This window comes from Furipterus horrens, unplaced genomic scaffold, assembly GCF_987537825.1.
Source record: "Furipterus horrens unplaced genomic scaffold, mFurHor1.1.pri manual_scaffold_4, whole genome shotgun sequence".
Taxonomy (NCBI): Eukaryota; Metazoa; Chordata; class Mammalia; order Chiroptera; family Furipteridae; genus Furipterus; species Furipterus horrens.
The window spans coordinates 174852731-174923100 of record NW_028327174.1 but is presented as its reverse complement, the minus strand read 5'-3'; the positions used below and the strand labels follow the sequence as shown (position 1 = coordinate 174923100).

The 70370-nt window shown below is 44.9% G+C and overlaps 3 protein-coding genes, 1 long non-coding RNA gene and 1 pseudogene across 5 annotated transcripts; 2 read left to right on the top strand and 3 right to left on the bottom strand.

Moving 5' to 3' along the window:
• Positions 1 to 1273: 1273 nt before the first annotated feature.
• On the bottom strand, positions 1274 to 16874 carry POLR1E (RNA polymerase I subunit E). Its single transcript, XM_090274433.1, has 12 exons — positions 16707 to 16874; positions 15996 to 16099; positions 14706 to 14782; positions 13124 to 13209; positions 11464 to 11522; positions 10261 to 10405; positions 8554 to 8661; positions 7415 to 7511; positions 5336 to 5469; positions 4332 to 4413; positions 3454 to 3585; positions 1274 to 1772 (listed from the first exon to the last, which is right to left on the bottom strand). Exons 1-12 carry the CDS (start codon positions 16777 to 16779, stop codon positions 1613 to 1615), a joined length of 1257 nt encoding a protein of 418 aa, XP_090130559.1. The 5' UTR covers positions 16780 to 16874; the 3' UTR covers positions 1274 to 1612.
• A 219-nt stretch (positions 16875 to 17093) lies between these two features.
• LOC150013402 (uncharacterized) lies at positions 17094 to 27675 on the top strand. Its single transcript, XR_016510809.1, has 3 exons — positions 17094 to 17155; positions 17570 to 17652; positions 27012 to 27675. It is a non-coding gene; the product is annotated as an uncharacterized LOC150013402 (long non-coding RNA).
• On the bottom strand, positions 25692 to 26681 carry LOC150013403 (ribose-5-phosphate isomerase pseudogene; annotated as a pseudogene).
• A 3731-nt stretch (positions 27676 to 31406) lies between the features above and the next one.
• On the top strand, positions 31407 to 58348 carry ZBTB5 (zinc finger and BTB domain containing 5). Of its 2 annotated transcripts, none has more exons than XM_090274430.1 (2): positions 31407 to 31509; positions 53940 to 58348. In XM_090274430.1, the coding sequence occupies exon 2, from the start codon at positions 53944 to 53946 to the stop codon at positions 55972 to 55974; it is 2031 nt and encodes a 676-aa protein (XP_090130556.1). In that variant the 5' UTR covers positions 31407 to 31509; positions 53940 to 53943; the 3' UTR covers positions 55975 to 58348. The 2 variants fall into 2 exon arrangements, with proteins under 2 accessions (XP_090130556.1, XP_090130555.1); XM_090274429.1 differs by lacking the exon at positions 31407 to 31509 and adding an exon at positions 31583 to 31806.
• An 879-nt stretch (positions 58349 to 59227) lies between these two features.
• On the bottom strand, positions 59228 to 69289 carry GRHPR (glyoxylate and hydroxypyruvate reductase). The gene is made up of 9 exons (XM_090274432.1): positions 69153 to 69289; positions 67474 to 67604; positions 66798 to 66870; positions 66139 to 66255; positions 64757 to 64845; positions 63562 to 63666; positions 62695 to 62830; positions 61246 to 61376; positions 59228 to 59560 (listed from the first exon to the last, which is right to left on the bottom strand). Exons 1-9 carry the CDS (start codon positions 69233 to 69235, stop codon positions 59439 to 59441), a joined length of 987 nt encoding a protein of 328 aa, XP_090130558.1. The 5' UTR covers positions 69236 to 69289; the 3' UTR covers positions 59228 to 59438.
• Positions 69290 to 70370: the final 1081 nt, after the last annotated feature.

Genomic DNA, 70370 nt, shown 5'->3' with positions numbered 1-70370 from the left:
ACATGAGTTCTTTTCCCAGAGACAGATCAGGATATTATTTTTTCTGATGCAGAGTCACAGACCTGATTTTCACAACAGCTTAGATAAGAAAGAAACAAAAGGCATTTAGATTTCCTGCTCACGCCTCTGCTGGAAGGAGACAAAGTTGGCTACAAACACCCATTACCCAGGATCAGAGGTGAATGAGACAAACCAGAGAAGAGCATGAAAAATAAACACCAGGCATGGCCTCGCTCCAGAAGTGGCTCTGATAACGGCACCCCAGGGCCTGAAGAAAGAAATACAAGGACCACCAGTCCCAAGTGAGTCATCTAAGACTCATTCCCACCATGTCTTCCCTGATGGATGGCCCAGCTGCTGCATAAACTTCACTCTCGGAGATGAATTCTATCTCCCTTCACTGCTCCGCGCTGCCCAGCACTGAGCACCAGTCAGCTGCTCCCAGAACAGCCTTGAAGATCTAAGTGTTAGCCATGTACCTAAGTCCCTCCATGTCACGTTCCCATTGCTCATGGCACCCCTCTGGAAGCTCACTTCCCCGTCTCCCTCATGGCAGGTAACTGTTGGCAGTCAGCACCCACTCCCACCTCCTGTAGGCCTGCCTTCCCCTAACTAGATGCTGGAGAGCTGAAACCTGTTTCCAAGACTCCCCGCTGCTAGGATTCTAGATGCAAATTCAGTTCCTACATATGTACTCACAGAAGAAAGAAGCAAGGTGGAAGCCAGCTTCTTGATCTTCTGGCTGTTTGTACTAACAAGCAAGAGGGTGGAAATGTGGGTATTAAAAGCGTGAGTGCCAGAACTCAGGGTCAAGTGACCCGCTTCATGAATTCAGGCAGTTGTGGGGCAGAAGTGGCCTCTCGCTGCCTGGACGGCAACCCCAGCAGTGTGCTTGGACCAAGCAGCTCAGGTGGCAACCTACTGATTACCTGTCCCTGTAGCCCTTTAACAACTTTACATTTTATCTGCATATTCAGCTCCTTTCTTCTTATGGTATCTAGTACAGTTCGTTTTCTGTGATGAACTCTGATTAATCCCCCTCAGAACTGTGGCTTCAGAGCTGACTCCTTACCCGCTGCGTGGCCTGAGCCAGCCACACACAGTACTCAGGAAATCACTTCCTCCCTCTTAAGGCAAGGGCTCCACCCTGTTACACCAGCCTCCAACTCAATCAGCCTATTTTGGCAACTCCATCACCCTGCTGACCTGAAGCCTCCTCTCCCAGCCCTCCCTTCCTCACCGTGCACTCCACTGGCGCTCCAAGACCTAAGCATGTACTTCACATTTCTCTTTATTAACCTTTATCCATTAGATCTGGTGCAGGGCTCAGCCTGTGAGATCTTTGGGCTCCAGCTTCCCAGGCCCACCTCCCAAATCACCACCCATGAACCAATACAAGAACCATCAGCCATTTATAGTCACAACACTGAAGGAGGGAGATGAAGTCCCATATGGCAGTCACTGACATTTCTGCTAAGACAAGCATGACTGAGATGCTGGCTTGTGGCTTCATACCCATGCCAACGCAGGGCTTCTTTTTCCAATGAAAAGTGGACGTGAATAGAAGTATTGGCTATGATGTGGCCCAACTGCTTGTCCGGAAAGCACACCGCTATGTCATTTTCCTTCGCTTTGACTGGCGGACCAAGGTCTGGGCTGGAGGTAGCGGGATGCACAGGGTACCCAATTTGTGTTCTTCCTCCTCACCGACTGCCAGAGACACCTTTCTTTTAGAGATCTTCAACCTCATGGCTTTTGCTATCTCCATCATCCTGAGGAACACACACACAAAACAAATGGCGAGTCTCCTCAATGTCCCTGCTCAGGGCAGGCTGGCGGGAGGGAGCGGCAAACTTATGCTCCAGGCCACAAGGACAGAGTCCCCAAAGTGGCTACCAGGAGAGAGGCAGACAAGATCCCCCACACAGCCATCAGACAATTTCATTTTAATGTGCTGCCATTAAAGAATATCCTTAGAAGTGATTACAAACCAGGTTACCTATCTAGATCCTATTTATAATAAACTGTTTACTTCCTGTAATCAGGATTGAACTCTTGCTAGAATTTTACTAGAACAGGCTCAGAGTATCTTCTCTCTGGCTCACAACACCCCTCCCTATGGGAATGTCATGTGTGGACAACCCTCAGAACAATCCCCGTGTGGGCTGCTGGATGAGTCCAGACACGGGTGTCACACAGGCTCTCCTGAACATCAGGATCCTTGGTTGTCAGATGTACCTACATCACCCACAAAGGCCAAAGAACCAATGTTCAGGATGCTGGAAGTGTGCCCCCTACTCAGTCTGAACCCCTTCTAGCAAGGCTAGGAAGGGCCCAAAAGGCCATCTCTGCCAACTCTCCCAGTCCAGTCAGAGAAGCCCCAATGTGGCATTCCTGCCAGACAGCGGCCCCGCCATCTGACAGCCCCTTCTGCAAAAGGTCTTTTTGCTAAGCTGACGTTGGGTTCTTATGACCTCTGCCCCTGGGTTCCGCCCCTGAGTTCCGCCCCTGAGGACCATAGAGAATCTCCCCAGCGGAAGACATGTGGAGACTGGAGTCCACCTGGTTACACGGGGGCAGATTGCTATGGGAAGGCTCAGGTTTGAAGCCCAACCATTCCCCTACTTGGTTGTGTGACCCTGGGAAAGTCAGTGACTTCTCTGAACTGTGGCTCCTTCAATTGTTTTTCAAGGAAATCATTAAGATATTGAGTTGGCCAAAAAGTTCATTTGTTTTTTTCCATAAGATGGCTCTAGTACCACTTAGTTGTCTTTAACTTCATTCAGAACAATTTTGTTAAGACTGTATTGTGACAGCTATTATGTCAGTGTGTATTTAAAAATAAACTGATCAAAATAGGTGAATTTTTGTGTAGCCATTTTAATACTGAGATGGAAGAAAATACACATTTTCAGCATACTATGCTTTATTATTTCAAGAAAGGTAAAAACAAAACTGAAACACAAAAAAAGATTTTTGTAGTGAAAGGAGGCTGATTGACCATGTTGAAAGTGGTTTGTGAAGTTTTGTGCTGGAGATTTCTCACTGGATGCTCCACAGTCAGTTGGCCAGTTGAAGTTGATGGCCATGGAATTGAGACATTAATTGAGAACAATCAAGGTTATACCATGCGGGAGATAGCCAACATAATCAGAATATCCAAATCAATAGTTATTGGTGAAAAAGAAAAATGTCTTATTTTACAGAAAAAACCATATGAACTTTTTGGCCAATCCAATATAATGACAGTATTAAATCTGTGCCTGGCATAGAGACCCGGCAGTCTGTAATGTCCAGCTGCTCATCTATTCAATCACTCATTAACAGTTGCCCTCTGGCCCCTAGTCTTTCCCCTATTAAATGTCCCCAGTTCTGATGGAGCCTCATGCTTCACAGCAGTACTAGAAATACAGCAAGGCACCCTAAGGAGGCTTTTTGTTCTGTTGTGCTCACCTTCTCTCACTCAGCTTCAAGTCTCTCTGTAACACCGTCAGGTCAATCTGGAAATCATTTATGTGCAAGGCGAGTATGATCACATATGCAATGATCTTCGCCTTCATAGAACCGGAAATTAAGTTGCGTAAACTGCAAAATCAGTGGCAATAAAGAAGACACAAAATGAAACTGAATGATTTCTCCAAAAGCAAAATAAAAACATCCAAACCTGTTCCCACAGGAACTCAATGCCTTCCCATCTTGGGGAGGAGAAAAGGAATTCAAGCAACTCCTTGTCCTTCAAGGTGCTGGAGCCATCACACAGAGGAAGTGAGCCAATCCCACTGCTCCCTCCAGGGGGGACAGCAAAGGCCACACCTACTACCCCAGGCATGGTGAGAGCCCACACTGGCGAGGGCCCTCGAGTCTGTCCCCACCAGCTTGGCAGAGCTGCTGGGTAAGCAGTCACCCCACACTCTAGCTGATGATGCTTCCAAACACACTCAAGAGCAGGAAACACATTCCAAGCAAATGGCGAGAAGAAAACCCAGGTGTTCCCCCAAAATCACCACACAGGCCTGCCCTTCCTGCAACACTGCCTTTTCATGGAACACCAGTTCTGTGGGGGCACATGAAGAAAGGTTCCTCAAAAGGAGTGTGTTAAATGGTAAATGGGCTAAGTCTTCGCTGTTGACATCCCAAGGGGAGGAAGGCACCTACTGTATAGTGTTTCCTAAACTTATTTGACCCCAGGGCCACTCCCAGTGAAGTGCTCCCTCCCGCACAGCAGCTCTGTGGATACAGCGTTCATCCCTAGCTCCTGCTCCCCGCTCTTGCCCCCTTCCCCAACCTGCTCTCCTGTATCGGCGGAAGCCGAAGAAATCATGCCTCCTCACCTGCCATTGTTGTAGGTCAAGCAGGTAAACTGCTTCAAGAGCTTGGTGTTGATGATGTGTGGAACTCCAGGTCCTAGGACACCTACAATATAAGGTTGAGTTTGATCATCTTCTGTCCAGACCCCAGGCCACATGTCATCCATGAGCTGGAAGAAGCAGCCAACAGCTGAGCCAGTGTTATGAACAAAACCATGTGGTAAGAGAAGCAGGGGCCCGTGAAACAAAATGCCCACCTTTAAATGAAAGTATGCTCATTTCAAATGAAACTGCCTGAGAGACATTTGTAATGAGGCAACAACAAGAAAGGAAAATAGACTCCAATGAGGCCTAAGGACACAGAATTCATAAGATGTTAGAAAAGAAAAATAGACTGTGGAGAAAGCCCAGGGGGAGGGAAAGCAGGGGAGATTAGAATATGAAAGTAAGAATTAAGCAAGTACTGACAAACATACAGACTCTTGGATGCCCGGTCACAGTAACAAAACTATATACACATTGTGCCTAAGACCCCAGGTGTCTCCCACTGGCTTTCTGATGCGGGATGGATAGACGTGGCAGCCATGCCCTAGCTGTAGGTGACACTGGGGTGACCAGAAGAAACTGGCTCTTTCCTCTCCAGTCAGAAGCTGACACAACACAAACCAGTCACAGCCTTCATGAGCAAGGCCAACTTTCCTCCTTCTGTGACTGACGTTTGTCTAACAACTGTTAGTTATAACTTTCATGTGGTTTGGATGTTGCACATGGCCTAATGCAGAACAGAAGTGAATGTGAACTCTGAACAATCACGTAATCCAACCTGTCCCTATCTGCAAATGAGGAGAGCCTGCCCAGTCCTCTCCAAAGTCAACAGTCCCAGCAGGAACTTCACTGTCGGTTACAGGGTTAAAAATAAAGACCTGACCACATGTACTCATTTTCTTCTCTCATTAGAGCTGGTCTAAGAATTACAGGCAACTAACGGACTGGAAATAACTAGAATCAAATGTCTATCATGAACTTACTTTTCCGCTTAATCACTTTCTGCGCTCGAAATTTGATGAGCATGTCCAGAAACCATATGCATCGGGCCTGGTGGTCTCGACTCTCCTCATTTGATGGTAGAGACCTCAATGCTTCTATGACAAAGGAGCAGTGGCTAAAACAAATGTGGAAAAGGGAAGAATGTGATGAATAAGACCAGATCTGTCAGGAGCCATTCACAATTAGAACAGTAGGCACCCCTCACACCTGATACAAACTTGATGGCTAAGGAAGGGCCATCCACCAATGCTCCTTATAACAGAAGAGCACTGTTTAGTGCAGGAGCAATAAGGGGCTAGCATAGTAAATATTTTAGGCTTGGTGGGCCACACAGTCTCTGTTGCAACTATGCAAATCTGCCCCTTTTGTAGTGCAGAAGCAGCCATCGACATTACAAAAATAAATGATCCTGGCTGTGTTCTGATAAAACTTTATTCACAGGCACCAGGCCATACTGAGCATGCGGGCCATAGTTTGTCAAACCCAGATGTAGTGGTTTGAAACATAGGTTCTCAAGTCAGGCTGCCTGGGCTTGAATTCCCTCTCTGCCACTTAATTTTCTGAACAGTTCTATATATCTTTGTACATCATCTTTACCTATAAATTGAGGCCAATAATAATACCCTCCTCTTAAGAATTTTTTCGTGGATTAAAATAGACAATGCAAGTAAAGTGCTTAGAACCTAAGAGCTCAATCAATGTTAGCTATTATGTTTAACATACTGGTCTACCACTATCCTGGACTCAAGGATATAAAAAGGCTCTTCAAGATCATCTTGTAGCTGCGTTTCAGACAGAAAAACTGAGCCTCAGATTGGTAAGGATCACACAGTATATTCCACAGAGTTCCAAAACTCAGTTCTCCAGGCTCCTGGCCCAGAGCTCATCCCTGTACCTACCTGTGGGCCACAATCATATTAAGACAACTAAGAAATAGTAATGAGCTTTTTTGGGGGTAAAGGGGATGGTATTGGATCTTTGGAGGAAAAAAAGTATTTCCCAAGGCCTTGGATTTCAATGACCAGTAAAATTTCCAAAGAAAAAAAATCAGGAAACCAATCTATAGTTGACAATTTTTTACTTTTTCAAGATAAAATTATTTTTTATAAACTCAAAAGCAAAAAATTCCCACCATCATAAAAGAAAAGCTGTTTTAGTGGCCAAAAAAAGGAGGGGAGGGGACAGGCCATGGCTGGTGTGGCTCCATTGGTTGGAGTATGCACCAAAAGGTTGGGGGTTCGATTCCCAGTCAGGGCACATACCTAAGTTGCAGGTTCGTCCCAGTCGGGGTGCATATGAGAGACAACTGATCAACGTTTCTCTCTCACATTAATGCTTTTCTCTCTCTCTCTCTCCCCCTTTCCCTTCCTCTCTCTAAAATCAATAAATATATTATAAAAAAAGGATGGGGCACCCCTGTCCAGGGGGTTCAGTTGGTTGGAGCATCATCCCATATATCAAAAGCTTGCGGATTCGATCCCTGGTCAGGGCACATATAGGAGACAACAGATTAATGTTTCTCTCTCACATCCATGTTTCTCACCCCACCCCCCCAAAACCAATAAACATATCCTTGGGTGAGGATTTAAAATAGTAATATTTTAAAGGGAGGGAAATAATACATGAATTATTTAAAATATACAATGTTCAATGTTTAAAAAGAACAATTCCCCAGCACATCATCACAGATAAATCATATATTCAGCTGGCACCTACTTTCAGGCCAGCGCTTGGACACCATGGTGACAATCAGCATCAATCATAACATGGGGTGATACAGTCCATCTTTAGTTCCCAGCCCAACTACAAGGCCTTGCCACCATCTGCCCAGCCACAGAGTCCATGCACTCAGAGACCAACTCTCTCCCTCGAATGCCACCTACAGCCTCGGGACAACAGGTCTAGAAGCCCAAACATTTATAAAAACACTGGCTTGTGCATGTTCAAATGCTAAACAATGATCCTCAGTGACTAACACTCAAAGGTCTGCTTCATGTCTGATGACAGCTGTGTCCCAACATTACTGCCTCAAACACTCCATCCACCCAAGTGGGGGGTACCTGTTCTCTTCAATCATCTTCAGTATTTCTTCTGATGTGATATTCCTGAAAGCTTCAGATGGGCTCTGAAGAGCTTCATACTCCGTGGGGGAAAGAACTAGTTAATGGTTAAGAACACACCCGACCAAAATGCAAACATCTACCTAGCCAGATCAGCGATTTTCAACCAGTGTGCCACAGAATTTCTAAAACATGCAATACCTAACTATTTAGTCAGGGGCAATGACCTCTTTTCCCTTAGATTATCAAATTAAAAGAAAAAATGACAACAGCCAACACAAGAGCTGTCTGGTATAAATGCTGTGTCTTGAACTGTAAATATATAGGTCATACAGTAGAGTTGTATCTTATAGGTCACGTGGCATAAGGTTGCATCTGATTGGTTAATTCTTAGTACCAGAAATCCTATATACAAGTAGTCACCTGACTCTTTTAAAGTCACTTTGGAGCAAAAAGGGTAGGTAATTACTATTATTTATCAATCAAAATTATACCTATTTTTTTTGTCAGATCAACAAAAATATATATTTGGCATGCTGCAGGATTTTAGTAATTAGTTTACATGTGCCATGAGATGAAAAAGACTGAAAATTGCTGAGCAAGACCATCTCCTAGTGGCCTCATTTTAGAGATGGGAAAGTTGAGGCTCAGACGGGAGAAGATCACATGGCACCTCAGTGCAAGCTCAGAGACTCAGTTCCCCAGACTCCCGGCCCAGACCTCATTCCCTACCTGGGATTTTCTGCATTTTTATCACAAAGCCACTGCAGGCATTTTCCATCTCATCAGACCCACAAGTAGGGAAATTTTACATTCCAACTCTTCCTTTTACAACATGAGTGTGTCCTAGACTTTGGGCACTGGTCATATTTGGACTATTTGTGGAGAGTGGTCCCCACAGGGCTGAGCTGTGGACATGCAGCCTTTTGCTGAGGAATGGACTTGAATGCCAGAGGCTGAGAAGCTGATGCTGGAGCAGGTCCCTCAGCCTAGCTGACTTCCCCACAACTGCAAAGGTCAGGATGTAGCTCTGTGAGAGTCACAGGACCACTAGACTCCCCAGAGAGCCTGGCTGTGCTACTCATGTGCACACATCCCAACTCATGAATAAGGCAGCATTTTTACTGCAAGAAGGATACGGTCTTCAAATTTATACACGTCTTCAGGCTTGGCTGCGTCAGCGTGGCAGGGAGGAAGGCAGAGGGAGTCATCTTGTAAGTTATCGTGGATGGCATCATTGACTAGAGCTTTGCAATAAAGGGAGAGTCACTGTAGGTATCACCCTGTTTGGCTTCAAGTTCCTCAATACTGTGCACTCAAGATCATAACCAGCCCAGAAACCCGTAATCTGAATGCTCCCGCCAATGAGCCCCAAACTCCCCATCAGGCTGACTGACGGCTCTGGCACTACAGTGTCCACTCATGACACAAACCTAACTGGGCCCTAGAGAAGGTACATCCAGTGTGGGGTCCCCTCAAGTAACCTGCAATATAGATGGGAGAGAGATGTGCTAATAAATATTTATAATGCAATACAAGAAAAACTAAGTGAGGGATATTCAAAATAGCCTTTAATGGCTTAACCTCCAAAAAATTTCTCCACATACTGAGTGAAAAAAAAATCAAGTTATAAAACTGTAACCACCACACAGGAATAACCGTGTAAGAATTAAGTATGCATGTAGACAAGGACAAAGACAAATTAAGTATGCAAGGAAAATTTTAACAGCTGGTCTGGCAGAATGATGAGAAAATGGGTAAATTATTTTTCTTTTGAAATGTCTTTTAATAGCTGAGAGTAAACTGAACAAAAAAAAATTCAAAAATTTACTTAGATGGTAAAGTATGTTTTTGAATAAACAGAATCATATATCTATATTCCTGGGTGAGAAAATATAATATTTTAAAGATATTGATTCTTCCCATATTAATCCCAACTGTGTTTTGAGGGAACCTGACAAAATTATTTTTAAGGTTACCTGGAAGAAAAAGCATGTTACAGTAACCAAGACATTTGTGAAAAATAAAGAGACAAGAGGAAGATTAAATTTGCCCTGTCAGACAATAAACCGATGAGGCTACTATAATCAAAAGCCTGCTGGAACAATGGAACAAAACACAACTAAGAATGTGGTAAAATGATAAACATAACTTTTAAATTATCTTTTACAAAGGAAAAACATAAAATCAGGTCTGTACCATATGGCCAAAAAAATTCTTCATTAAGATTTAGATGTAAAAATAAAATTGTAAAAGATATTGAACAAAAATATCAGAAAATACTTATATTATTATAAGGCATGGATTTTCTAAAAATTACTAAAATTTCATTTTAATAGAAAAACTGCTCTTACATAAACTTTCCTTTATGTTCTTATAATGCATCTGAATGATAAGTACATTTTTAAATAAAATTAAATACTTGAGCTTCTCAGAAATTTAGGAGCAGAAAAAGACCTACTGACCCCCAAAGTGAAATCCTGTCTCTAGAAGCTCAGTTCGTCAACCACCACGCCAGCCCTGCTGACCAAAACCTCCCCATGAACCAAAGACTGGGAGCCTTCCCTCTCCTCCTGCCGGCTGTAACCTTGGCACCAAGGACACAGTGCGTACATATCCATTCCCTAGCCTGTCTCTCTGCTTGGCTGTGAGCTCACTGAGAGCAGGCCACGCCAGGTGTTTCTTACTACTTCCAGAATCTGTGCCCGCAAAGGCCCTCAGCGAGAGGCAGGAAGAAATCCAGCCCTAACTCCCATCATTTCCATCTAAGGGGCAGATAAAAGATCTCAAGAGAAGAGAAAGCCATCCCTGTGAGCAGATTCTTACCCCAAGTTCCAGTTGCTTACCTGTCACACCCTTTGTATCAATGATACTCTCTGCAGCTTTAGCTACAGCCCGATTCAAAGAGTCACTGCCAACTCTGTTCATTCTCCTGGAGTTCAGAGCCCGCTTCTGTTTGGTGGTACCAAAGGCTTCAATACAAGAGTCCACCTGTGCAAGACACAAATTTGGTTACCAGGGTCAGGCTGGGCACACTGCTACCCCTAGCTGTGACTGTGGGGAAACTGTCAGCCTCTCTGAACCATCATTACTTCACCTATACATTGGGTTGAATTATAGCTATCTACCTCATAGGCTTGTTGTAAGAATCAAATAATATGAATGGATCTGAAGAACTTGCTTTGTAAATAGTAATGGACCATTTACAAATCAACAGTGCCTCCATCTGTAAAATGTAGACTTGATTAGAATTAGGGTTGGTAAATCTCTGGCACACAGTTTAACATCTTCCAATCCTGTACCTGTAACAGATATTATTGACAGAGTACCCACTCTTTCCCTCTGAGCTGGAAGATAGGCTCACACTCCTTCTCAATACACTACTCCAGGCAGCACTGAAGCACTCAATTTGCCATCTTGGGGTGAGATAAGCTTTGTAAGAAAATTCTACTTTGAAAATCCTAAAGTTTGCTTTGTTTTTATATGAAATTTCAGGCTACAACCAATATTCTCTGAAACTTGGATTAAACCTTAAAAACAAGTGTTACACTACATCTCTATCAGCCCAGAGAACCAGGTCAAAACACTGGCACAGAGCTCTATAAAGCTGCCCCAGACAGGTAAACTGCTCTCTAAAAGGCTGATGAGGCTTCTGCAGATAGGAAACTATCCAGACAAACCCAGAATGAATGAGCTGGGAGCAGCCAGGGAACCCGTGTTCAACCAGTTCATTTTACTGATGGAAAGACCTTTACCCAAGGCCTGGAAGTGAAGTTGCTTAAATTGTATTCGGGCATTTAGTGCTAATGCATTATGGCAGGAATAGGCAATTTTTTGGAACATGCATGTGAATTTTATCGTTCCATAAAATCACTACAAATTGAAAACTTTGAATTTTTTTATGAAACTTTGATTTTCTTACCTTAGAATGTATTCTTCAACGTTATTATGAAATATAAAGGCACTCTATGCACAGTTTGCGAAACGTAATTTTATGTTTCCTGACAACAATGTGTTAGGGTCCCACGTATTGGTTCCATCATACTTACCTTATCTCTAAAAGTTTTGTTCTGATTCTCTAATGTCAATTCACTCTCAACTGATTCATCTATCAAAACACAAAACAAAAACAGGAGGGAAAATAAAAGCAGACTGTAAGGCCTACAGATAGTAATAGTGTTTGGTATTTATTTAAGAGTTAATCTAAGAAAAACAGATTTATTTAACTCCAGGACTTCCCAGAGCTTAACATGAGTATATACCAAACATTTAGTATGTAGCTTTAATAGACACTTAAGAGAATTTGGAGAAGAGTCAAATGAAGGGGTCACCTGGTCCGACCTCTCCATTTTACTACTAAGGAAAAATGAGGCCTTCAGATGCAATGACTTGCCCCAGGTCAATATGCTGGATATAATAAACCGATATTTAAAAACTTCTTCCTTATAAAAACAAAAATTTGTTTAATCAACAAATTAATGAGTAATTTTCTTTGCTTTCTTGAAAGTTAGAAGAGAATTTGGATAATAATTTAGTTACATTTGTTTGCAAAGCCAATAATTCTTAACCTACAGACTGTAGTTCCCTAGGAAACTCACAGATGGGCTTTGGGACTCAAGAGCCCTTCAAAATTATATGCCAGATCTCATATACATTTTCGTATATAGTGTATGTTTCCAGAAAGTAGGTCCAAATCCTTATCAGATTCTCAAAAAGGTGGAACTGCTGCTTTGAGAGAATCAAGTCAGAACTAATATCTCTGAAGATATCAGGCAGCTACACCATGAACCTAAGACTACTTCTTTATCTAACACCCTTCCCCACCATGACTCTCAGTACTTAAGGTTCAGGGAACAGGACCCCCTTAACTTTCATTTTGGAAGCTCCCTCTCTAGCCCTGAGCATTCTGAGATGGCCAGAAGATAAGCAATGCAACTTTTCCCACTGGTATAGCGGAAAAAAATGGATCTTCTCCCAAAATAGAAAGTGTAGAGACTTTTCATCAACATGAAAGTTACTGTCCAACATATAAGCAACTTCCAGCACCTATCAGAGATCCTAAAACCTCTATGCCAACTACAACAGTTAAGAATTAAGAAAGGCCTTCAATCGAAAAGAATATCAGATATGCACTCCAATATTCTGTTCTGATCATTGCTCAACTCACTTTAACTAAGGTTAGTTTCTGATCTCAAGTCTGTAAACACTATGGGGACACGATCTGTCTCTGTTTTGCTATATCTACAAGTCCTAATTTGTGCCTGGGGCATAGAGGATCATCAATAAACATGTGCTGAGTAAAAACTCTTAAAACTTGTTCAAATGAAAAAAAAAAAAAAAAAATAGCCCTGACCAGTGTGGCTTCGATGGCTGGGTGTCATCCCGCAAAGCAAAATGTTGCTAGTTCGATTTCTGGGCAGGGCACAAGCCCAGGCTGTGGGTTCAGTCCCTGGTCAGGGCACAAGTGAGAGGCAACTGATCGATGTTTCTCTCTCAAATCAATGTTTCTCTTCCTCTATTTCTCCCTCCCTTCCCTTCTCTCTAAAAATAAACAAAACCTTTAAAAAAGGAAAAGAAAGAAAAAATACTGACAGAAGATACTCTTTTTAAAATAACTACAAAATGTGTTTTACAAATCAGAAACTCAAACCAACTCATCCGGCAAACCTAAACTATACAGCATTTCTGTGAGCCTTGACTGGGACCTACCTGAAAACAGTGGCTGCATGTTGAACAATTCAGCATCGTACACTTCCATTTGGCCAGAGGTCTTGTTCAAAATTCCCACAAAGTGCCTGAATAAAGAAGAAATAATACCAGTGACAATGGATTATTCAAATGGTATTGTTTATACAACTTCTCTGCTTGAAAGTTCTCAACCTCCTTTCTGCCCCAATATACCTAAGGAATGCACCACTTGCTCAGGAGAAACAATAATGCCCCAGAGCTGCACTTCTCTGCATGGGGAGGAAAAAGTGGGAATCGGGGCAGGGGAGGGTACATGATGTGGTTCTGAAAAATAAAGCTACCGGTGATTCTGGTAGCTGATCACATTTGGGCTCACTGCTGCAGTGGAAAAACCCTTTTGGGATGTAAGAATGAAGAATTACACTAGAATTTATTGCACACGTAAATTTTATGGAGGCAAAGACATGAAATCCTTAGTGAAGTTGGGGAAAAGACCAGTCTGAACTAGATCTTTGTAAAGGGACGATGCAGTGTTAATAGTTTTAAGCAGATGCTCATTAATCTGACTTCTTTCAGGGTGGTCCAATGGGGCTCTGAAAAAGCCCTGTTTGTGATTCCGTGTTGGATACCATCACAGGAACACTGTCTGAATTATGCCAGCCCCGGACAGTTACAGACTATTTAGGCTAGGCAATCTTCATAATAAGGGTGTGGGGGGCAGCAGGCAGAGACCCGGGACTGGTGAAGGGCAAGGTTGCCTAAAGTCAGCCAGTCAATCAGCAGCGGAGCTGGATAAAAACCACAGAGCCTTTGACACTACCAACTCCTTTTCTTATAGTTAGTCCTAAAGCAAACTTTTGGCAAGCTTTGGAATACCGACCATACATTCTATTAGTTAAGACAGCTGCCTTTGGAAACAAGATTATAAATAAGCCCTGGGCAAGTAATGTACAGTATGGTGACTATAGTTAACAATATTGTATTATATATTTGCAAGTTGCTAAGAGAGTAAATCTAAAAACTTCTTGTCATGAGAAAAAAAAAAAAGTGTAACTATGTGTGGTGATAGATGTTAATTAGATTTATTTTGGCGACCACTTCATTATACATATACCTAATCAATAGTGTTACACCTGAAACTAATATATTATGTATCAATTATATCTTATTTATTTTTAAAATATTTTATTTGTTTTTAGAGAGAGGGGAAAAGAGGGAGACAGAGGGAGAAAAACATTGATCAGCTGCTTCTCGTGCACCCCCAACTGGGGATCTGGCCCACAACCCAAGCATGTACCCTGACTGGGAATCAAACTGGTGACCTTTAGGTCCATAGGCCGGTGTTCAATCCACTGAGCCACACCAGCCAAGGGCTATATCTTAATTTTTTGTTAAAGAACACTACAAATGAGATTTTTAGGAAATTCAACTTTCTTTTCAAGAATGTCTAAATGCTGGTGTGAGGGCCCCTGGGTCTGGGAACACAGGGACCTGGTAACCTCTCTACATTTCCCCACTGCCCCTAAGGTAAAGACTGAGAACAGCAGTGCCTGGGCCACCACCACTCCCCTCCCCTTCCAGCTGTCCCTTCCCCTGTCCATACCTGCATAGAGTGTTGCATTTGAGGGCTCCGGTCCCAAAATTATTTCCAACATAGGAAAGTCTGTCTGTTTCAGCTGCCTAAAATGTGGAGAGAAAAGCTTCATTACAACCAAAGCTGAAAGATATTAAGCAACTTGTCTCCCTTTTCCACATTTGCAAAAGCTTTAGAATCCAAACCACAGTGGATTAGAACTAGAGAGCCTCTGGGAGACAAAAGAACTTTAGAAAGGGATGCTCCAGAGTGCTAGCTTCTAGTTTGCCTGAAAAAGTTGTTGGGGAAGCTGCACCACCAGGCTTGGGAGAGAGGCCCTGGGCTCCCCACTCACAGACATGAAATAAAATGATCCTGCAGGCAACCTCCTGGGTCCGAAGTCCAAACCCCTCTTAAACCTCTTTGCCCACCTCTCCTATGACTGCTCCTAATATGCTCTTAAGAAATGGCTGATTCACTCACTCCTCAACTACAGCCACACTCTCCTGTTTCCCTATGTTTGTCCCTGCTACCCTCTTCACTTGGAATACTAAGTCTCAGCTGTCAAATCCTCCTCCATCCTTCAGAACTCAGCTCCATGTGCGCTCTCCAGAAAGGTATTCTGGCAAGCAGAGACTTAGACTGCCTTGTACTCTCCCTCCCTCAGGCCCTGAGCTTTGTCTACTTGTATGAGTGTCTCTCACATCCAGTTCTCACCTCTCTAGAGTTCTTTACACCATACATGAAATGTTTCTGTGAGTTTGAGATTGGATAAAATCTCAAAGCACCCTCTAGAGCAGTGGTTCTCAACCCAGGAATAACCCCCTTTCAGGGACATCTGGGAATATCTGACATTCTAGTCACCACAACTAAGAGGTGCTACTGGTAACTAGTACATAGAGACCAGGAAAGCTACTAATAATCCTGTGATGTACAGGGCTGCCCCCACAACAAAGAATGATCTGGGTCAAAATGTCAATAGCGCCAAGGTTGAGAAAACCCACTCTAGGGTACAAGCTCCCACATAGTGGAGCCAGGCTGGTTCAGCTGTTTCTCTAGCAGCTTACAGAACAGGGCCACCGTAGGGGCTCAATAAATGCTTGTTGACTGAACTAATGAATGAAAGGCCATCATTTCACCAAAAGTATGAAATTGAACAGACCACGTCCCCACATCGCAACCTGCGGGAGCTCAGAATTGTTCTTCAAAGATTCACTTTCTATCTCCCCCTTTCTCCTCTCACTCCCTCCCACATCCACCACACCCAAGGGGTCTACTGAGCCCTGCAGAGTGGAGGTAACTGACCACTGCAAAACTTACCAGGATGCGGTAACTCCTCTTCCTGGGATTTGTGGAGTCCTTGCTCTTGTACAAGGTAAAGCGCATGTTACCTGGATTCTGCAGTTTCCCATTGGAGAACTTAACTGTAAGATCACAGCCCAAGAATGAGATGAGATCAGAAATAATCACAAGGTATGGTGGGGAAGAATTGGACCGTCAATGGTAAGGAGTGATTGTAGGAATGAGGATGGCAAGGAAGCCCAGGTCCCCAAACTGAAGTGGGACTGAAGGAGGTCCTGGTCCACTTGGGAAGAGGGGTTGGAGAGGAGGTAAGGGAATTGCTGGGGAGGGGCTTCGACAGGAGGGAATAACCAGGGGAATGGGACCGACTAAGGGAGTAACTAGGGGAATGGGACCGACTAAAGAGGCCTTCTTCAGACCTAAAGAAACAGAGGGAACGTTACAGGTCTAAGACGTGGTGAGTGAGGGTATGAGAAAATGCTGGGTAAATCCTTTGCGGAGGGGGTGAATGGGATGTCCTCATCCAGATGGGAAGTGGTAAAAGATGGTGGAACGACAGAGGAGCCTCTGGCTGACCCCAGGTAGTGGTGGACACTAAACTGGGGGCCGGGGGCTTGCGAGTCTTGCCCCAGGTGGGAAAGGGGCCCGGCTGGGGACTGGAGGACTGTACAGGTGCCGAGACAGAAGGGGGAGTTATGGGAAACTCGGTCCCAGGTCCGCGGTCTTTACCCAGTACAGCCCTCTGGCTCTCGTCGGGCTCCCCACAGTACAGCCACTTCGCACTCGGCAACACCTCCTCCATTTCGCCTCTCTGGTCTCCAAGCCCCGGAGTTAAGTGAGCCTCAGAGACTGGTGTGAGCGTCCACACGGATAGGAAGCGCGGCGCGCCGGAAGCGGCGTGACCTCGCAGAGCGGCGTGGCTCCGCTCCCGCAAGACACCGCCCCCTCCGCGCTTCGGTCTCGAACGCTGAGACGCCAACCCCGCCCACCCTTAGCCCCGCCCCTCCGCGCGAACGGACAAGCATGGAAACGCCCTATCTTCCTCCTGCCTCTCCAAGGCGCAACACCTGATTGGCCCAGCACTCCACCTGCGCCTGTAAGGGTTGTGTGGGAGAAGGGTCCGAAGCTCTTTAAAGTCTTGCAGTGACGGTCATTGGGGTTTCTTCTTGCTCAGCACGGTCTGTATACAGTATATCTCCTACGGTGACAAGTATATCTTACCGAGACCTGAAAGGCCAAGTTTAAATTTCGAATTTTCTGACAGGCACCCCTTAAGCCCCAACTAAATGTGGCACCTGGCAGACTGCAGTTGCTCTAGAGCCCCCGTGCACACCGGTGGACATCCAGTCCTTAAATGCAAGCTTTGTCCACAAAGCTGTAAATAGCTCTCAGCCATGATCGTTCCTCGAACCTAGACGTGCATACACATCTGTGGCCCAATCAACCGTGCGTGGATGGACGGGGGGCGGGGGGAAGGGAGGGGAAAGGCATTTAGCCGGTTGAAAGCTCAGGAATGTTTGGGCAGGGGATTCTCCGGTGAACTAGAAGCGGGGGAGAGCCAATCTGATTGGCTTGTCCCATTGTCCTTGCAGATTGAACCCTACGTCTGTTATCAAAGCCGGAGAAGAGCCAAAGCAGAGGCTTTAAGGATGGACCAGTATCCTGTCAAAAGGAGGTACTGTTGAACAACAAAACCCGGCTTGACCCTCTGTTCTCCAAATCTCCTTTAAGACTCATCCCCTCCTCTCACACACCCCGGATGCTTCGAATGACCCATATACCTGAGCACCCTTTGAGCACTCGTCATGCTTTTACCAATCTCAAACAGAACATTCCAAGTACAGTGCAAATAACCTTTCTTTTGCCCTGACCCTTTTAAAATATGTTGTCAATGCCTCATCACCCCTAAAAACAGTAGTATTTTCTAGAGACAGAGATATTCCCAAAATAACTACATACAGCCATCAAAATCAGGAAATTAGTATTGATACATTACTACCATATAATCATCATGCTTCATTTAAATTCACCAACTGTCCTAATAATATTTTTATCCTCACCGAAGGACATTTTTTATTGATCTTAAACAGAGACCAAGACAGAGAGTGAGAGAGAGAGAGAGAGAGAAACATTGATTGGTTGCCTTTTCATACACACCCCTACCAGGGATTGAACTCACAACGTAGGTATGTGCCCTGACCTGGAATTGAACCCACGACCTTTTGGTCCATGGGACGATGTTCCAACCAACAGCCACACCAGCCAGGGCCTAATAATATTGTTATAGGAAAAAAAGATCCTGTCCAAAATCACACATTGCATTAGGATGCCACAGCTCTTTAGTTTCCTGTAACAGTTCCTCACTCTTACTTTGACTATCATAAATTTGGCAATTTAAAAGATTACAGGCCAGTTATTTTGTAGACTGTTCTTCAATCTGGGTTTGTCTAATGTTTCCTAGTGCTTAGTTTCGGGTTATGCATCTTTGGCAGGAATATCACAGATATGTGGCTGTTCTCACTGTATCGTATCAGGGACAATTTTTATTTGCCCTGATTACTTTATTAACATTGATCACTTAATTAAAGTGGTTTCAACCAGGTTCAAGTAAAGCGATATCAACAAAAAGTTAATTTATAATTAATGAGCATTTTGTGGGCAGGTACTTAGAAACTAAGTAAATATCCTGTTCATCACACTTCCAATTTATTCATTTATTTATTTATTTCAGTATTGACTTGTGGATTCCTACTTTATTCAATAGATTAGAATATGCTACTATTGTCTCTTATGTTTATGTTTAAATTTTCACCGATTAGGCCAGTGGGAACCACATCAAGCTGGTTTCTGAATCACCATTAATCCTAGGAGCTTAGCATAGGGACTGGAACTCAAAGATGCATAATAATGTTGGTTAAAATGAACTGGCTTTGCGTTTACATATAGTAGATTCTCTGTATGTGTTGATTGGTTGAATGAAAATATGAACAATTAAGTCAAAGTTAAGGTGTGACAAAGAAAACAGCAGTGGCTGCAAGGAGTCAATTGTAGCTCTTGAGAGACGTGTCCTGGCCCCTCCTGATGGAGGGACATATTGTATGACCTTGCTACCCAGATTGTGATCCTCAGGCCAGGAGCATCAGTGTCACCTGGGAACTCATTAGCAGTGCAGATTCTGCAGCCCTATCAAATCTTCTGACTCAGAATCTGCACTTTAACAAAATCCTTAGATGATTTGTGTGCACTTCAAAGTTGGGAAACACTCTTGTATGAGACTGTTTCCTTTTAAAGGTACAACTTTACCAGTCAGACAGTCTGTGAAAGTCCTCAGCATTGGTTGCTTTATAGCTGGGTGGAAGAGTGAAGAGTACCATACATAGAATAAGAGCAAAGACTCCCAGAATTACCACAGGCAAGAATTCAAAATGACAGAGGTTCTATCTGGGGCAAGAAAGTGTTAATGGCAGAGAAGGGAACAGTAGTGTATCCCTATGTTGTTTAGTTACTTAACTCAAAACACATATACACAATATACATATAGTCGTCGTCGGCAGCCGTCCGTCTCGAGAGACGATGGTGTAGCTTCTTAAGATTCTATCTGCACCGCCGAGAATGGCTGTGCAGTCCGACTCGGGAGTGACACGGTATCTGTCTCCTCCCGTGTTGAATCGACATCTTGCGATGTCACTGGAGTGTCCTCTCTAGTGAAGCTGAAGCTACAGAGCCTGGGCAGGGTGATATGGAGGGTCTGCTGTTGCCCATGCAGCAGACCCCCACCTCTCTTCGCAGCTGAAGGGTCCAAGGGAAAGACGGAGTCAATACAGCTTGGCTTCAGGTGCGCCGCAGGAGTTGCCGGTGTTGACTACAACGTCAAACCGCCTTAGGGACTCCGGCTCTGGATTTTCTGTCGGGGTTTACTCCCTTAGCCTTTCCCCTGAAGAGGTATGCCGCAAGGCAGCGGAGGTTTTTTGGAGTCAGAGTTTTCCTTCTCTGATGTGCCCTGACTGGAAGATCGAACCAGCGACACTTAGCTCGCAGGCCGACGCTCAATCCACTGAGCCAAACCAGCCAGGGCTTATACATTTATATTTAAATGGGATGGGGCAAGATGGAGGCCTACTCAGTCAGTGACCAAAATGCAAAAAGCTGTAGTGACCACTTCAAAATTAGAAGCAGGGTAATCACAGGCAGAACTTACCAGAAATGTTTGTTTATAATTTTAGTTTGGAAATTCGGAGACTTCTGGAGTTGTCTCTTGTAAGAGGAGGAAAACCTGACACATTTTGAAAATAAGAAATGGGAGCAGGGAGGGACAGCAGAGTCCTTCTTTCTTGGGGCAGTATCTCCATCTGCTGGCATTCCAAGATATCACTGATGAAGACCTGAAAAGGCAGATCGGAGCCCCCACAGTGTTTGCCACAACTCACCATGTACTCTCAAAAATGTTTCTTCTTCTGCCTCACCTTTTCTCTTCCTTGCTTCTGCCTCTGACTCTCTTTTATTCCTTTCTCTCTCTTTCTGTTTGTCTTATTCTCCCTCTGTCTTATCCTTTCTCTACCTTCATATTTCTGATGCAGATTCTACTTGCATACCTATAGACATGGACGACTCATTTCTTAAAAGACAGACTTTTTACCTTGGTCAAGTTTTTCCTTACATGGAGCTAAATTTGCCTTCCATAGCTTCCCCCTGTGGTTCCAGTTCTGGTCTCCAGAGCCTCACAGAACATGACCAACTCCTATGCCCTGAGCCCTTCAAGTGCAGACTACTCTGATCATGCTTTCACTTATCTACTCTTCTCCTCCTCAGCAACTCTTTCCAGCCCCTCGCTATTTCACACACCAGGGTCTCTAGGTCTGTCCTCATCCTGGTCACCACTGCTGGATATACACTAATATATCTAGAGCCTTTTCAAACTGTGGGGCTCCAGATGAATCAATACTCCAGAAGACCCATCACGTCCCTTAAGTTACTTGCATGCCTCTCCTAAAAAAAAACAACATGTGCATTTTTTTCTAAGCTAAGCATCTACACTGTTCACTTAATTTAGTTGGGGCTAATAAGCAGAAATTCTTGACTTTGATTCTTCTAAGTCACATCATCTCTGCAATAAAAAAAAAAACTTTCAGAGTTCTGTATGAAGATCTGTTAAATTTAATTGTGTTACATCTAGTTTATTCAGATATTGTAATTTTTCCCAACAACATTTATTAGATTTTTAAATATCAAACCAATACAATTTTGATATTCAATATTATTTGTGGCTCTGTGGGGGGGAGGACTTAGAGAGGGGACAGTGCTGCTTCCTGGTTTCTGGAGGTTTGTCTGGGAGGAAGCTGTGTGCCGGCACTCACCCTGTTTCCAGTCACCTCACTTTCTCCCGGTATGCCACTTGTGCCTTTCCAGCTGTAGCCTTGTTGCTGAATCACAGAAGGGATGGGTCTGCCTAAGTCATAAGCCAGTGCAGGTGCTTTAAGAGGAGCCTCCTGATAATCCAGCAGTTTCTTCCCCTGCCCCAACCCCCACTTGTTTTTACAGTCAGAAGTTGTAAGGATTTATATTCCTGGCACCGGAAACCCTGGGCTGCTGGGTGGTCTGGTTTGGGGATGGGAGCCTCACTGTTCTGAGGTATCCCTCCCAATTTTTATTCACTACTCGTGAATGTGGGACCACCCATTCACCGCCTCTTGGGGCCCCCCCCTGCAGCTCCACCTCTCTCTGCTTCTCTGCCTCTCTGCCTCTCCTACTTCTGGGTGAATGTGGCTTCTTTAAATCCTTTATTGTCAGACTTCCATACAGCTTGACTTTCTGATGGTTCTGGGTGATATTTGTTTTGTAGACTAGTTGTAATTTTTTCTGTTGTTATGTGAGGAGGTGAAGCATGTTTACCTATGCCTCCATCTTGACCAGAAGTTCCCTCAACTTTTTCATACATTAAATTCTCTTGTATATTTAAGTCTATTCTGGACCCTCTGTGTTGATCCACTGGATTGTCGATTCATATACCAAGACCAAATGTTTTTATTGTGGTAAAACACATATATATAACATAAAATTTACCATCTTAACCATTAGAAGTATACAGTTCAGTGATATTAAATACATTCATAATGTGCAACCACCATACCATCTATCTCCATAGCTCTTTTCATATGTAAAACTGAAACTCTATACCTATTAAATTATAATTCATTCTCATCTCACCCAAGTCTCTGGCAACCACCATTCTACTTTCTGTGTCTATATTTTGACTACTAAAACCGAAATAAATTTTTGACTACTCTAATTACCTCATATAAGTAAACTCATACAGTATTTCTCTTTTTGTAACTGGCTTATTTCACTTAGCATAATGTCCTCAAGTTTCATCCATGTTATAACACATGTCAGAATTTTCTTCCTTTCTAAGGCCATACAATATGCCATTGTATTTATATACCACAGCTTGCTTATCCAGTCATCCATTGATAGACATTTGGTTTGCTCCCATGTCCTAGCTATCACAATGCTAATATGAACATGAGTGCACAAATATTTCTTTGAAACACTGCCTTCAATTCTTTTGGGTCTATACCCAGGAGTGGAATTGCTGAATCATATGGCAATTCTATTTTTAACTTTTTGAGGAACTGTCATACTGTTTTCCATCGTGGCTGTACCATCTTACATTCCTACCAAAGGTGTACAGGGTTCCAGTTTCTCCACATCCCTGCCAAACACCCCCCCTTTTTTTTTTATAGTAGCCATCCTGATGAGTGTGAGGAGATATCTCACTGGAGTTTTGATTTGTGTTTCACTAATGACCAGAGATCTTGAGCATCTTTTCATGTGCTTATTGACCATTTGTATATCTTCTTTGAGAAATTCCTACTCAACTTCTTTGCCCACGTTTAAGTTACATTTTTTGCTTTTTTGGTTGAGTTTTAGCTCTCTAAATCTTTTGGATTTTTTTTTTAAGTATGTTTTATTGATTATGTTGTTACAGTTGTCCCAGTTTTTTTCTCTTTGCTCCCCTCAGCCCAGTACCCCTGTTCCCTCCAGCAATCCCACCCCCTTAGTTCATGTCCGTGGATTGTCCATATAAGTTTGTGGCTTCACCCTTTCCTATATTATTCTTAACATCCCCCTGTCTATTTTGTACCAACCGATTATGCTTCTTAGTCCCTGCACCATATCCCCATTCCTCCTCCTTCCCCTCCCAGCTGATAACCCTCCAAATGATCCCCATACCTACGATTCTGTTCCTATTCTGGTTTGCTTAGTTTGTTTTTGTTTTTATTTTTTAGATTCAGTAGTTGATAGTTGTGAGTTTGTTGTCATTTTAATGTTCCTAATTTTGATCTTCTTTTTCTTAAATAAGTCCCTTTAACATTTCATATAATAATGCCTTGGTGATGATGAACTCCTTTAGCTTTACCTTGTCTGGGAAGCACTTTATCTGCCCTTCCATTCCAAACGATAACTTTGCTGGATAGACTAGTCTTGGTTGTAGGTTCTTGCTATACATCACATTGAACTCTTCTTGCCAGTCCCTTCTTGCCTGCAAAGTTTCTTTTGAGAAATCAGCTGATAGTCTTATAGGCACCCCTTTGTAGGTAACTCTCTGCTTTTCTCTTGCTGCTTTTAAGATTTTCTCTTTATCTTGAACCTTTGGGATTTTAATTATGATGTGTCTTGGTGTGGTCCTCTTTGGGTCTAGCTTGTTTGGGACCCTCCGTGCTTCCTGGACTTGTATGTCTATTCCTTTGCCAAATTAGGGAAGTTTTCCTTCATTATTTTTTCACATAAGTTGTTACTTTCTTGCTCTTCCTCTTCTCCTTCTGGCACCCCTATAATTTGGATGTTGGCATGTTTAAAGTTGTCTCAGAGATTCCTAAGCCTTTCCTCGTTTTTTTCAATTCTTGTTTCCTTATTCGGTACTGGTTGACTGTTTCTTTCTTCCTTATGTTCCAAATCATTGATTTGAACCCCGGTTTCCTTCCCTTCACCATTGGTTTTGTGTGGATTTTCCTTCGTTTAATTTAGCATAGCCTTCACTTCTTCCCTTATGCGTTTGCTGTACCTAAGCATATCTGTCAAGCCTGTGAGCATCTTTATCACCAGCATTTTAAACTCTGTGTCTGTTAGGTTGGCTATCTCCTTGTCGCTTAGTTCTCCCACTGGAACCTTGATCCATTCTCTCTTTTGGGCCATACTTCTCCGTCTCCTCATCTTGACAGGCTCCTGTGTTTGTTTGCCTCTGTGTCTTAGGTAGAACTATTGCACCTGTTATGTTGGGAGAGGCAGAGTCTTAGGTATTCATTAGTACCAGTTACCTGTTTCACCAAGTTGTGGCACTGTATGTGAGGGAAGGGTCTGAGAGGGAACAATGCCACTTGCTCAGCACCTGCCCCTTTTCCAGGCACTTATCCCACTTCCATATGGGACTGGCGCCTCTCTAGCTGCTGCCCTGGCCATCATTCCCAGAGTGGGTGGGTCTGCTGATGTTCTAGGACCATGGGGGCCCTTTTAACAAGCAGACTCTGCAGTTTCTTTCTCCACCTTAACCCCCACTGGTTTGCACAGTCAGAAGCAATGAGGCTTTATTTTCCCTGGTGCTGGAACCGTGAGCTGTGCAGTCTGGTCTGGTGTTGGGAGTGCTCCTCAGGTGTCCCTCCCTACTTTTTAAAAAGTGTGACTGCACTTTCCGCCAGTTGGCCGCTGCTGCCACCGCTGCAGCTGCTACCACCACCATCACACCGCATCCTCTCTGCTCCCCCTGCCTGATGAGTATTTCTTCTTTATATCTTTGTTGGACTTCCATGTGCAGCTGCTTGATTTTCTGGAACTTCTGATTATCTCTAGTTTTGAGGTAGTTGTATTCCTTCTTAGTTGTGGAGGGAGACGCAGCATGTCTGTTTGGACCTCCATCTTGGCTGGAAGTCTCTGGATGTTAATCCTGTATCAGATATATGATTTGCAAGTATTTTCTCCCATTTTGTGGTTTGCCTTTTTATTTTGTTGGTATATAACATTTTAGTTTCCATGAAATCCAATTCCTTCTTTTGTTATCTGTGTCTTTGGTGTCATATCCAAGAAATCATTTCCATGGTGTCATACCCAAGAAATCATTTCCAAATCCAATGTCATAAAGTTTTTATCTTATGTTGTCTTTTAAGCGTTTTATAGTTTTAGGTCTTACATTTAGGTATTTGACCCATTTTTAGTTAATTTTTTAAAAATTATGTTAACTAAGGGTTCAATTTTATTATCTTGCATGTGGATATCCACTTTTCCCAGCAGCATTTGTTGGAAAGACTGCCCCTTTCGCATTGCATGGTCTTGGCACCCCTGTCAAAAATCACTTGGTTTCATTATGGGCCAGTTTATTTCTGGGCTCTTTATTCCATTCCATTGGTCTATGTTTGTCTTTACACAAGCATCACATTATTTTGATTACTATGGCTTTATAGTAAGTTTCAAAATTAGGAAATGTGAGTCTTCCAACTTTGTTCTTTTTTTTAAATAATAAAAATATATATGTTTATATTTCTCTTTTTTAAAGAAGACGACAGTTAATAACAGTACTTCACAAGACTGGATTTAACTCCCCAACCCCTACCCTCCCAGCTGTCTACCTGGCACAGATGTATTAAGGCAAAGACTCCTGGAGAGGCATATCCCCCTTCCCGGTGGGTTGGGGACTCAAGGTGAACACACTTCACTCCTGCAGGATCAGTAGAAAGGTTTCTCCCTCATATTCACTGAGCCATCCTGTATCCCGGAGTAGACTCTTTCAGACATGCTGATGAGTAGGCCTATGTCCACCACACTTGGAATCATTTTGATAGCTGTGTTGTTCACTTCATTTCACTTGTGCACTCAAACTTCCAGTCTAGGATAGAATTCCCATTATCCATCATCATGGGACCTGCCTTGTTGACTTCCATTGGAAGTTCAATCATGCCCCCAAACTTCTGAGTCACAGCTCGACTCCCTGGGACATAGCTCATTAAGATAACCTCCTTGGGGACTCTTTTGTGCCCCAAGATCTTTGAATCTTCTCCTGACATCAATAATCAAGATACAACAACTGGCATTGCCCAGTACCATCTTATCCTGGGTCTGGTAGCCTCCACTGCCTGTGATGAGATTGAGATCAACATCTGGTCCATCATCACCATGGATGGCGAGGTCAATCTCTGGATGTTGGTCCAGGTCACTGAGAGTTAAGCTATGCTGCAGGATGAGCTGACAGGCCTTGAAGGAAGTGGAATTACAGAGGTTCACCTTCTCTTGTTTCACTCTTTCAGCTATTCGCTGCATAGCATGGAAACTTCAGAACCACTTTCAATTCCCAGCACTTGTTTACTCCTCACATGAATCTCCAACTCTGCTCTGTTTTCTAGCTTTTTGTCCTCTTCAGCCTTGGATATTAGGGAGAGGGCCAGGAAGAAGCTGTTAGCTTCCCTACTGCTGGTGTTTTTTTGGCCCGTGCTGCCACAGGTCCCCAGACTGCATTCACCCCAGAAGCTACACATGGGAACCTGGGACCCAGCTTTGGTCTTTTTTTTCCAAGATCTTCTTGGCCAATCAAGGTTCCTTAAAATCCCATGTAAATTTTAGGATGGATTTTTTTATTTTAGCAAAAAATATTGTTGTTGATTTTTTCTTTTTCACAGCAATTTCATTGAATCTGTACAATGCTTTGGGTAATATTGACATCTCAACAATATTCTTTCAACCTATGAACATGGAATGTGCTTCCATTTATTTATGTCTTAATTTATTTCAGTAATGTTTTATAGTTTTTATCATATATCTTTCCTTTTTTTGGTTAATTCCTAAGCATTTTATTGTTTTACAGGCTTTTGTAATTGTTTTCATAATTTCCTTTTGACATTGTTCAGTATAAGCATTTAGAAATGCAATTGAGTTCTGTATGTTGACTTTGCATCCTGGTACTTTGCTGAATTTTGTTAGCTCTAATGGATTTTTATGGAATCTTTAGGGTTTTCTTTCTTTCTTAGATCTTATATACCTGTTTATTTTTAGAGAAAAGGGAAGGAAGGGAAAAGAGGGGGAGAGAAACACTGATGTCTGGAAGAAACGTTGAGCAGTTGCCTCTTACACACCCCCAACCAGGAACCTGGCCTTCAACCCAGGCATGAGCCCTGACTAGGAATGGAACCTTCAACTTTCTGGTTTGTGGATTGCTGCCCAACCCACTGAGCCACGTGGTCAGAACTAGGGTTTTCTAAATGTAATATGTGCAAACAGAGATAACTTTACTTGTTCCTTTCCAATTTGGATATCTTTTATTCTTTTTTTGTCCAGTTGCTCTAGCTAGAAATTGTAATATTATGTTGAATATAAGTTGTGAACATGGGCTTCTTTGTTTTGTTTCTGATTTTAATGCAAGTCTTCAAGTCTTTCGCTGTTATGATTTGTTATAGTTTTTATTATGTTGAGGTAGTTTCCTTCTATTCCTTGTTTGTTGAGTGTGTTTTGAAAAGATGTTGAATATTTTCAAATGTTATCTGCATAAATTGAAATGATCATTTCCCCCCTTCATTCCTTTTTTGTGGCATATAACATTGATCAATGTTTATATATTGAACTAACCTTGCATTCCAGGAAAAAACCCTACTTGGTCATTAGTGATGAAGGAGCCATAAAATGCATATGTCTTTTTTTGTAATCCTCTGTAGATGCATATTCAGCTTGTTTTCGTCTACTAATAAAGCTATAATCAACAGCCTCCAATATATTTTCCCAAATTTGTGTATTTAATCTAGGTTAGTTTGTATATTTCAGAATACATTTCTAGAAAGGAGTAGCCAGTTAGAAAATGAATGCATTTTTAAAATTTTGATAGCTACAACTAAATTATCTTCAAAGACAGTGTCAATGGTACTCCCATCAACAATATAGAAGGGGGCATATAGTTCCCCTAAGTACTGAATATACAAATCTTTTAAACTTTTGCCAGGTTGTAAATTTGAGATTATGTCTAGCTCACAATATTTTTGTAAGGGTCGTGTGTGAAAAGAACTCACACCACCAGGCTTAGTCTCTTTTTTATCTTTTTATTTCACTGCCCCATCTGGCAATAAAATATCTGCAGGGGCTATAAAATGTCAGAGAATTTCAAAGAATAAAATTTACCATCAGACTTCATTGAACCTTTAAAGAAAGAAACCCCAATTGAAGTGTTGAATATGATCGTGGACACTGAGATAAATCCAGCAAGCAGGATGATTGGCCAGTAACGAACGGAGGACTGTGGCTCGCTCTGTAAGAAACAAGGACATAGTGACTCCCAAACCAGTAGAAATTCATTAGTAACAAAGGGCAAATGTAATTAAAGGATCTTAAGGGCAAATGTAATTAGAGGATCTCTGAGAAGGGAGCTGACAGCACTGGTATATCTGCAAACCACAGAAGGGGCAATTAGATAACCATGTTAGATTGTAACTCCAGAGTAACCAGTAATGGAGAAACGGGGAAGAAGGAGAGGGGAGGGGGAGCTAATTGCATTAGGGCGGGGAAGCTAATCACTCTCACTTTAGGGAGAGGAAGCTAATCACTTTAGGATGGCAATTTTAGGGTGGTGAAAATAATAACTTTCAGGGCAATTTTAGGGTGGGGAAACTAAGACTATAAAATCAGCCATCTTTGTCCACTTGGGGCGCACATTCTCCTGGCTGTGAGGGTGCGCCCGGCTCTGCAGACTCATGAATAAAGGCCTCGTTTTACTGCTCAAGTCCTGTGTCCCAGCTTTTATTGTGAGCATTTCTCACAGCTCTGACCAACAGCAGAGAGCGGGAAGCCTCATCATCCTTTTATTAGGATTTAAAAAGTTACTAGAACAGGGGGTGTGACATTCCGGCCAACAATAGGAGAATTTTACAAGTGAAAGAATCCTTACAAAGTATCATTAATATGTAAAATACAGCCAGGGTAACTCCTGGTTTAGCTAGCACCTATCAGGGAAGCAAAGCAGACCCACTAATCCTCAATGCCAGCTCCATTTTAAGACTTTATTAACAAGTAGGCAGATGGAGTACACAACAGAACTCGCTGTTCCCAGGATTCCATGACTCAGTGGCCTGAACGGCTTAAGGCCGCAGGCGGAGACAAGATTAGCTCATCATTTCCTGGGTCATGGGACGACACCTGGGCAGAGGAGCACGAGAATGCCCCTACCCAGAGATCTGTGTTCCTGCAACACCAATAGCAATATTTCCAGCCTGTAACATCTGAAGAGGTGCATCAGCTGTATTAACATTTGGTTGTTAAGTTGAGGTAGTGGGATGTACCTTTTAAAAGTCTACCCTTTCCCTCCCTCTCCCCCAAAACAAACCAGAGGCGGTCCCCAGTCTGCCTTTGTCTCCAGAACCGAAGCAGCTCTCAAACAGCTCCCTCGCCCCCACCCCACGGAAAGGCCCATTAGGAGCTTTCCTGTCCCTTCTTCACCAGAGGAAGGAAAGAGGGTTTCTCCCTGCCCCAGTGTCTAGGGCCCTAGGAGGCCACGCCGGCCAGTCTCCAGGGTTTGGGCTCTCTATCAAGAGTTCACCAAGGATCCCGAGAGCCACCCCAGAGTTTGCTGTTTTTTGACAGCATCCCACAGAAGTCCGCGACCGTTGCACACGTCCAAGTTTGTTTGGGGACGGGGTTGGTTTTGGGGGCTGCAGACTTATGTGAACTTCGGCGTGAAATATAGACCAACGTGCAAATGGGCAGCCTGGACCCAGCCGTCATTCTCCTCAGGTGCCAGAGCTGCAAGAAGTCACCCTCGAAGTGTGAGAAATGCTCACAATAAAAACCAGGACACAGGACCTGAGCAGCAAAGCGAGGCGTTTATTCAAGAGTCTGCAGAGTCGGGTGCACCCTCAGCCAGGAGAATGTGCGCGCCAAGTAGACTGGTTTTATAGTAATGCTATTAGCTCCCCCTCCCCTCTCCTTCTCCCCTGTTTCTCCATTACTGGTTACTCCGGAGTTACAATCTAAGGTGATTACCTAAATGCCCCTACTGTGATTTGTAAATATGCTAATGCTGTCAACTCCCTTCTCAGAGATCCTCTAATTACATTTGCCCTTGAGACCCTCTAATTACATTTGCCCTTTGTTACTAATGACTTTCTACTGGTTTGGGAGTCACTGTGTCCTTGTTTCTTACAATTGTCACTCCTGTGAGAAACGCTGAAAATAAAACACTGAGACTCAGGACCTCAGCAGCAAAACCTGGCATTTATTCTCGAGTCTGCAGAGTCAGGCGCATAGCCAGCCAGGGGCATGTTGGGGAAGTAGACAAAACTGGTTTTATACTTACGGGAATAGCTCCCCCTCCCTAACCCGATTAGGTCCCCCACACCTCTCCTTCTCCAGTTTCTCCATTATTGGTTAATCTGGGTTCACAATCTAATGTGATTAACTACTTAACTAAGGGTAATCTAGTTATAGGTCTATCTCCAACTTGCAAAGTTATCTAGCTATATCTTCCCATTTCTCTGGTGATGACAACCTTCCTCCTTTTGATCCCAGAGATATGTGTGAGGAGCTGCAGAATGTAATTTCCTGGCCCCTTTTCCATAATTTACCTGTTAATTATCTCCTACTGGTTTGACCACTGCTTCTTTATCCCTTACACTCCCTGTACTGGACTTGGGGCACTGTCAGACCCAACTGCCTTCAGCACTGAATCAACGTTTTTAGCCTGGATTTTGGCGAATTCAACCTAAACAGCTTTTTTGGAATTTATTTTTTCCAAAGTCTACAATGTGAGAATTTAACTTCTAAGGCCGTACGCGTGTGGGGTCCGCAAAGAGTACTCTTCCGACAATGAGGCTAAGGTCACCAAAAGGCCGGTGAGTGGGAAAATCCTTCAGGTCTGCGGAATGGTAGAACTCACTACCCTGAGGGCCCGCCTCCCGGCAGTCGTGATTTATGATTGGTGGAATTAAGCAGAAAACCCGTTTGCCTCAATCACCACGGGTCTTGATTGGCTGTGACACACATTCGCTTTTCTATAGCCCAAACCTAGAGCCGCATAGTGATGAATTCCGCCTTAAAGGAGTTTGATACCGGTTTTACCTGTTGTAAGGAAAACAGTGATTGGTCACAGCGCTCACGGATTCGGTCGGTAGTAAACAGAGAAATTCCTGGGACCGTGGATTGGTCAGTGTCCCGGGGCCTAGTAAATTCTTCCGATTCCGCGTGCTGGCTGGCTGCTCTCCTTCCCCGCCCCCGCTCCCTCCCTTTCTGATTGGTTACAGTTAGGCCCTAGGGGAGGAGGCGGTGTAGGCATTATCGCATAGCGTCACTTCCGTTTACTGTCGTCAGCCGTGGTCTTCTTAGAATACCGTGGCGAACGGGCCTAAGGAGCTAGGGGACTAGAGGCGGGGCGGGCGGGGAGGGCGGGCGCAAAGGGGAGGATATCCCATCACACAGACTACAGCTTGGACGTTCCCGCCTCCTCCGACACTGTCGAGTCGCAACGGAGCAGGGTCATTGCCTTTTCCTGCGGGAAGGGGGGCGGAGCCCGGCTCAGGTGAGGAGACCCTGTCAGCGAGTGTTGGTGGCGCTCAGCGGAGACTAGAGCACCAGGGGCCCCGGGCTAGCAGCTCAAGCAGTGTCGCGACAAGGCATCTGGGGAGCGCGAAGACACATACCGGTGCCCCTCGCCTACTCTGCCTGTCTTTCTGAAGGGGTATTGTTACGCTACCGAACGGAGGGGCCAGGAGACTGGGAGGCGTGTTCTTCTGCGCAGGCGTCCCCCGTGTCCCGAGTTATCCGTCTGCGGGTTTGGGCGGGGGCTCTTGCCCCCTTGGATCTGCGGGCGGAAGAGGTTGGTTACCGGGATGGGGTGGGATAGGTCTCCGGACCAACAGCCTAGAGAATCTGCTACCCTGCGATATGGGGTCGAGCAGCTCCCCTTTCCCTCATCCTGGGTCTCCTTGAGCGACAAGGGTTCATTTCAGCAGAGCAAGGCCAAGGCAGTGTGGAATCGGGAACTGGCGGCTGACCCAGGAGGGGTGGAGCCGGTGTTTTGGAATGGCCCAGCTTGTTATCAGTGGACTAAAGTGTTTATAGCCATTTACTGAATGCCCACTACCAGGCTTCGTGTAAGAACAGCCGCTCCACCTTCTCCCCTTGTAGATTTGTACATAAATACATAAGACAGTGAATTAAAGGGGAGTTGAAGTTTAGTTGTTTTTTTCTTCCAAAAAAGGGTCGTTTTTGTCAGTCTGCATTCTGGCGGAGTGGAGGGTACTGTAGAAACTGATTTCTGAAAAGAATACTAATTCTAATTTGGAGGAAAAATTTAAAGGCAAAGCAAAGTCTTGATTACTAAGTAGTATGCTCGAACTCTGGTTAATTTGAATGAATAAAAATAAGAAACGTTTCACGTTCAAGAATTGGACAAAATTTTTTCCAAAGTACGTTAATATACAGAGGCAAAAATAACTTTACAACTGTGAGTACGCGAAACACAGTTTATTCTATATTATTATTTATTGTATTATTTTACATAGGAACAATAGTAAACCTACTTTTGCCTCAATCTGTACTTTTCAGTTGTAGTAAAAAGATGATATTACATGCATTGGGATTTGTAGAGGTTGAAATGCCTTCTTTATCATTGATAATTTGTTAGTTTTATATGACTGTTGTGCCTTAGGTAATATCATAAAGGTGGGCTGGGTGTCTCTATTTTCTAGAGAACTTGTTTTGCATGTGCTGACGTCCTAGGATTTCTTTGGTGAGGTTGGCTGGCCCTAAGCTAAAAGAGTAGAGGTGTGTGTTGGGGGGTTGGACGGGAGGAGTGTGGAGGCGTGGGGAAGAGATCAGATGGGGATATGGAAAGAAGAAAGAGAATTTTAGAGAAAAAACCCTAAACCAAGCAAAGGCCTCCCATTATTGCTTTAACTGCCTCTGGAGAGTTCTGCAAGCTTGGGAAGACTGGCCTGGCCACCTCAGCGGGCTTGATGACCTGCCAGGTAAGACTTAATTGGTTGGAAACTTGTTCTGTGGCCTTGAATTTTGCTGAACAAATGAACCAGAACTTTTTAAACTGTACTGAAATCAGCTTGTTTTCTCCTAAAAGTTGTGTCAAAACAGTATAGTTAGCTGAAGGTACTGGCAAGCTGTTTTCTGGTTCATAGAGGTGTCTAACAAAATTCTGAAAGATTTGGAAGAAAAGCATCTTATAATTTAATTGAGTGTTTTCCTAAATTTAGGGGTCATCAATCTCAAAAGAGGCTTTGTTGCAAGACTCTCATGAGAAGTTGAAGTAATTTTTAAAAATCACTTGGATACAAAATGTATATAAATGTTTTGGTATTTAAAGTTCTTAGCATGAATTATATGGAGTTCTTCATTGTGGGTAAGACTTAAGAATATCTTGTGTACAGCCAGATATGACAAAGCTTGCTGTGGTACTGACACAGAATCTTGAATCTGCTTCAGTTTCTTCTTGGAAGGGAAAAGAAAAACCCAAGGTACCGAGTCCATGTTAGTTTTCCACTTAAAAAAAAAAGGGGGAAGTTTATTGTAAACAAATACTCCCCACACCCGTCAGTTTTAAGTATATGATTTATTTTTTACTGCACTTAACATTTCTCAAGTATGGATGTTGTCTAGTAGAGCCAATATTTGTTCGTGTAGCAGGTGGGATGGAATGTAACACTACACAGCACCTTTTGGCTAAATATGCAGTCAACTTCCCATGCTAAAAGACTAGCTGTTTCTGAGTGAACTAGTGTTCTTTATAGTTGTTTTCATCATTTTCATCACTGAATAGTGGCTTTTAATCTCAAGACCAACTTGAGAGGGGGGTGACTTGTATTTTATATATATAGTTGATTTATCTTTCTGGCAGTTCAAACATTAGAAATTGTGTTGGAACACTAACTTTATTGTAATGTACTAGGCATAGATAACTTTCTTAGTATTCAAGATTATATTTTGTCTGTAGATAATTTTCCTTCTAATCTTCCAACATTTGAATGATATGTTTAGGATTCCAGTATTTCCTTGATTCTGAAACGCTTTTGTTCCCATTTTAATCTTGAAGACAGGGTGCAATCAGTAAGCATTATGCTATAGCCTAATTGACAGCTTTTTTTCCTTCCCTATTACATGAAATATGTTGCATCTTATAATCACTGGCATCTAAGATTTAATGACATTTGGTACACTTAAAAGACTTTTATACCAATTAATTCACTGTAATTATAACCAATTAATTTTCAAATTTGTACTCTGAAGAAAGTTTGTTATTGCCCTGACTGTGTGGTTCAGATGGTTGAAGCATTGAACCATACACCAAAAGGCTGGGGGTGGGTTTGATCCCTAGTTGGGGTGCGTATGGGAGGCAACAGATTGATGTTTTTCTCTTACATTGATGTTTTTCTGTCTTTCTCTCCTCCCCTCGAAAATGTATAAACATATTTAAAACAATTTTTTAAGTTTGTTATTAAAGGAATCCTATTGGAAGTGATACTTTTTTTTATATGAATGGGAATTAACAAAGTGTTTTTTTTCTTTTACTAACTTTGAAGGATGTTTGGGGGTGAATCTGCTTTTAGAAATTAGACTTGGTAGTCTGTTACTTTCCGTATTTGATAGCAAGTTTACAAATGCTTTATTTCCAACTTCCTAAAATGATTAGGGTGAATTGCTTCCCCTTTTCTGATAAACATGGTATTATTTATTGGTGCAATTGATTTTTCACTGCATCTTAATTAGTCCATTGTAATTCAAAATCCACTCAACTGTCTTCCTCTAAAAAGGCAAGATCTTCAATAGTTTAGCTGTTTCCGTCACTACTGCAGAGGGGCTTTGGGGAAGGACAGGGAGAAGACAACCCACTGTTATGGGGTTCAGTTGTGAGAGGAACCCACAGATGGTACAAAAATCTCAATACATTTAGTAACATACATTGTAGTCTTTATTTTGAGTAGAATGTCAAAAGCAGTTCAGCTGGTAAAGTACCAGTTGCTTGCTGAATACTGTTGATTTGATAAGTGATTCAGAAGTGAAGGAATATACTACTTTGAAAATAAACTACTGTAGGTACAAAAATGAATTAAATCTTTTTTTTTTTTTTTTCTACTGGAAAGGCACTATCAATAATAGTGCCTTCAAAACTTTGGCATGGCTTTTTTCTTGATAAAGTAGTTTTGTTCATTAATATGTTTCTTAAAAAGAAAAAGAAGAAAAAAAAAAGCCCTGGCTGGTGTGGCTCAGTGGATTGAGTGCCAGCCTGCGAACCAGAGTCGCCAGTTTGATTCCCAGCAGGGCACATGCCTGGGTTGCAGGCCAGGCCCCCAGCTGGCAGCTTGCAAGAGGCAACCACACATTGATGTTTCACTCTTTCTCCCTCCCTTTCCCTCCTTCTAAAAATAAAAAATGAAATCTTAAAAAGAAAGAAAGAAATATTTCTTCATCTGTCATGGTTAAAAGGCAATAAAAGTTTTTTTCAAACTGATGAAAAGGTGGTGAGGGGGGTGTAACTGAGGGCGTTAGGCAACATTTTCTAAATAATAGAGGGAAAATACATTTATACTTCTTAAACAGATTTTAAGATAGATACACTTTCAGATTTCTAAGTAGCAAAAAGAAGCCATTTATAGTTGGTTTTTTATAGCTTTGTGAAGTTTGTATGATCTTTAGAGCTTTAACTGGCGACAGATGTTCTTTTATATAGGTAACCAGCTAGCTGGCTATTCATTTTAAATTTTAGGAAAATGTAATACCCAGGAAAAGGACATTTCTAGGCCAATTACAGTGTGAGTGCAAAATTCTAAACAGGATAAAGCAGTGCTGTTAGTCGTAAATTATTTTTAAGTTTAAATGTTGTGTTTTCAGTCAGTCGTGTAACTGGCCGTCTTGGGCATGCCCATCTTTCAGACAGCACTCTGCTGGTGGGCCACCACCCTGAGAGACCAACTCTGACAGAGCTGGGCAGACTGATTTTCTCTGTATGACGGTGAGTCTGCTGCCAGAATGTATTTTGCCACCCTCCCCTTTTCCCCAAAGCCCTGATCCCTGATTATTGTTCTGCACCAGACTCTGGAAGGCCACACTGGGGAGGAGAAGGCAGAACTCATCCTGCATTCTCCTCACCTTCCAGCTGCGGTCTGTTGGCCATGGCGAAGGCTTGGCAGTGTGGTAGGTGGTGGTGGCATGTGGCATTGCATTAAGGGAGGATTTGAGTAAGAGAAGTCCCTCCTGCTGCCTCTTCCACAACCCTTGTTCTTATTTTTACTCCATTAGATGTTTTTTTTACATACCTGTCTTTTCACTCTTCACCCCACCCCCATCCATGACCTTAAGCCTGCTTTTCAGCTTCATTCCCTAACTCCCTCAATCCCCTAATCCTTATTCCTAGCTTTTGCTCACACATACTGTTCTCTCCTGAGTATTCTCTTATCCACCTGGCCCATATCTTACTGGGGACTTGTTTCCATTACAGCAAAGTGAGGTTTCATATTTGGACCTGGGTTTATAACTTCTCTCCTTCACTTTCAGTGCTTGTTGGGTGATGTTGGCCCTAGTCATGGGGGTGACAGTTACCTCTTGACAGTCATCTGTAAGAGATAATATATGGAAGGTACCTACACAACCCTTCCATCCCATCCACCACCCAGCTAATAGAAGTGTGATAGTATGTGTGGTACACTGCACAGGTTTGATAGTTTACTACCATAGTAACAGGGTAAAGGCATACTTTGTGATGATCTTGGAAGGTAATCTTGCTGAGAAAATGATAGGCAGTTAATTTCACAAACTTGAGTAACACAGTATATGTATAAATTGGAGGCTGCCTTTATACTAAAGTCTCATTCTATATATTTGAAGAATGAGATTTCACATACATGCGTTTCCCATATATGAAACTTATTTACGTCAGTGATTTTTAAACTTGACTTCAGGATTCCTGTACACATTTAAAAATTATTGATGAGTCTGAAGACCTTTTTGTGAGTTATAGCTATCAGTATTTAACATACTAGAAATGAAAGTTGAATTCATTCATTAAAAAGAATAAACCCATTATATGTTAACATAAATAACACATTTTTATGAAAAATAACTATTTTTCCAAAACAAATACTTAGTAAAAAGAGTGGCGATTTTAAAAAAACTTTAATTTTTAGAACAATTTTTGATTTATGGAAAGATTGTGAAGACAGAATAGAGAGTTTCCATAGACCCACATTCAGTTTTCCTGTTATTAATGTGTTACCATTAGTATGGTATGTTTATTATAATTAATGAACCATTATTGATACATTATTAACTAAAGTTCATTCTTTATTCAGGTTTCCTTAGTTTTCCCCTTGTCCTTTTTCTGTTCCAAAATCTCATCCAGGAAACCACATTATGTTTAGTCATCTTGTCTCCTTAGGCTCCCCTTGGCTATGAAAGTTTCTCATACTTTTTTTGTTTTTGGTGACTGACAGTTCTGAGTATTGGTCACTTATTTGTAGACTGTCCAGTTGAGATTTGTCTGATGTTTTTCTCATGATTAGACTGGGGTTATAGGTTTTTATGGGGAAGACCACAGAGGGAAGGTGCCATTCTCATCACACCGACATATGTTGCCTACTAACATGCATACTCTGAACACAACGTACCGCCACTGATGTTGCCCTTGCCCACTGGGCTGAGATAGTGTTTGCCAGATTTCTCCACTGTAAAGGTACTCTTTTCCCTCCCTTTCTGTGCTGTTCTCTGGGAGGAAGTCACTGTGCATAGCCCACACTTAGGGAGTGGGGAGTATACTCCATCTCCTTGAGGACAGAGTAGCTACATAAATTATTTGGAATTCTCAGATTTGTCTCTTCTCTTCCATTTATTTATCTGAACAACCATTTATATCAGTATGGGCCTATGGATATTTATTTTACACTTTGGGTTATAACCTAATACTACTTTATTTATCTTTTTGTTTCAGCTTTGGCCTTTGAGAGCATTTTCTCCTGTTGGGTCGTATGTCTCTTTCATGTATTCCCTTTACCATGTTTGTTTGTAGCACTTCCTTACTTTCTGGCACTGCAAAATTATGCAGGTTTATTTTGTACATTTCCTGCCTTAGTTCTGGAATCAGCCATTTCTTCAAGGAGCCCTGGTTCCTTTGATTAGTGATTGGTATTTGAAACCAACATCAGTGCACTGGGAATGCTCAGAGTGGCATAGTTTTACATTTTTTGCAAATCTCTTTAATATCTAGTTTAATAGAAGACAAGTTAGTTGCAATATAGAATCTGAAACTGTATCAATGAACTTTTTATGTTTTGTTACATTAAAATACATTAATTTATATCTTGCATTTGAATGGCTTTTACCTGTACCTTATTTTGTAACAACCTCATGGTTACAATATTAGTCATTTGAAAATGCTGGTTCAGTAAGTTATGCAGATCTTTCAAATATTGAAACATTTATTGTACAATATTTTTTTAAACCACACTTTATTAATGTCACTAATGATCTCATTAGAAGAGCATTGGGAAGCTAACAGGCTCATGGTGACAGATACAGATTTTCCAGAATTCTAATTTTCACCTGAGAGCTCAGATTTTATCTTAGGCAAGAAATATTGTAAGTTGTTTTCTTTGAAATGACAAGCTCATTTTATTCGTTTCCAAGAAAATGTCTGGCAAATATTCAAGTCTGAGTAACCATAGTTTGTCATTCATTCTTTCAAGTAAAAACAGTGTTCCATGAAAAAAGCAGTGAGCTCTGCTTGTGACTCAAAAATTGCACAAGTATTTTTTCCTTGAGACAACATCCTACTTCAATATGCAGCATAATTACTCCAAGAGTACTTCCAGTTTCATCTCACTTAATATCAAAAAAGACATATGTACTCAAGAATCAAAACTAAATAACAAACCCTGGCTGGTATGGCCCAGTGGATTGAGCGCAGGCCTACAGACCAAAAGGTCACTGGTTCAGTTCCCAGTTGGGGTACATGCCTGGGTTGTGGGCCAGGTACCCAGGTGGGGGCATGTGATAGGCAACTGATTGATGTTTCTCTCCCTTTCTTTCTCCTTCTTTTCCCCTCTCTCTAAAAATAAATAAATGAAATATTTTTAAGTATATTTTATTGATTATTTTGTTACAATAGTTCCAGTTTTTTCCCCTTTGCTCTCCTCCGCCTAGCACCCCCCTCCCCCAACAATCCCCCCCCCAAGTCCATGTCCATGGGTCGTACATACAAGCTCTCCTGCCTCACCCTTTCATATATTCTTCTTCTTCTTTTTAAAAATAATTAATTGATTAATTATTTTAACAATAAAAAATAACAATCCCTCCCTCTCAGACTTAAGACCCTTTATAATCTTATAAAGGACAATGGGCGAAGGTCTCAAGCTCCTCTAGCTGCTTCAAGCTGGACATGGTCATTGTCCTACCTACCCTTGGGTCCAGAAATCCCTAATAAGAGTGGGGGTGTGGAGGGGAGGGTGGCCTTCCCACATGGGGAAGGATAGTGCAGACTCCAGGTTGGTTGGCTGTCTCTGGACAACGGCATGCTTGGTTTAACAGGCTGGCATCCTTGTTGTATTCTGGGGGCAACAGGGTTTCCCCCCTCTCAGGCCTCTGGGCTCTTTCTGTCCAAGCCATTAGGATAGAAAAGAGAAACCAGTTTTAAAGTGAAGCCCACAGACCACCGCATTCTTCACCAACCCAGCCACTTAGTTCAGCCAAACCATTGAATCTCAGGAGGCAGCAATGCAGACAGGATTAAGTGAGGCCTATACGTACAGACAATCACTCAGGTAATGAGATCGTAGGCTTATGCCCTTTGAAAACAGAAAACACATGTTAATTTATGTAACATAACCCACATACAAGTCTCTAAATCTATAAGACTGTCTTATCGGAAAGACATCCAGTTGCAAGGCATTTAACATTCTTCTTGCCTGTAAATTAAACATCTTTGGTAATGCCACAGACATAGTTTAACTTTCAAATGAAAACAAATTTTAAATGAAAAGAAACTTTAAAGACAGTTAGCTGCACTACTTTATAGTCTACCACTGAGCATTGTGATTTTCCTTGAATCGCGATTTTTTTCCCTAAGATTACCCTCCTTGTCATTAAAGGGACTACCTTAAGTCCATTTTTAATTTATCTTGTTCATTTGCATAAACACATGAAGAGCAGAAAATGATCACTTATGATCTTTAGTTCTGCTTTGCTGGAACTTACACAAGGAACATTTAGGGTGACCTTCAGTCTGCCCTTCAAGGCACAGAAGCAGAACCACATACCTGGCATTCAGCCTTGCCTGTAAACACCTGTCTTTTCCAAGTCCTTCTGGTTTTCCATTGTGCCTTAAGGTCCCATCTAGCCATCTTTCAGAAAAACAAGCTTCATTCCTTCCCTGGTAAGATTGCCATGGGCTGCGTATCCATCCAAGGTACCAGGCCTTTTATATCGTGAACTTTTATTACCTTTGAAAGTCAATCCCAGTTCCTCGGGGCTTTTTGGTAACAACCAAAGCCCAGACATGTCTCCTTTAGGCATGACATTCCAGTCAAAGTCTTAGTTAAAAAAAAAAAACAAACCTCTATTAACAACTGGTCTTATTAGTTTTATGCAAAGAAACATGTCATTACTTCTTTAGAATGCCAAACTCTGGAGGGATCAGATAGGGAGAAAGATATACAGTGTGAAGGAAAATCCTTGTCCTTCTAATATTCACTGAACTTGCATTTCTAGTCTTTATATTTTTATTTTTTCACCCACTAAAAATTTTTGTTTGTTTCTCCATTACAGTTGTCCCACTTTTTTCCCCATCTTGCTTCCCTGCCCCCTGCCCCCCCTTCTCCCACATTCAGTCCCCACCCAGTTGTCCATGTCCATGGGTCGTTTATACATGTTCTTTGACTAGACCCTTCCCCTTCTTACCCCCTTCTCTCCCTCCCATCTCCCCCTTTGTTACTGTTAGTTTATTCCTTGTTTACATACCTCTGGTTCAATTTTGCTCATTTGTTTGTGTTGTTCATTAGTTTCCCATAATAGGTGATAGCATAAGGTATTTTTCTTTCGTTGCCTGGCTTATTTCGCTAAGCATAATTCTCTCTAGTTCCAACCATGTTGTTGCAAATGGTAGAAGTTTCTTCTTTCTTTCAGTACTTATTCATTGTCATTTTCCTCCTTTGTACTCGTGTTCCTCTCTGTCTCTCTCTGTTTCTTCATCTTCTTAAAGCAGACTCTTTAGCATCTCTTGCAATGCTGGTTTGGTGGAGATGTATTCTTTTAGCCTTCTTTTGTCTTGGAAACTCCTTATTTCACCTTCCATTTTGAATGAGAGCCTTACTGGGTACAGTATTCTTGGTTGTAGGCCTTTGTTTTTCATTGCTTGGAATATTTTTTGCCATTCCCTTCTGGCTTGTAGTGTTTCTGCTGAGAAATCTGATGATAGCCTTATTGGAGCTCCCTTGTATGTTATTAGCTGTTTCTCTCTTGCTGCTTTTAGGATTCTCTCTTTGTCTTTGATTGTTGCCATTTTAATTATGATGTGTCTTGAAGTGGGCCTGTTGGGGTTCATCTTCTTTGGGACCCTTTGTGCTTCCTTGACTTGCGTGACTCTTTCTCTCCTCATGTTAGGGAAGTTTTCTGTTATTAGTTTTTCAAAGAGGTTTTCTATCCCTTGCTCTTCTTCTTCTCCTTCTGGAATTCCTATGATACAGATATTATTATGTTTCATGTTATCCTGCAGCTGTCTTAGAACCTCTTCTGTCTTGTTCAGTCTTTTTTCATTTTGTTGCACTGTCTGGGAGTTTTTGTCTAAGTTGTCCTCCAGCTCGCTGATCCGATCTTCTGCTTCCTCTAGCCTGCTTTTAATTCCTTCTACTGTGTTCTTCAAGTCAGAGATCATATTCTTCATTTCCTCCTGGCTCTTATTGATAGCTTCCATGTCCTTTTTCATGCTGGTGTAATTCTCAGTAAGTTCCTTATAGTTCTTCTGGAGTTCACTGTAGTTTTTCTGGAGTTCTTTGTAGTTTCCGCTGAGCTCATTGAGCTTCTCCATAATCCGTGCTTTCAATTCCATATCTGATAGTTTGCTCCCCTCTATTTCATTTAGCACTCTTTCTGGGGATTCTACCTTTCCTTTTGATGGGGGGTTGTTTCTCTTTCTCCCCATTTTTGTGACTCTTATTGTTTGTTGGTGCTTCTTAGAATGATCTGCACTTCCTGGATCTGCCCCTGGTGGCGTCAGATCCTGTACCAGTCTGGGCCTAGGCAGCCTGTTGGAGACTTCCAGGGATCTACTGCCTTTGTCTGGCTTCTTTAGTTGTTAATCTATTCAATCTGTGATTCGTCGTCGTCGTCGGCAGCCGTCCGTCTCGAGAGACGATGGTGTAGCTTCTTAAGAGTCTATCTGCACCGCCGAGAATGGCTGTGCAGTCCGACTCGGGAGTGACACGGTATCTGTCTCCTCCCGTGTTAAATCGACATCTTGCGATGACGCTGGAGTGTCCTCTCCAGTGAAGCTGAAGCTACAGAGCCTGGGCAGGGTGATATGGAGGGTCTGCTGTTGCCCATGCAGCAGACCCCCCCCCTCTTCGCAGCTGAAGGGTCCAAGGGAAAGACGGAGTCAATACAGCTTGGCTTCAGGTGCGCCGCAGGAGTTGCCGGTGTTGACTACAACGTCAAACCGCCTTAGGGACTCCGGCTCCGGATTTTCTGTCGGGGTTTACTCCCTTAGCCTTTCCCCTGAAGAGGTATGCCGCAAGGCAGCGGAGGTTTTTTGGAGTCAGAGTTTTCCTTCTCTGATGTGCCCTGACTGGAAGATCGAACCAGCGACACTTAGCTCGCAGGCCGACGCTCAATCCACCGTCAGGCTTAAGGACCGTGGGTGTGGCAGCTTAATTCCTGTAGGCAGGACCTTTGCTTCCCCTCAGGCTGACGCCACTTGGCCGGGAATGGTCTGCCTGCAGTGTGGGGATGAGTCAGCACTGGGACCTGGCCGGCCACTTCCCCAGCTCTCCCCTCAAAGCCACCACACCAAACTCTCCCCAAGCGTCCCCAGTCCTCTCCGCCCTCTCTCTGCTCGAGCCCAGGGTAAGTGGGGGCAAAATATTTTCGTATGTGATCCGCTTAAGAGCTCTTTTTCTCCAGCTGTTTCTCTCCGGCTAGCAAGAAACCCTGTGGCTTTTCGCTTTTCTCAGCTGGATACTGTTTGACTTTCCACTCTGTTGCTGTAGGCTGGGAAGCTCAGCTGGGGGTTTAGACCCTGCCCTTCTCAGGGGGAACCCCCGGCTGCTGAGCTGTTTCTCAGTCCCTTCAGCTGCTACCCGTGTGACGCCAGCCCTTCCCCGTCTCCGCACTCCCTACCGGTCACGTTGTGATGTAGCGGCCTTTTCTGTCTCTCCGTGGTTATAAGACTTCTCTCCAGCTGGTGTTCGGTTGGTTATTCCAGATGGTTTCTCCAAAATTACATTGTAAATCCAGACTAGTTCTGGGAGGAGGTTAGTGTAGCTTCCACTTACTCCTCCGCCATCTTGTTTCTCTGTCAGTAAATGAAATCTTAAAAAAAATAAATAAGACTGAATAACAATAATGAAAGCAAGGGGAGATTAGATCCCCTGTAGTCAGCATTCTTGTAATAGTGACCGTGTCTGGATTGTTCCTACTGCCCAGTTCAAGCTCAGGTGTGCAGCCTTCCCATCAATTCTGTAAACAAACCAATGACTTTTTAGGAAATTACTTTTCAATGAAGTTAGTTAGAATCAGTTTCTGTTCCTACAACCAAGAACCCTGACTGATAATTGCTTAAACTTGAAATAGTTTTTACAAGTTATCTGAAAAGTGATGATAACATTTAGTTCAAAATTATCTGCCTCGTAGCTAACTTTTCTGATGACTTGCTGTAATAATTAACTTGCTGAGTTATGAGCATTCACTATCCAATACCTACCTTCCTACCCTTACCTGTTTTCCAGCCAGAATGGGTACGCAGCTTCCCCCACCTTTACCTCTCCCCACCTTTACCTCTGTCTAGAATATCTTTTATATCCCATTTTATCCTAAACCAGTACCTAGCTGTGTTGTCAATGCCACCATGAAACTGTAAATACCTTTGTCTTCTCTGAGCTACCATGCACACTTTATCACTTACGTGGCATGTGATGCTTCCTACTTTGTAATATGGTTACTTGTGTTTGTCTTTTTTCTACTAAGCATCAGTGACAGAACGATGCCATATAAATTTCTGTTCCACAGCACTTAACCTTGAATAAAGTAAGCACTTTAAAACACTGGGTGAATGAATTTATATACCAAGTACACAGCACCTTCCAGGGCTGTGGAGATCTCTTCTTCCTTAGTGGGTCAGCTGTCTGGTTTTGCATCTGTCAGCCTGCAGCCCTCTCTTCCCCTTATTTTAGACTTGCAATTGCTCATCTTCAATCAGTTAGGAAATTAGAAAAACTTGAGTTTTATTTGTTTAAAACAGAAGAGTGTGTGAGGGTTTGAGGGACTTCCCTACGAGGAAATCTTTCATACATGGGCTTTGATCTTTATTTAGATATTCTGAGACTTTCCTCCCTTCCTAATAGCACTCTGATGTCCTGTTCATGAATTATCTTGACTGCACCCCCCTTTAAGTATCATCTTGTTAGCTGGATAAAAAGCAACTAGCCTTCTACTACGTGAGTAAGAACAGAAAGAAAAACCCTTCCTCTCTGCTTTCCCAGCACAATCAGGAGTGGGGGTGGGTGCTCTCCTAAGCTTAGTATGTAGGAGCTCTCCCTGGAACTTTGAATCTTGAGCATGTGATGTCCGTACTGAGGGAACTGTTGGAGGCCATTTATTGCAGAGGAAGTAGCTGAAGGAAACTCTTCTTGCTATACCAGTGTGACTTTGGATTTTGCTTCCTGACCCTTCAAAGTTCCTTTGACTGCTGTCTGGTTATCTTCAGCATCCCAAGTCTTTGCTTTCTCAGATGTCTTTAGCTCGAGTAAGCCAGAGTTGGGTTCTCTTGGCTCCAAGTATCAAGCCTTACCTGACAGACCATTATAGCCACAGCGATCTGTATTTTAATGCCCAGATTAATTAGATTTCTTTGGTTATGTGAGAAAGCTCAATGGAGAAAGTATGTAGTGATATATTATTTTATTAATGACTTTTTGTTAAAACAGTGTTTACTACGTGGAGCCTCTTAATGCTAAGTGGTATCTTAGAATCAAAGAACTGAATTGAGATTTCTCATTAACTTAATTTGGGGACAGCAATGGGGGATTGGGAATACAATGTATAAAGTATATATATAAAAATGTCCTTTCCTAACAGACAGTAGCATCTGTTTGTTTATATGGTTACACAACTTTATTCTTTAGTATCACCAAGTGTGAGTAGCAGATACTGTCTGGGCTCTAACCAGATCCCCTTAATCTCTTTTACCGGCTCTGTGCACCCGTTGAGCAGCTTCTGGATGCTTTTGCTTCTAATGGCTTGCTCTGTGACTTATGAGGACTAGGTCTCTGAGTAACTGGCTTCACTGTATGCGTGGGCCCAGAGAGCTGGAGGTGCCGGGCAGTTTCCATCCCCCTGGAGAGGCTCTTAGCTGTTGACTGACTAATGCAGGGTTACAAAAGACCAGTTCCTTTGCCTTGAGGTGACTTAAACTCATTGATATCTAGAGCTCCACGCTAGACCAGGCTAAGGCTGGGATTTTGCCCCAAATCACACCCTTGCTTGGCTGCTGCTGTTTTCCTCTCATGCTTCCCACTCCCAGCTTCTCCTGGGAGCACCTCCTTGATAAAGCCCTTGCACTTGAATCGTTCTCTCAAGGTCTGCTTCTGGGAAGCCTTACCCAAGATGGTATGAATCTAAACCTTCATATTCACGGTCTTTAGAATCACTTTGAGGCATCATAGTAATGCCCTGCTATTTCCAGTTCATTCTTGGAATGTCAACTGTGGCACTTTGGGGTGGCCAAAACATACGTTTAAAAATGCTAGTGTATCAACTGCATTTCTCATTTGGTTTAACTCATGGCTGCACTTTTACCTTAATTGAGTTATGCATGTGTTATTGGATATTAAAAAGCTTCTCTTTAAAAGTCTATTAGTGCACTCACAGCAGGGGATTGCCCTTCTCTGCATAATTCTTCCTTACTGATCCATTCAGAAGTTATGGTCAGTAATACTGTATTTAATTGCATTGTCTGGCATGTGATATAATGACTGTTTACTTAAATATTGGATCATTGAGCACTTCCACTCCTAAAATGGTTTAAATAACATAGGAATTATCTTTTCCACAGCACTTTGTTGTATTAAATGTGGTCAAGGGCGCGGAAGTAATTCCAGCAAGGAGAATGAGTCGGTTGGAGGGCTGTCGCACGCTCTGGCAGGTCAGCAGTGAGCGGTGCAAAGACCTCTCCTTTTATTGAGTTTTACAAGTATAGAAATCAATAGGGAGGGTAAGGAATGAGCTCACAGGCACATTCCAATATTGATTACAATATACAATTACTTACTTGGGATTACAACAAAAGGAGGTTAATATATAAACTATAAAGAATGATTCCTATCAAAAACAAAAAACAGGAATTCAATCATCCTTTTTTTTAAGACTATGGGAACGGCCACACTGTTCCTTAAACATTAACAGAAAGCATGGGAGGTTAAGCACTACCAGCACTACCTGTGCTCGGCTTTGTTTGGTTTCCTTGTCAACATCAGGGAAGATGGAGTACTAAGCAAGATTCCTTTTAAGTCACGGGATGTCTTGAAACCCTGAGGCCTGATCAGTCAAAGACTGTCGTTGCCAGTGAGTCCAGCTTGCGAACTCGGGTCATAGAGCACCTGGACCGAGAGGCATGAGGGCATGCCTCGGTTTAGGAACCTTGATTTCCAGCATCAGCACTTTAGTAGATATTTTCTACAAAACTCTTTGGTAGCAATACTTTTTCAGGGATTGGGGAGTAATTATTTGGCAACTTTTTCTAACTTGGTGTGTGTGTTTGGTTATGGTCTATTCTGGCTCTCTTCTTTTTAGCTTTTTAAAACATTCTACCAAAAGTATATGTAGTTTGTTAAGTAAAGATTACTTACAGAATCAAATAGTTCCACAAGATTTGTTAAGACAAACATCAGACTTTCACCTCTCTGCTTTCCATTTTCTCTTCCCCAAGGCTACCGCTTTCAACTCTTAGCTAATTCTTTTGATATTTGTCGTCGTCGGCAGCCGTCCGTCTCGAGAGACAATGGTGTAGCTTCTTAAGAGTCTATCTGCACCGCCGAGAATGGCTGTGCAGTCCGACTCGGGAGTGACACGGTATCTGTCTCCTCCCGTGTTAAATCGACATCTTGCGATGACGCTGGAGTGTCCTCTCCAGTGAAGCTGAAGCTACAGAGCCTGGGCAGGGTGATATGGAGGGTCTGCTGTTGCCCATGCAGCAGACCCCCCCCCTCTTCGCAGCTGAAGGGTCCAAGGGAAAGACGGAGTCAATACAGCTTGGCTTCAGGTGCGCCGCAGGAGTTGCCGGTGTTGACTACAACGTCAAACCGCCTTAGGGACTCCGGCTCCGGATTTTCTGTCGGGGTTTACTCCCTTAGCCTTTCCCCTGAAGAGGTATGCCGCAAGGCAGCGGAGGTTTTTTGGAGTCAGAGTTTTCCTTCTCTGATGTGCCCTGACTGGAAGATCGAACCAGCGACACTTAGCTCGCAGGCCGACGCTCAACCCACTGAGCCTGGTTTGGCTCAGTGGGGTTTGATATTTGTATACCTATTGGAAGTGGTATGCTTGGAGCTACTTAATTTTTTAGTTAGGTGTTATATGTTGACTTCTCCTTCGTTAGAGATAAGAATTTTGTTTTGTTTTTTTAATGAATTTGTTAATATGTCCTTATAATTCTACTAGTTTTGGTCTGTGCATTTCAATGCACACTCCCTGCCTCCATCTTTGCAGTATAGTTAGAATTTTCATTAGATTAGCAGTTCTCAAAGTACAATCCAAGGACCCAAAGGAGCCCCTGACACTTTTTCAAGGGATCTGTGAGGTCAAAACAATTTTCATAATAATACAGAGACTTGCTTTTTAAATTTTATTTATTTATTTATTTATTTATTTTAATGTGCTTTATTATGCTATTACAGTTGTCCCAATTTCTTTTCCCTTTTTTCCCCTCTACCCAGAGACCCTCCTCCCTCCAGTTGTCCCCCCGTTAGTCAATGCCCATGGTTATGCATATAGTTCTTCTCAACATCTTCCTGTCTACTCCACTCCCTCCTACTATGCTTCTTGATTCCTGTACCATCTCCCTCCCTTTTCCCCCCTTCCCCCTCCCCACTGACCTCCCCCCATAATGTTCCCCATACCTATGATTCTTCCCCCACTCTTGTTGCCTACTTAGTTTGCTTTTGTTTCATTTCTCTAGCTTCTGTCATTGGTTGTTGTGATATAGTTTTCATTTTAATGTTCATAGTTTTGATCCCCCTTCTCCTAAACAAGTCCCTTTAACATCTCATATAACAGTGGTTTGGATCTGATGAACTCCTTCAGTTTTACTTTGTCCTGGAAGCACTTTCTCTGCCCTTCTATTCTGAATGACAGCTTCGCTGGATAGAGTAATCGTGGTTGTAGGTTTTTGCTTTTCATTACTTTGAATATTTCCTGCCAGTCCCTTCTTGCCTGCAGAGTTTCTTTTGAGAAATCAGCTGAGAGTCTTATTGGGACCCCTTTGTATGTAATTCTCTTCTTCTCTCTTGCTGCTTTTAAGATTCTCTCTTTATCCTTAATTTTTGACATTTTGATTATAATGTGTCTTGGTGTGGTTCTTCCTGGGTCCAGTTCTTTCGGAACTCTGTGCTTCCTGGACCTGTAAAGTCTATTTCTTTCCCCAGGTTAGGGAAGTTCTGCTTCATTATTTTTTCACATAATTTTTCAATTTCTAGTTCTTCACCCTTTTGCAGCCCTATGATTTGGATGTTGGCCCACTTATAGCTGTCCGATAGGTTTCTGAGCCTTTCCTCATTTTCCTCACTTCTCGTTTCCTCTTTCTGCACTGGTTGACTGTTTCTTCCCAGTGTTCCAATTTGTTGATTTGATCCTTGGTTTTCTCTCTCTCACCACTAGTTTTGTATGTGTTTTTGTTTGTTTCAGCAGGGCTAGCCTTCATTCCTTCCCCGTCTTGTTTAAGATCTGCTGTTAGGTCTATAAGCATTCTTATAACCAAGGCTCTGAACTGTGCCTCGGAAAGATTTCCTCTCTGCTGAGCCGTTAGATTAGATATTTGCTGTCTTGTCAGCTGCTTGATTGGGATCTCTATCATGATCTGTGCCATCCTGACAGTTTTGTGTTTACCTTTGCTTCCAGGGCAGGGCTGCCACACCTCCTATGTTGTAGGGGGTGGAGCCCTGTGCACTCATCACAACCGGGCAACCCGTCTCCACGCTGTGGTGTTTTCTGCAGAGGTGGGGGTCCAAGATGGATTCCTGCCGGTCACTCTCTGCTGAGAGACCGGGAGCCTCCTCCTTCATCCTCACCCCCTCCAGGCCTCACAGTCCAAGGCAATGGAGGTCTGCCTGCCCTGCTTTGGAATTGCAAGCTGACGGGTCTGGTCTGCAGCCGGGGGTGCTACCCAGGCACTTCTCGCCTCCCCCTAAATACAGGTGTCTGTGCTTACCGCTGTCCTTCCTGTCGCCGCTGCTGCCGCGGACAGCGCAGCTTGAACTCCTCCCTGGCTTCACCCCTCCTACCTGTCCGGACGACCACCACGTCTTTATAACTTCATACGTTGGACTTCCATTTGTTTTCTGGAACTTCTGGTTATTTCTGGTTATGCAGTAGTTGTAGACCTTCTTAGTTGTGGAGGGAGACGAGCCTGTCAGTCCAGGCCTCCATCTTGGCTGGAAGTCTCCTGTGTTTGTTTGCTTCCGTGTCCCAGGAAGAGCTGTCGCTCCTGGTATGTTGTAAGGGGTGGAGCCTTAGGGATTTGTCAGTACAGGGCGACCTGTTTCACCACGTTGTGGTGCTGTATGCAGGGAAGGGGTCTGAGATGGAACAATGCCACTTGCCCAGCACTCGCCCCTTTTCCAGGCACTTCTCCCACTTTCGCACCGGACTGGCACCCCTCTAGCTGCTGCCCTGGCTGTCCTTCCCAGATTGGGTGGGTCTGTGGATGTTCTAGGTCCATGGGGGCCCTTTAAACAAGCGGACTCTGCTGAGACCAGCAGTTTCTGCCTCCGTCCCAACCCCCACTGGTTTGCATAGTCAAAAGCAATGAGGCTTGATTTTCCCTGGTGCTGGGACAGTGAGCTGCGCAGTCTGGTGAGGTGCTGGGAACGCTCCCCAGGTGTCCCTCCTGACTTTTTAAAACGTGTGACTGCACTCTCCGCGGGCCTGCCGCTGCTGCTACCACACAGTGTCCTCTCTGCCTTGGCTTCACCCCTCCTACCTGTATGGATGATTATTTCTTCTTTATATCTTTGTTTGCTGGACTTCGTACACTTTGATTTTCTGGAAATTCTGGTTGTCTCTAGTTTTGAGGTGGTTGTATTCCTTCTTAGTTGTGGAGGGAGACACGGCATGTCTGTATCTACAGCTCCATCTTGGCTGGAAGTCTCTCTTTTTTTTTTTTTCATCCTCATTCTTCCATGAGTGTACAGTGGAGATTTCCAGAGGCCATGTGATATATGATATTGCAAAAGCCTGAATGTACAAGCAAATATGAGAATCCAGATGTCTTTTGTTAATGCAAAAATGTAAAACAGTGCCACTCTTCTCAGTTTGAGGGGAAAATAAAATTTTTATAAAAGTTGTTTACATTAACATGTAATTATTATTATTTTAAAGTGAATTAACAAGTATATATTTTATAATTTTCTCAGTTTTAAATTACTTAGAGCTTTTAAATTTTTACCCTAGCTTCTTATCATAGCCCATGGAGGAGGAGTCAGGGCTCAGTAAATGCTAGTTGAAGATGTCTGCCATGCCTGCACATCTGTACTGTAACACCAGTTCTTCTGGCCTTCGGTTGTTTTTGTTTGCTTCTAGATGATCACCTGTTACCCAGTATGATTATGCATTTCTAAAGTCTGCATTCCATGCTTGTAGAGGGGCTCTAATTGTCAGAAAGATGTTGTAGTGGACATTTGTCATTTTAGCTGCCCAGAATCTTTTAAACACCTCCTCCTTTACATTTGGATAGCCTGTAAGTTGTGAGCCCACCTTCCCAAGGTAGAGTCATAGTTACAGTGCAGGTAATAAGAACTATGTTCCCTTGGTTATGTGTACTTGAGGTTCGGATGTAAATGTGAGCAATATGGAACAATATTGAGCATTTAGAACTATTCTCCAATGTGGTAGCCATTTAAATTAATTAAAATTAAGTAAAATTAAAAGTTCAGTTTCTCAGTTGCAGTAGCAACAATGCTGATGATTTCCATCACTGTAAAGAGTTCCATTGGACAGTGTTGGTCTAGAAGGTACAATGACAACTACTTTTCTGAGCAGCTAATCCAGATCAAGATCCGTGCAAAGCTGCAGGTGGTAGACTGGGTGGCAGTGGCAGTAATGAGTTTTCTAGAATGGTTTCAGAATGTGGTTGGATGTTCTGGGATGTTTTCAAGTATAGCTCTCCCATCCACCTGGAGGTTTTGTGAGCTTCCTGACATTCTTTAATCATAACCTCCTTCTCCTAAAATCAGTTGAGTAGACTGTACTGTATTCAGTTAAGGACTCTGACTTATACTGAGGTGCTTTCTGACACTCTTGATATTGGAAAGGACAGTCAAATAATCCAATTAGTCAGTTTTATGGCTAAGATTAGCTTTGCTCTGGTGTATTTGATTTCCATTGCTAAACCAAATGATCATAAATTGACTGATTAAATGATATTGAAATGAAAGAATATTGCTGTTAAGGAGAAATTAGTTTGAAGTATCTCTAAATGGAAAATTGCACTATTACTAACATAAGAATGAGTGTTCCTCTAGGTTTTGATCATCTCTACTGTCACCATGTTAGTTTCACAACTTCCAGAGCCCCTTAAAGAGAAAAGGAAGCCTTTGCCTTTGTACTGCCCTGAAGATGGCCTGACTACAAGGCATAGCAGGACATTCCAGGCATCCCTAAAGTGTTTTGAGAAGAGCCGGAGTTGAGTGTTTGAAGAATTTGAGTTGATCTCCAGGGTCATGTTAGGGCATCTAGTGTAGGGCTGACGGTCTTCAGGCAAATGGGAAGTTAAATGATTGTATGGACAGTTCACCTATCTCCTGGTATAATATCAACCTGTGCCTTTGTTGGGGTCATGCTTAGCTACCTTAGAAGTCTCTTCTAGAAGGTCTCTAGGCCTTGGGAATTGTCCTCAAAATGGTGCTTTTTGCTATTTATGCCTTTTCTATAAAAAGTAGGGATTGAAAATTAAGAGGTGGAGTGAATGAGTTTTTGTAGAAAAGAATGATAGTTTCTTTTTAAACTCAAGATAGCTGACATTTCAAAATACAAGGAGGCTGTTTTTCCTTAGATAATCATATTTCTGCTGCTTGTTGAAGAAGAAATGCATTGAACAGAGTATCATCCTCTTAAATTGGTGTGCTACAGCCCAGGCTGCTGTGGCTCAGTTGGTTGGAGCGTTGTCCAGTGTACCAAAAGGTAGCAGGTTCGATTCCCAGTCGGAGCACATACGCAGGTTGTGGGTTCGGTCCCTGGTTGGAGTGTGTATGAAAAGGCAAGCAATCAATGTATTTTTTCCAACCCCCTCCCCCCCAAAAAAGTAATGAAAAAAATGTCCTTGGGTGAGGATTTAAAAAAAAAAAATCTTTTTCTTTTAATAAATAAATAAATAAATCGTTGTGTTGGGTTGAAATGCCATTTATTTATTTGGAAAGTTAGTTTCTTATGCCCTGCCCCCCCATCTGGATTGTTTATCTCTTGTTTTTCTTTCCCCATTATTTTTTAATTGAGGTATAATGTACATACCATAAAATTCCTTGTTCTAAGTGTACAATTCAGATATTTTTAGAAAGTTATGGGTTGTACAGTCATCACCACAATTCAATTTTAGAACATTTCCATCATGCCCCCCCCAAAATTCCCTCTTCACCTTTGCAGTCCTTTTGTGATCCCACTCCCAACCCCAGATAACACGCAGTCTTTGTTTCTATAGATTTACCTTTTCTGTGCCGCAAGCACAGAGCTTCCATTGGATTGTTTGTTTTTATTGAATAGATTTACACCCAGTCCTCCTGTCTTAGTAGCACCTCCATTCCACTTCCCCTGGCATCTTGGCAACCAGTTCTTGAGCCTTTCTGTGGGTAGGAAGCTTATATCTAAGTCAGAATGTTTTATCCACTGCCAGTCTAGGATTTAGCTTTCTGGGTATGATAGGTCAGCTAGCCATCATTCATTTATCTGTTCACCAGCTTCCAAAATGCTATTGATACTTTTTTTCCTTGTGAGTTTATACCTTTAAAACAACAAAACCAAAAACTTTGGTGTATTTTTAATGGAATTTCAGAAATGAGTGTGTGGTGGGGATGTAAACACATGTGTGCAATCTACTACCATCTATAACTAGGAATCTTCCCCACTAATACTGATTTACCCTTTTCACTTATTTAAGGTTACTAAAAGACTGGAATTAATTAATTGTCCTTAGGGAATGCAGAACTCAAATTAACTTCTGTGAGGATTGATATTCGGTCATGCACACACTGGTCTTTCCTAACATGGGCCCTAAGTGTTAAAAGTGGGTCATATGAAGAGTGAAGGGGAACCTATTAACAACCAGTAGCTGTTCCCACATGTGTGCATGCTTCCAGGGCTGTAGCTGAATCAGCATTTGCTCCTCGTTTAACGGGTTTTAGTCTGCCTGCCCATTATCAAAAACATCACAAGTTTTTAAAGATCCAAGCTTGGCCATCCACGCCTCTCTTTTCATCACACCTTCTGTGCTGTGGCTTTGTCTTAAGCTTTTCTAAGTCTTAACACTTTCTTTTCCCATAGGATCATGGATTTTCCTGGACACTTTGAACAGATCTTCCAGCAACTGAACTACCAAAGACTTCATGGCCAGCTCTGTGATTGTGTCATTGTAGTGGGGAACAGACATTTTAAAGCCCACCGCTCTGTACTGGCAGCCTGCAGCACGCATTTCCGAGCCCTGTTCTCAGTGGCAGAGGGAGATCAGACCATCAACATGATCCAACTGGATAGTGAGGTAGTGACAGCGGAAGCCTTTGCCGCACTGATTGACATGATGTACACCTCCACCCTCATGCTGGGGGAGAGCAATGTTATGGATGTCTTATTGGCAGCCTCTCACCTGCATTTGAACTCGGTTGTTAAGGCATGTAAACATTACTTAACGACAAGGACGCTGCCCATGTCTCCCCCCAGTGAGCGCGTTCAGGAACAGAGTGCCCGCATGCAGCGCTTCTTTATGCTGCAGCAGCTGGGACTAAGCATTGTGAGCTCAGCCCTCAATTCCAGCCAGAGTGGTGAGGAGCAGCCAGCCCCCATGAGTTCATCGATGCGCAGTAACCTGGACCAGCGGACGCCCTTCCCCATGAGACGCCTTCATAAGCGCAAGCAGTCTGCAGAGGAACGGGCCAGACAGCGCCTCCGACCCGCCATGGATGAGTCTGCCATTTCCAATGTTACGCCAGAGAACGGGCCTTCAGGGGTTCATTCTCGAGAGGAATTCTTCTCACCAGATTCTCTGAAAATTGTGGACAACCCTAAGGCTGACGGAATGACTGACAACCAGGAAGACAGTGCCATCATGTTTGACCAGTCTTTTGGTGCTCAAGAGGATCCCCAGGTGCCTAGCCAGTCTGACAACAGTGTCAGCAACATGGCGCAGCTGTCCATGGCCTCTCGTGCAACTCAGGTTGAGACTAGTTTTGAGCAGGAAGCTGCAACTGAGAAAAGTGGTTTTCAGTGTGAAAATCCTGAGGTTGGCCTTGGTGAGAAGGAGCACATGAGAGTAGTCGTTAAATCTGAGCCCTTGAGCTCTCCTGAGCCTCAGGATGAAGTGAGCGATGTGACCTCACAAGCAGAAGGCAGCGAGTCTGTGGAAGTGGAAGGAGTTGTGGTCAGTGCTGAGAAGATAGACCTCAGCCCTGAAAGCAGTGATCGGAGTTTTTCAGATCCCCAGTCTAGTACTGACAGGGTAGGTGACATCCATATTTTGGAAGTCACAAACAACTTAGATCATAAGTCCACTTTTAGCATTTCAAATTTTCTTAACAAGAGCAGAGGAAGTAACTTCAGTGCAAATCAGAGCAATGACGATAATATCCCAAACACCACTAGTGACTGCAGGCTGGAGTGTGAGGCCCCTTACTTGTTGAGTCCAGAGGCTGGGCCTGCGGGTGGGCCCTCCTCGGCCCCTGGCTCTCACGTGGAAAACCCATTCAGTGAGCCTGCAGACTCCCACTTCGTTAGGCCTATGCAGGAAGCCATGGGCCTGCCATGTGTGCAGACATCAGGCTATCAAGGAGACCAGTTTGGGATGGATTTTTCAAGATCTGGTTTGGGCCTCCACTCTTCCTTCTCCAGGGTAATGATGGGTTCCTCAAGAGGAAAGGCCAATAACTTTCCATACTACCGTCGTATAGCTCCCAAAATGCCAATTGTAACTTCTGTGAGGAGCTCACAGATCCCAGAAAACTCTGCCAGTTCCCAGCTGATGATGAATGGGGCCACGTCATCATTTGAAAATGGGCATCCTTCCCAGCCTGGCCCTCCACAGTTGACCAGGGCATCTGCTGATGTTCTGTCAAAGTGCAAGAAGGCCTTATCAGAGCACAATGTCTTGGTTGTAGAGGGAGCTCGCAAGTATGCCTGTAAAATCTGCTGCAAGACTTTTCTGACCTTGACAGATTGCAAGAAGCACATCCGTGTTCACACAGGTGAAAAACCCTATGCCTGCCTGAAGTGTGGCAAGAGGTTCAGTCAGTCCAGCCACCTGTATAAACATTCTAAGACTACGTGCCTGCGCTGGCAGAGCAGCAGTCTTCCTAGCACTTTGCTCTAACTCTTGAGATAATGCTGATGCCACTTGTAGGACCAAAACTAAAATGTCTTTGGTTGAGGGCTAATGCCCCTGGGTTTAAGGCTTCAGGCTGCCCAATGGCTCTTGCAAATTTCGATGACTCAGTGGAGAACTGATATGTGTAGTGTTAGTGCTGCTGCATTTCTGAGTGAAATGCACGCTTTCAGAGAGATGCAGTCCTCCAAACCAAGTTCTTCCTTTGGGTTGAGTAATACAGTTAGGAATTCGTTTATAATTGATGTTGTTAAAAGTGGCACATGTAAAAAATGAAAATTGAAGTGCAAAAACTTTTTTAGCAATTTTTGTAAAACTCTGTGAAGCATTTAACTAAATTTCTTATATCCTCTGATGGGGATATTATATACCTGTACAGTGACACAAAAGTCACTTATGTGTAACCAGTGGCAACTTTGTGCCCGTCTAACAGGCCCTTGAGGACAACACGCCTATTGGCCACAAATGCTCTAAAGCCTATCATGAGCTAGTCCTCGGCCTTGGAAAGTACTGTATTTTTTATTTTTGTCTGATTTGCAGTCAAAGACACTGCACTTTGATGGTGCTGACACTGGGTCCAGAGTGAGCATTCCCTGGGCTATTAGGTGTATATACTTTAAAAAACATCACTGTTGAATAGATGTTTTAACAATTATTCTGGTTTTAAAAACAAAGTTGTAAATGGAGTATGTACTTATAGGGAGTGACAAGGTGTTGTTTCTGTGTGTGCTGTTTTAGCAGTATTTTAACCAACTTGTATACATATGTTACAATCCCATGTTTGGAAGTCAGAAAAGAGCTAGTGTTTGTCTTTGTTCTGATGACGCGGAGACCTGTTTTTTGGGATCTTTCATAGCGCATTTACGCTTTGCTCCATCTAGATTTCGGGGCCAGTCCAGCCTTATATATCTCACCCAATGACACGCCTATTCTCTGCTTCGCTTCTTCACACTCTCATGCCCTATATGGCTTCATTCCAGGCCTAGATTGCTATTTTCAGTTAGAAACTAACCCCAAACCGCAGGTGTAATTACTGTTACATACTGTAGTTTTAAAGTATAGAATGTGAACTTTTGCTGTTGTTCCAGCCCAATCCTGAATGTCTGAAACCCAAACATAGCAATGCTCACGGTTACTTTCCAGACTTTATAAGAGGGTTGGATAGCCCAGAACATAGAAGTCACCAGGTAGCATCTGAGACTGTTGGGAGACATTTGGGTCACTGTCCGGGGCCTCTGTGGGTCCCACTGCCTCACTTCCCCAGCACTCTGTAGTCTTCTGACCCCGTGCTTTTGGGGCTGCTGTGGCACCTGTGCCAGGCTGAGCACTGGCTGTGTGCTTCCTGGGAGGCAGCACAAGTTACTGTGTCTCTGTAGGGCTCATGAGCTCAGTTTAAATCATGCATGAACATGTGTTCATTTTTTATACAGCTTTTTAAGACACCAACTATTGTGGATAACTGAGAGAAATCCTTCAGTTCTTCTGTTTAAAAGCTAAGTATGTGTAGCCTAAAACAAAAATTAGCCTTTTTTCCTCTCAATCTAATGTGTTCAGTTATGCACCTGTCTTTGGATAAACTCATAATGTTCATAGCTGGTTTAGCATCTCCTGTGAACAGATTCCCAGGGAGGAAAGGAAAACTGAGGTTCCTCTTTTCCAGCTGATGTGGGAAAGAGACCACTGGAGGACGTGGTGTCACCTGTGAAATTCAGGTGTGTATGCGGCTCATTGTTAGCAGTTGTGTCCTGACTTGAATGAGGAGGCTCTATAGCCACCCCTTTACACAACATGGGGACCAGTGCTTGTGAGATTAACCGCAGGAGGCAGGTGGGTCAGTATGGACAACAAGAGGCCCGGCCTGGCCTGGGGAGAGGAACCAGCGACCCCGGGGAGAGCAGTGGCAGCCCTCCTTCTCTTCCATCTTGAGGAGGTGGTGACAGGAGGCTTCCGCCTCACCTCATCTCAGGCTTAAATGGACTTTGCTTTGGGGCCTGTCTCCGGTACACAGGCTGGAGCCCTGCCTTCCTCTGCTAGATGGAATCTGGAATTGCTCATCTACCTCTTAGTCAATCGGTCTCTATGTGAGAGAAGCAAGCTTGCAGGCCAATGTCCTCACACAGGCTGTAGTGCTTAACAGGTAATTCAGAGATTCCCTGGAAAACCAGTCCCAGGGGTTCTAGGATCCACAGTTTCTACCTGAATTATAACTGGTATTGGGTACCTGGATTTTGATTGATTAGCCTTAATTATAGCCTGGCATAATCATTTCTGGTGATAAAATCATAAAGTTCCATCAGGGCACCTATGTCAGTGGTGCTATGCTGGTCAAAATTTGAGATTTTGAAATAAAAAAATTGTCACATTCATGCCTCTAACTAAATATGTGTTCTTTTTCTGCACTTATGTTAATTTTAAAACAAAAAAGGGATGTAGTATTGCTTTCTCTGCTAATGCTGCTTTGACCAGAATTTTTAAAATCAAGTCTCCTAGAAAATACCCTCATGCTCTCAGTAATAATTACTGGTCATCCCCCTCAATTTGGTCCTTTCTGCCTTGCCTGCATTCTTTTTTGTCTCTGAGCTGTGGGCACGTGTGAGGTTTTGTTCTCAGCCCGCCCACTTAAATTGCTTGATCTTATGCTTTCGGCTGCTCCCTTCCTTGCCGCCCAGATTGAAAGCTCCATGCACCGGCTTGGCTTGGCTTGGCTTGGCTTGGCTTGGCTTGGCTTGGCTTGGCTGTGGGGAAGGGCTGGAACCTGCCTCCCTCAGCAGCAGTAGGGCTTCGGCAGTGTGGGTGGCCTGGCCTTGGGGAAGAGTAAGGTGGGGATTAGAAAAAGGGCATCCTCCTGCCGGTTGGGGATGAGGGCGAGGTAGACAAAGGGAGCAGAGTGTGGTAGTGCTGAAACTAATTTTGAAATAAAAATTAAGAAACTCACCTACTTCCAATTATTCTTCCTGGTTCTCTTTGCTGTGTATATTTAATTTGCCCCAATGGTCTAGGTAGCATATTCTAGTGTCACGGTCACCACTGGGCTATGGTTGTCCTGTTCTCAGGGACAGACACATGAAGGAAGATGAGCAGAGGATGAAGGGTAAAGTTTGGACAGGTTCCAGTAATTAAATGCTAGGGGGTAAGGACCGAGGTGGGAAGCTGAACACACAGGTCACAAGATGCCCTGAGTTAGGAAAAGTAAAGCAGGTGCTCTCGTCATTAGCTCCTCCAGTTACAGGCCAGCCCAGTCTCTCAGAGAATTATTTAATCCATTACACACTTTGGCTCAGGTATTTCCAACCACAGAAGTGGCGAACACATCTGTCAGCACTGGTCTTCCTTCTGCAGCATCAGTGCAGATCAGGTCTCTCCTTGGTTCCCATCCTGAGGGTGCAGATCAAGCCTGGCGCACATGACAGCACCCCGGGCACTGTCTGCCCAGCCCCTGGTGTGCTGTCTGGCTACAGCTTGAGTTCACTGGGCATTGGCTCCCCTCTCAGGCCAGCCAGCAAGTTGTTAGCTGCCAACAAGGACATGACATTCCGGGTTCCATGGGTGGCACTGCCAACGTGAGGCAGGATCACTGGGAAGGAGAGAGGAAGACAGGGAGGTAAGAGGGTGGTTCAAGAGTTGTAAAGTGGGCCCTCCTTTCATGGCCATGGCTGCCAGTGAGAAGAATAAAGAGCCTGTCTCAGTATTCCTTGATTTGCCTTCCCTCCTGTCACTCAGCACTCCACTCCCGAGGCTGGGAGTGAGAGTAAGAGCAAAGGGAATCCAGGTTACTGACGCCCAGACGCAAGGGGGACGAGAGATCTGTATCCTGAATAGAAGAAAGAACACTGGCCTAAAAGGGATCTCGGGACGCATCTAGAATCCAACCCTTCAGTCACCAGACAGTGAATGGTGCCAATTTAACTGCTCATCCATACCCTGTGCCCCTGGAGGTGATGCCACAGGGCTTCTGTCTGGAGAAATGACGACAAGGTGAAACACTGGGCAGCACAGCAGAGCAAGTGAGGTCGCCTGTTCCCAAAGAGTGCCTTCTGAAAGCAGTACCTGGGGCACTGAACTGAACTCCCGGCCTGACACCACAGCCAGTGTTCCTTTCTGGCTGGTGTGGGGGTGGGAACAGTCAAGTTTCCAAGGGCTACAATAATGGGAGCATTCATTGTGGGGAAGGCAGCTGAGGACCTTCTCTTTGGGTTTCCATTGCAGAATATCAATTAAGGACAGGAACTGGCCCAAACAACCTAAGGCCCTTACCCACTCACAGTTATATATCAGTGTGGAGACAGAAACCACACCAGCTACCCGAACAGAACTTAATATGTTGAGAACTATAGGTATAAAGTTGTTAACTAGGTAACAGGAGGTTAAAAACACCAAGGCAGTAGCTCTCAAAGTGCGGGCCCAGGCCCAGCAGCACTGGCGTGGGAGCGTGCCAGACCCGTTGAAGCAGAAACCTGGGGGGCCCAGCACCCTGTTAGCTGATCTGTCCCTCCAAGTGACGGAGGGACATAATAGTTTGAGAACCACTGCATTTAGGTATCACAGAGACTGACTGCCAGAAACATCTACCTCCCTAACACCAGGGGGATGGAGGGGGAGGGTGGTGTTGTTAACACTTAGGAGACTGAAGGAATGGCCCCTTTGGAGCTGCAATGCCGACCGCTTGTTGGGGGGAACAATGGTTGACCATGTGTTGAGAGGACTGCGAACCGGACTCCCAGCCACAACAAGAAGGAACAGCTGCTGCTAGTGAAGAAGTGCTCCAGGCTGCCTCCAGCATCCACACTGATAGGGCTCAGTAGAAATTAAGAGAACCAGCCCCTGCACCACAAAGCAAAAGACTCAAGGGTGGATTTGGAGCCAAGAGACAACAGCTTAATAACTGGCACAGGTTACAAATAGTATTGTAATTTTACTTGTGACTTCTCACACTTATACTGATAACAGCAATTTATAGTAATGGGCTCTACCCGTGACCGGCTATGGACACCCAGTCCTCCCACTCTTTTTAAACAAATCCACTCAGCCCTACCTCCATTCACTCCTTTAGGGACACAGACCCAGGTGAGTGCGCTCAGGAGGCCTCTCCCCCGTTTTTAGCACCAGTGCCTCTAATAGCATAAACATTTATGGTCCCTGGGTATGTCCCTTTGTGTCCGTACTGCTCAAGGCAGCTTTGCACAGCACCCCCAGGCCACCTCTAACTACCATGGTCCCACCAGGCGGGGCATGACTGCACTGGAAAAATGCAGTTCTTACCACAGTTCTTCAGGATCAGGAGAGGGTGGCTCGTAGGCAGGGGCTCCGGGGTCGTCACATCCAGCCCAGCAGCTGCAATCTGACCACTGGCCAAGGCCTGGTACAGGTCGTCCTGGTTGACCACATCTCCCCTGGGAACGACAGCGGCGATGTGGGTGCCCCGCTGCTCCCTCCACCGAGGCTTGTCTTTAGGGCAGAACCATCCATGGAATGAATTTTCCCACTGACCTGGCATCTGGAACTGACTTCTAAAGTAGGAAGTCTTAAGAGTCCTTACTTACAGTCTGTATAGTAATACAGGTCTTAGAACCAGAGAACTCCAGCTTCACCCCTTTCTAGCTGTGTCTCAGGTTTGCTCTCTGTGATCTAGGAGGAACCTAACTCCCAGAGGGTGCTGGGAGGATTAAAGCTTACTGCCACGCACGACTGCATGCACAGGGACCTATCCGCATGCTTCTGACCTGGGTGCTCCCAGACCACCCACCAAGAACCACTGCAGCCTGCCATCAGTCACCTGCCTGGACAAGGGCAGATGAGATACACCTGACCACATCCATCCGAGTGAGCAGCCTGCCTTCCTGTGACAAAACCACTTAAGTAAAGAACTAATGCTAGACTTCATATTGGGCACTAAATAATACTTGTGCAATAATAAATAACACAGCAGCCTGCACAGTCCTCGGTCCGTGTGGGTGCTCCGTAAATGGAAGCTGTCATAGTGTCAGCCATCAGTGGGAGCCCTGTGTTCACGACCAGGTCACCTCTGTTGTAGCTAAACATTAGTAATTACAGGAACCTCTGGGGTGGAGAGCCTTACGGGGGTGTGTGTGTGTGACCTCATGCAACCCCTTCTCTCACCTTTGTTTGCCTCCAAACTGATTTCAGCAGGTTCAAAGGCCACCAGTTAGGAAGGGTTTAGAGAGGCAGATAAGGAAGGCCTGCCCCATCACATGACCAGAGGCCTGAAGGCACCCTGGGGATATTTTGAGGAACCAAGACGATTTGAGTTTTGGGACTGTCTTTCCAGAAGCATAAAGTTGCAAGCTGTCACCGACTCACACAGACAGACCCAGGTTCAGTGCAATGGAAGGTCAGCCTCTGAAGGGCTGCTAAATTGTTAAGTCCAACCCTTTGTGGTACCTGGAGCAGGGACTGCCCAAGGATGCCTAGGAACCCCATGCCATCATGTCTCCACTCCCTAAACCAACGCTATGATGTGCCCAGCCCTAAGCAAGGCGGGGGTTACTGCTGGGAAGCAGATAGGCCAGGCCTTGCTCTCTCGGATCCCCCTTACAGCCTGGACACTGTGGCCTTTACTGTATCTGAGTTGGCTGGCTGGTTTGCTGAAGGAGCATGGCAAGCTCAGCCTGAGGTCAGATCACAGCGACAGGGCCAGCCCCTCTCTAGGCTTGCCTGGCGACCAGGGGCTGTCAGGCGGCCCCAGGGTACCTGCTGATATTGACAAACACAGCTGTTTTCTTCATCCGCTGGAAGAAGTCCTTGTTGCAGAGCCCCTTGGTCGCAGGTGTTAAGGAGCAGGTGACGACGATGAAATCAGACTCAGCAGCCAGCTGGGGGACGGACACTGCGGGGGGACAGGGCTCTGTCAGGTGCTCGGCTACAGACAGCGAGACAGTAGGCGGCCAGATCCTTCCCTCCTCCTCCCATAATGGAAACTCCCAAGATGCTTCCTGGAGGCGTTGTCTCTACCGGCGTGACTCTTAATTGTGCAGTTGTCAGCCCCTCGTGGGAGGGACCCTGGTGTATTACATCATTCACCCAGCCCCCTGATCTAACAGATGGGGAAATTGAGGCCAGAGACGGGCAGACACTTGTTCAGTGTCACACAGTGGGATCTTACCAACTTCAGGGCCCAATGCGCCAAAGGGATGAGGAACAGCTGGAATCCAGCCCGTTCTCTGCACACCAAGCTGTGCAGCCCGCCAGGGGGCTGGACCCACCTGGACACAGGCTGGGGGTGAGTAATGCTCACCAGTTTGCTAAGGACACTAAGTGGAAGTTCCCAGCAGTTCCTCACCTCTGCCATCATGCCGCTGCTCTGCCCATACCATGTGCAGCGGTGGCAGGGACCCTGAGACACACCGGGAGTGCTCTCCTGGCACTGAGAGAACTCACTGCATGGCCTGGACAAGTCTCTATGCCCCGAGTGGGCCTGTGTCCAGAAGCAGGTCGATTAGATAGCACCTAAGGGACACGGGAGGCCCTGGACACACCTGTAGTCCCCATATTCTGCCTGCCAATGCAGCCACAACAGAGCACAGGTGGGGCTCCTGTGGAAACCATGGTTTTACTCACCAAACTCTGCCTGGAATTCTGCTGCTTCCTGAGGCCTGGGCTGGCGCCCTGTGTACAGAAATCTCTGGACCCCAAATGGCTTCAGACGCCGAGCAATGGCCTGGCCTAGAGACAGAGTCAGAGTCATCGCTTGTCCCAACCCCTCAGAAAGAAGGGGCAGCAGCTCAAGAGACAGGGAATCCCTGGGGGTAAGAGGAAGATCCTTTCAATAGCACAGTCCAAACCTTCACTGGTCCTGCCTCAGTGTCACCAGCTGACACTGCCCTTGGGGGTCCACGTGACAGCCGTTCAGAGATCTGGAGATAGCATAGCTCCTCTGTGACATACACTGTCCTCAGGCGGTCCCAGCCGTCTTGAGGTCCGTTCCCTGAGGCCTGGACTGGCATCCCAGGAGAGGCCTGACCCAACAGTCCCCTTCCAGCTTGTAGACCCTGCTTCTGTTCATGAAGCCCCAGACCTCAAATGACTTTTTGGTGGCACTGTCAAACTGCCAACTTGCCCCAGATCTGTAGGGCCTCATCACAGCTGCTATTCCTGAGACAGGCACGGGCAGTCAGATTTTCAGATCCGGCACATGCCCCAAAGCTGGTGAGTTTCTCCAAGCAGCTCTCCAGTGTTGCTGGCTGCCAGCTGGCCGGAGAGATTATCCATACTCCGCATCCTCTCTTACCTCTGCACCAAGCAGGATGCCGGAGACCACTGGCAGCTGCCTGGCTGAGCACAAGCCGTTAGGCTAGGCTTCTCCAAATGGGGGCCAACGGAGGAAAAACAGCTCTGCCCCATCTGTGGAATCACAGGTAAGCTCCACCCACGGGACCCTCTAGCTCCTGAGTTATGGCTCATGAGTCAAACGCTGACATTGGGGAGCACGGGCTACCCCCCAGCAAGCCCCTCCTACAGGCCCCAGCCCAGCCAGCATTGCTTTCATCTGTTCTATGTGGAGCTGCAGTCATTAAGAACCCTGGCTCTTACAACTCGCTTCTAGCACTGAGTGGGTTCTTAAGGAACCCCTGTGTTTCTTGTTTCTTTTTGCCTGTGTTTTATGAAGCTGTATCTTCTCATTAGAGATATACCCACTGCATGCAAAGTTAAGGCAACCCTTTCCAAAGAAGGATTGTCAGCATCCAGACACATGGTGCTGGAGACTCAGACCAAACGGTGTGACCTGGGGGTGTGGGGGGGGGCAGGGGCTCACCTATGCGACCCAGCCCAATGATGCCGATGGTGCTTCCCGTGAGGCCATAGCCACACAGCCACAGGGGCTTCCACGTGGTCCAGCCACCACTGCAGGGAGGGAGAGAGGTCCTGACCTCAGGCAAAGACAAAGGCACCCTGAAAACTCACAGACCCAGCACCCCCTGGGCAGGGGTTGTGTTCCAGAGAATAGGTCCTGCCCTCCAGGTCACAGGACTGAGTGGCATAAGCCGTACCCAGAGCCACTCAGTACTGTGGACAAGCAGCAGGAATCTCTCTTCCTTTAAAGCCACTGGGGACGCAGAACCCGATGGCTGGAAGGGGCCTTTGAAGTTCTCTTCCCATTTAGCAGATGGAGAAACTAAGACTAAGGAATCTCTCTTCCTTTAAAGCCACTGGGGACGCAGAACCCGATGGCTGGAAGGGGCCTTTGAAGTTCTCTTCCCATTTAGCAGATGGAGAAACTAAGGGTGATCGGCCTGAGATCACACAGCCAGGACAGAGTTGGGAGCAGCAAGTGGCAAATTCAGGATCTGCGATTCCAAAACCAGTACTCTCAGCGCCGCGGGGAACAAAATGTAAAGCCACAGGCCCACCTCCTGTTGCCCTGGGTGGACAGGGGAACAGAGCCTATCTTCAGTTACCTCCATTGAAGGGTGAGTGGGATTTTCAGCACTGTGTCTAATCAGCCCCATGAAGCCATCTAGCTCTGCCCGTCATGCTCCTGCCCAGGGCATGCTCCTGGTCCACATTCTCTGAGGGCCTGCATTTGCTCAGGCTTGGCCCTGTACCTGGATGCCTTCCCCAGCTCTGGATAAACAGACCCAAATCCCAGATCTGAAACCCTCAGGCCAGATTTCAGAAATGGAGTCTGGTGCATAACACCCTCAACAGCATGTGGGGCAGTACTGTATCAAACACCCTGGTATATCTGCAGCAAAACATGAATATTCACACTGACTGGGAGAAATTAAAACCATAAGCGGCCTCCTGTTAGTTCCAGTCAAGTTTTGCTGCCAAAAGATTTGTGAAACAACCTTCAGTTTTCAGAGCTTTTGTATTTTTGCATTATGCATGAGGAATGGGGTAGTCAAGAGGATGCCACCTGCTACTTCCTCCATGAAGCCTTCCCTGATTCACACTCCTCCCCCACCTCCTCACCTCTATCCTCTTCTCTCACGATTTGCCTTCATGCCTTGTTTATTTCAGCTCTGCTTTGTACTTTTGTATTTTGGCTAAGTCTGTCCCCCCTCACTAGATGAGGCATATCCAGGGACAGCAATCACATCTGGGAACAGCGATCACATCTGGACCAGCGTGATAGTGGGTGCTCAGGAGCCAGCTGCTGAGCAGAGCCAACTTTCTCGCCAGGTGTTGACTCACTTCTTCACTTCCTCAATGGCCTCGGGCAGCCGGCGACAGGTAGTGAGCAGCAGGGAGACGGCAAGTTCCGCAGTGGCGTCTGTCAGGACATCTGGGGTGTAGCCCACACGGATCCCACTATGAATCAAACATCTAGAAGTAACACTAGCTTCAAGCACCTTCACTGATTTCTATTGCTGGGACATTTCCATGATGCTGCTTCGCTCCCTTTTGCCCTGCCTGCCAGGAAGCTCAGAGCTGTAAATGAGCACCTCGCTCCATTTCAATTATCTCCGGCTTTGGGAAGGATATGAAGATGGGAGACCAGGATCCAAAGTCTGAGGCAAATAACTGCTTAACCTTTCTGAATTTCCTCATCTAAAGAGGGAAATAATAACACTTGCCTTTTCTACTACAAGGGGTTATTGTTGGGGTCAAAAAAGATAACAAATGTAGAAGGGTGCTACTTGGCCAGATATTTACCCACCTGTTTCTGATCTCTTGGGCTTATTTTAACTGCCTGTGTACATAGAGACAGATTTTATCATCAGCCACTCATATTCCCACTGAACAGTTAGGGATATGAAACAAAAATGAACAAAGATTCAGCTCTTCTTCCTCCCTCTCTGGTAGTCATGCCTCAGACACCAGGCCCCCTTCCAGACCCACACTGTGTTTACCGCTTCTTGATTTCATCCAAAGCCAAATGGTCAACGCCCACAGACATGGTACTGATGACTTTGAGATTGGCTCCTGTTGTGCAGAAAAAACATCGTTTTCATCTTTCCTTGTGGGATTCAAACCCTCCCACATGCTCTGGGTCAGGGGTTCCCAACCCCTGGGAGGCAGACCCAGTACTGGTCCGGGGCCTGTTAGGAACAGGGGCCATACAGCAGGTGCTGAGCTCCGCCTCCTGCCCTCCCCACCTCTGCTCCAGGTCCATGGAAAAACTGTCTTCCATGAAACTGGTGCCTGGTGCCAAAAAGGTTGGGGACCACTGCTCTAGATGAGTCCAGAGGGGCAGGGCCTTGCTGGAGGTCAGCAAGCAAGGCTGTGGCAGGGTCAGATGAGGGTACGGGGCCTTGGAATGCTCTCCCCCACACCCTGCTGCCTTCATGCATAATCTCTGCCCCCATAAAGTCTCCCTCCAGGGAGTCACAGGCAAGAGAAAGCAGCAATTCATGTACCAGATGGGGATGCACACACCTGCTCCCTCTGGCCAACTCCTGCAGCCAATGCCCTCAGAACTCAGAGGGGTCACTGTAGATCTGCTTGGGAATCAGTAGCAACAGGCTGAGATGCCCCACAGGCCAAGACACCCTCAGACTCCTCCCCAGAGCTGCCCAATGCACACACCTGCAGTATCCAGGAGCCTTTTGTCCACATGATCAGTGAGGAGGCAAAGCAGGCCATGCGCCCCAGCCACGCCTCGCTCCAGCTCCTTGGTGGGAATGGGCTCATCTGAATCCCACTGCTCCACCTCACAGCTGAAGGCAAAGGAAAGACCACTCAGAAGCAGGGAAGCCTTGCAGATCCTCCCAGGCCTCCAAAGTACCCCCAGCCTCATTCACAGTTCTCTGCTCAGCGTAGCAAACACTGCCTTCTGCTTGCTGGCCTCATACTGCTGGGAACTGGCTGAGGGGAGTCAGGGCCATGCATGGGTGACCTCAGAACTGTCCTGAGCCCTGGCTGGTGTGGGTCAGTGGATTAAGCGCCGGCCTCCAGATGGAAAAGTCACCAGTTCGGTTCCGGTCAGGGCACATACCCCCAGCTCCATGTCCAGTTGCATGTCCTGTCCTGTGAGTCCATGAAACGGAAAACTCATACTTGGACTTTGACAGAAAGGACACGATCAAAGCAGTGCAACAAGGAGGGGTGCGCTTATGGGCTCTGAGCATGTTCCCCATGGGTGTTGCCCAGCTTCCCAGTCCTGGCCATTTAATCCAGTGAAGCCAACATATATAGAGCATCTACATCTGCCAGACGCAGGATGGCTGCTGGCACCCCCCCAGAACACCCTGCTGCAGCACCTGGCCAACTAAGCCCAGCCACAGGCCACCTTTCATCCGCCCTTCCGTGAGCATGGCACTGTGCTACGGCAGTGAGCCACTGCTGTTACTGCCATTGTTTCTGCCTTTTCCTCTTCCCCCTCAATGCTTGGCACACGACAGGTCCTCAGCAAAGATTTTGTTGCACTGAATAAAATGAACAACTCTGAAGCTGGGTTCCACCTTCTCCTGCCTCACGCAGGCAGTGCAGACCCGGATAATGCAGCGTTCAGCCTGCAGTCAGACAGAGCTGAGTTCAAATCCCAGCCCTGCCACATGCAGAGTTGTATGACTTTGGGCAAGGTACTTAATCTCTCCCAGCCTCAGTTTTCTCATCTGTTAAATGGGAATTACAGTACAATCTCAAAAGTGTTGCAAGGATTAAGAGTTTATGTATATAAAGCAGTTGGCAAGGTTAGCATGCAAGGTTCAATTTAAGAAGTCCACTGCCAACTGTCCAAAGGACCAGACAGGTGACCGCGAAGGTTCCTGACTTTGCCAAGTGACCTTAGAAGGTAAAGGATTAATAGCCCGAACCTTGCATCCTGAGCGGTTTTCCTTCTGCCCCCAGCCCTTTCTCCTCACCCCCAATGCAAGTACCAGGGGAAGTGCAGATCCAAGCGTCCTTGCAACGGGCCTGGAGAAAGCTGGGCCGCACAGAACTTTCTCTAAGCCTCCCCAAAACTCCAAGACCGTCCCGGCCGGGCACAGATTGGAAGGCCCGGCCAAAGCCCAAGTGTAGAATTCTGGCTCTCTCGCGACCCTATGACGGCCCGGTTCTCCCCACCAAAAATAACTAGGGTCTCTGGAAGCCCCAGGCACCCCCAAAGTTGCTCCTGGAAACGCTGAGTCACCCTGTGTGCTGGGTGCCCGACATCCGGGAAGGTGCCCGGGGTTCCGCAGCCCCTTCCCCGAGAGCACTCCAGCCCGCGCCCGGAGGGCAGGGAGGCTCGGCTCGCGGAGAGGCGCGGGGCGCCGGGCTCTTACTCTGCGGCCCCAGCGAGTGCGGCCCTGCCCTCGGGGGGGATCCTGCGGGTGATGAACACCTTCATGAGCCGCGCCGGCCTCATCCAACCTGCTCCCGCGGGACACTGACCCGGACCCCGCCGGCCGGAAGCGGGACGCAACGTGGGGGCGGGGCCTAGGGATGGGCGGGCCCGGGCTGGGGCATTGAGCGGGGCGTGGGCGTGGCGTGGGGTGTGCAGAGCGGGGGCGTGTAAGTGCGTGTTCAGGCACTGACAGTGTGTGCCTTGTGCAGCTGCGGGTATGTGATCAAGCCTTAATGGAACTGGGACTGGCTCTGTGGCCCTTGGCCCCCAGGGCCTCCCTGTGAGCACCCATTGCACCCAGGAGCTCAGGGACTGACAGGGGTGTCCGGGGGCTGGGGCGGGTGAGTTGGGGTGTCTTTCCGGGTGCCCACAGCTGTCAGTGTGTGTCTGTTCCCAGACAGGGGATGTAGGCAGGGGCCATCCCTATTTCCCGGGCCCGCGTGCCCGGAAGATCTTCGCTGGGTCTGTTCCCGCTGTCCTAGGCAGGGACCTTTGCTCACACGCTGGGCTCTGACCCTGGCCTATTGTGTAAACACAGAAGGCTGGACCAGAGCAGTATAAATCCAGCAGTGACCTCTTTAATACTTGGTGCAGTTCTCCATATGAAGGCCACAGTTGTGAGGGGGCGTTTAATTTGTCGTGGACCACCCAGCTTGCTTGACACCTTATGACTAGTAGGGTCTTGGTCAGTTCACATCATCTCCCTAAGCCTCAGTTTCTTCAGCTACAAAATGAGGTTATGAGCAGTTACCTTTGAGAGTTACTGTGATTGTTAAACAAGCAATATTTGCACAGGTCCTGGGCTACGTTAGGTGTTCATCAAGCACAGAAGCTGTAGAGGAGACAGGTGAGGAGCTCAGGCTCTGGACCTAGACTATCTGGTTTTAAATCCCAGCTCTGCTGTGCACCAGCGACAAGTCATTAAACTTCTGTGTGGCTCAGTTTCCTCATCTGTAAAATGGGTAGTACCCGCCTGCCTCATGGCTTGTTGAGAGGGTGAACTATGTATAGGGCTTACGATAGCATGTAACACACTTAGTAAGTGCTTAGGAACTAGTAACACATCTTAGGAAACCCACATGCTGGTGCCCCAGGGTTGGTTGGTAGTTGGCCAAAGATGCTGATGCTGAAGCCAGTCTCAGGACAAGTGAGGGGG

Excerpts from the sequence above, each read along its gene's own strand:
- POLR1E (XM_090274433.1), bottom strand. The coding sequence starts at position 16,779 with ATGGAGGAGGTGTTGCCGAGTGCGAAGTGGCTGTACTGTGGGGAGCCC. Across the intron at positions 11,523-13,123 it reads CATGCAGCCACTGTTTTCAG|ATGAATCAGTTGAGAGTGAA; the intron begins GTAGGTCCCAGT and ends GTGTTTTGATAG. Across the intron at positions 3,586-4,331 it reads TTGACCTACAACAATGGCAG|TTTACGCAACTTAATTTCCG; the intron begins GTGAGGAGGCAT and ends CTGATTTTGCAG.
- ZBTB5 (XM_090274430.1), top strand. The coding sequence starts at position 53,944 with ATGGATTTTCCTGGACACTTTGAACAGATCTTCCAGCAACTGAACTAC.
- GRHPR (XM_090274432.1), bottom strand. The coding sequence starts at position 69,235 with ATGAGGCCGGCGCGGCTCATGAAGGTGTTCATCACCCGCAGGATCCCC. Across the intron at positions 63,667-64,756 it reads CATTGGGCTGGGTCGCATAG|GCCAGGCCATTGCTCGGCGT; the intron begins GTGAGCCCCTGC and ends CTCTGTCTCTAG. Across the intron at positions 59,561-61,245 it reads CCTGATCCTGAAGAACTGTG|TGATCCTGCCTCACGTTGGC; the intron begins GTAAGAACTGCA and ends TCTCCTTCCCAG.